The 60,948-nt window shown below is 51.2% G+C and overlaps 4 non-coding genes across 4 annotated transcripts; 2 read left to right on the top strand and 2 right to left on the bottom strand.

Annotated features, from left to right (window-relative positions):
• The first annotated feature begins 10,640 nt into the window (after positions 1 to 10,640).
• TRNAG-UCC (transfer RNA glycine (anticodon UCC)) lies at positions 10,641 to 10,712 on the top strand. The gene has a single exon. It is a non-coding gene; the product is annotated as a tRNA-Gly (tRNA).
• A 507-nt stretch (positions 10,713 to 11,219) lies between these two features.
• TRNAV-CAC (transfer RNA valine (anticodon CAC)) lies at positions 11,220 to 11,292 on the bottom strand. Its single transcript has one exon. It is a non-coding gene; the product is annotated as a tRNA-Val (tRNA).
• A 2,082-nt stretch (positions 11,293 to 13,374) lies between these two features.
• On the top strand, positions 13,375 to 13,446 carry TRNAG-UCC (transfer RNA glycine (anticodon UCC)). Its single transcript has one exon. It is a non-coding gene; the product is annotated as a tRNA-Gly (tRNA).
• A 413-nt stretch (positions 13,447 to 13,859) lies between these two features.
• On the bottom strand, positions 13,860 to 13,932 carry TRNAV-CAC (transfer RNA valine (anticodon CAC)). The gene has a single exon. It is a non-coding gene; the product is annotated as a tRNA-Val (tRNA).
• Positions 13,933 to 60,948: the final 47,016 nt, after the last annotated feature.

The following is a 60,948-nucleotide window of genomic DNA, read 5'->3' as shown; positions in this document are numbered from 1 at the left end:
ATTTTGCCTAGTGAGTCCAGGAGGGAGATTGGCCTGTAGCATATTGGACTATTTCGATCTCCTTTCTTAAAAATAGGTACCAACGTTGATGTTTTCCAAGACTCCAAAATGCCTACTTCGATGGTAGCATTCAGGACGTTGGTTAGTAACGGGGTCCAAAGATCTGGGAGGTGTTTAAAAACGTCAACCGGAACGCCGTCCGGGCCTGGTGCTTTGGCTGATTTTGAGGATTTTAGAGCTTTTTGGACCTCTTCGTGGGAAAAGTGAAGATTTAACGGATAGGCAATGTGTGGCAGAAGTTCAAGCTGGTCTGTGTCTTCAGTCGAATCTTTCGCAAAGACTTTAGTAAAATGGCTCACCCATTCATGTTGACTTATGGCTACATCAATTGATGGAGAGTTGACTTTCTCTGTTAGGAATGGGGAACGAACTATCTGCCAGAACAAGGCACTGTTATTTAGTTCCGAGCTTTGGATCAGTTTTGTCCATAGTTCAGCTTTTACTTCCTTTTTCCTATTGTTTAGGGCAGCTGTATACTCCTTTCTGAGTCTGATGATTTCGACTCTGTCCCTGTGATCACTATTCAGAGCTTCCTTTAGGCGTGTAAATGCTTTGGTGCATGCTGAATCAAACCATCCTTTCTTTGGTTGGGGCCTTTGTTTGTGCTTTTTGGTTAGTTCTTTTTGTATGGTTGTTGTAATTGACAAGAAGCTTACTATAGTTTCGCTAGGGTGGGTGGTGGGGTCCAAGCAGTTTATAATATCCGTTTGGTTATTTGTGACTATTTTTGTTGTTGTTATTTCTTTGTCAATATTACCCCACTTCAATGTAAAGCCATTCAAAGAGCCTAGTTCTAAATCACTTTGATTTAGAGCGGTCAGAAGGTCATATGGTTTATTCTTTGTTATTTCAGCAAGAACCATAGTAATGGGAAAGTGGTCACTTAGAGGATTGTTAGGGACCTTGAAATCTTCTACGGTAAATCCTATGGGTGATGAGATCAGTATGAAGTCAATTAGGCTTGTTAGACCTCTTCCGTTGAATGTGGGCTGGAATTGAACAGGTGGATTCTTTATTTCGTTAGCGAAACTTAGTTCTAGTTCAGCCATGATTTCATTCATTATTTCCCCCCCATTAGAATGTGTAAAATGCGTAAGGTTTGTATCGGGCTCGTCACTAATACCGCATTTATTGTTATCACTATTGCTGCATAGATGTAGATTAAAATCTCCGCCCCAGATTATTGTGCATGTCTTTTTAATGTGATTAGTTCGTTGCTCTTGTATTATTGCGGAGATCTCTGGGAGTAGCGTACTCATATCGGAGTTGGAGAGGTTGTTATAAAAGTTTGTAATAAAGTATAGTCTTTGTTTAGTGACCTTTACCACTATGATCTGAAAATTTGTATCTAAACTTATGGGGATTATCTCATCCACAGGTAGGGTATTTTTGATGTAGGTAACTAAGCCTCCGCTACTTCTGCCAAAAGTTGATTTCGTCGCAGGTGACCAAAAGGTTTTGAAGCCTAGTATGTGTATAGGCCTTATGGCCCACGTCTCCTGAAGACAGATGCAACCGCTCAAATTGATCTGGCTTAGGAAATCGGGGTCAGTCTTCTTTGCGGAAAGACCTGCGATGTTCCAGAAGGTAAAATGAATCTGCAAAGTATCTGGGATAGAGTCAGCAGGATTGCCTATATTAGCCCTCCGTTCAATGGTTTCCTGATTGGTTTGGGTCACTGTTACAGTTGTGATGACTTCGTGATTGATTTTTGGACACTCGGATTTAATAGGAGAGAGAGGCAGATGCGTTGGAGTTGTTACAAGGATAGGGTATGAGTTAGGTGATGAGGTTGGGTCCATTTTAGGTGATTGTGAGAGTTCCCTGGTGGTATAGGAATTGGGAAGTCAATCGTTGAAGTCTAAGCCAGAAAAGGCATTAAATCTGTTATATGTTGGAATGTTAAAAGGAGTAGCTAGCGGGGGAACTGGTTGTCTCCATCGATTATCTCCATTCTCTTGATGGGGGGTTTCAGAAAGGTAAGGATGGGTGGGTGGCGGTATGGGCGTTTGGCTCTGATGCCACTGTACCGAGCCTATTGGGTATAGGAACTTAGAGTTCTGGTAGGGGATGGAAGGGTAAGAGGTAGTAGGGTAAGGTCTTTCTGAGAAAGGATTCATAGGGGCAGGCGGGATGTTGGTGGTTGTGTTTAGTAAATGCCTATAGAAATAACCTAATGGGAGAAGGGTTGTGTTGAATTCCCATGTAGAGGGTGGTGGTGCCTTAGCTAGTGTCTTTTCGGCCCACTGGGGGTTTCTGAAAGTGATCGCTACACAATCCCCCTCAAATTTTTTACGTAAGGGGCCTATCCAGCCTACTCTTTGCGTATGGGAAATTTCCCCTGCAGATTCTATTGGGAAGTTACAGTTCAGGCTTAACCAATGAAGTACCTTGTTTTTCAGGGATGATGTTGTTTCACTCTGTTCTTGTTTGAGTGTTGGAACGTTTACCAATACAAGGACGTAGGCTCCGCATTCGGGTGGAAGGGTGATGCGTGCCGGTATCTGTCTAGACTTATATGGTTGTTCGTATGGTATCTTTGGTTGCTGAGATTTTGCGTTAGACTGATTGAGTTGTGTGGGTTTCTGTGTTGATTTCTGTGATCCTTTCTGAGATGGTATACGGGTGCTCGCCGGTTGTAGGTTAGCTGATTGGGTGTTTATGTTAGTAGTAAGTGGTGTGGTATTGGGCGTGGAAGGTTTGTTTGCAGCGGTTGTACTGTTGCTATGGGGATTTTGTTTCAGAAGAGTTGTTGGCGTCGGTATGGATTTCTTGACTGTGACTGTCTTAGTATGGGTAGCAGTCGTGGGGGCCAAAGGAGCTAAGGTGGTAGTGGGTGGTGTAAGATGACTAGTATTGTTGATTAGTCTTGCCATCTGTTTTTCGATGTTGTTTAGGGTTCGCTCTATTGGTGTTAATTGAGTTTTTATAAGGTCCTTAATTATGTCTAGTACTTGTGAGTTAAGCTCAAGATAGTTTGAGTTGGTAGCGCCATGACCCCTGTGATCGTCATCAGACGGTACAGCTGCAACAGAGGGGTCGTCCGCGTTGACCGATGATGAGTGGCTTGAGTTATTCCGGTAATTATTGCGGGGCGTCTTTTTGGACCTTGTGCGCCTTGGTATATTTTTTTGCTTGATCTTGTTCTTGACTGCTGGTCTTGTACTGTCTTGATTAAGAAAAGGACCCTCCCTTATCTCCTTGTCAATTATTGTTGGAGGAGCTGCTATTAGAAGTGGGGACTGGGTTAAGGATTGTGACCCGGTCAGGGTTAGCAGGGGAATTTGGGTTGTTTGGGTGGGACTAATCACCAAAGTTGGTGTTTTTTCGAGATCATCCAGGGTATCTTCTCCAAGTGATAAATGGGTGACTGATAGGTCAACACTTGTTGGTATGGTATGAAGTTCAGCACGGGTTTCGCGCAATAATGGCACATTTGTTTCCTGTTGAGTGGGTGTTTTAGCTAGGGCCAGAAGGCCCATTGAAGATCTACGTGCTGCTGCGAGGTCCTGGGAGACGCATCTCTCTAGGAGCACTATCCCCTGATTGATCGCGTCATTAGCTTTATTGATGAATTGGTCAATCGGCCCAATTATGGGACCCGCTCCTTGTGCTGTTTTATTCCTCATTGCCCTGGTTGTCATGATGGCACTATAGCACAGATGTAGTTGTAGGTATTGTGATCTAACCGGGACCCAGTTGCAAGATGGATAGCGATGTGTAAATGGGGATGTAAATGGGTTGGCCCAGACCAGACTTGCCCAGGCTTGAACGGGCCCGCCCTTTGCCCGGGCTTCGCCCCGGGCTACGTCCCGCGCGCGTCCCGCTATGCGCGTTGCTGGCTTCGTTTAAATCTGTATGGAGTGAAAGGGGGCGTGGCACTGGGAGGGGGCGCGGCTCACGCGGGAAGAGGAAACAGCTGATGGACTTGACGCTGTTCCTCGCAGTCCCGGGGCCGCGCCTCTCACCTCCTCTGTGGCCTCGCGAAGGTCTCCTCCTCCCTCTGAAAGACGATGGGCAGATGACAGATGAAAGCTACTCCTGTAGCGCAAAGCTGGCTGCGTGTAACCACTGGTAAGGACCTCAGTACGAGCGGCACCCGCGCAGCGGGGGCCGCGAGAGGTTTTCAAGTCTGTGATGGGGGCGGGCACTGGGAGGGGGCGCGGCTCACGCGGGAAGAGGAAACAGCTGATGGACTTGACGCTGTTCCTCGCAGTCCCGGGGCCGCGCCTCTCACCTCCTCTGCGGCCTCGCGAAGGTCTCCTCCTCCCTCTGAAAGACGATGGGCAGATGACAGATGAAAGCTACTCCTGTAGCGCAAAGCTGGCTGCGTGTAACCACTGGTAAGGACCTCAGTACGAGCGGCACCCGCGCAGCGGGGGCCGCGAGAGGTTTTCAAGTCTGTGATGGGGGCGGGCACTGGGAGGGGGCGCGGCTCACGCGGGAAGAGGAAACAGCTGATGGACTTGACGCTGTTCCTCGCAGTCCCGGGGCCGCGCCTCTCACCTCCTCTGCGGCCTCGCGAAGGTCTCCTCCTCCCTCTGAAAGACGATGGGCAGATGACAGATGAAAGCTACTCCTGTAGCGCAAAGCTGGCTGCGTGTAACCACTGGTAAGGACCTCAGTACGAGTGTATACTATGTGATGCCAAGGTCATGGGCAAATTATGAATTAGTACAGTACAGTAAAGTCTGCCCCAATCATGTTCAATAGATGTGTTTAGCTAACAGTAATCAGGCTGTAGCAGGGACTTTAACCCTCTCTTTCTCTTCCAGGCATTGACTCCACTAGTGCCTCTGCTTCAAAAACACAGTTGGTGCTGTCCTCTCACAACCCTTGTACTATGCTCCATCGGAATCTTTGCACCCTTCCCCCTAGTCAAGAACTACCACCATCGCCCAGCCACCAATGAGGTAGCTCCCTCTAATCCTGGTACAGGTTGCTTGGGCTACAGACATTTAGACAGTCAGAATATATAGGCCCATTTAATTAGGCACAATTTCCTGACCCTCACATTTCCACTCTGAAATGACATGGGCCTCGGTCACTGAGCACACCATGCACAACGGTGTTATGATCAAGGGCAGGCTACAAAGGGATAGAGATAAAATATGCCACCCTTTCTTTCCTTTCTCATAACTAGTATTCTAAATCTGACAAGAGTCCCTAAACCCCTGTGGCTCTGCTTGCTCACAGATAAGCCTAAACACAGCTCACCAACTCGGTGACTCTCGAAGTGGAGAGAGGACATTTTGTTTGTTTTACCCTTTACCCTTAAAGTAGCTTCAGATGAGAAATCAGAGGAGCAGAGTGGAAGCCAGGAGATGTGTGATGGGTGTCTCTGAAATTGGGAGAGGTGATGATTTATGTCAGGCGTCTCTGCAGATGTAGTGAGAGAAGTGTGTGTATATGTGTAAGAGGTGTGTCAGCGCTTTCTGTATCCAGTGGGTGAGTCATAGTTCTGTGAGGATGGTTGATGTAAACTGAGGCGTTTAAAGTAAGACACCACATGTCTTTGGCATAATAGCCAGGCAGGTGCTGACACATGTGTTTAAGGCGAGAGCCTCTGTGAAATAGGCAGACTTTCTTTAGCTGATTATTGCATAGAATATGTCACATGATCTTTTCAAAAGTATTCGAGAGTAGTGCCGGGATACCAGAGGGTCTCAGCGCATTAGTCATAGTGCCTACAAATGATTCACATATTGTTTTCTGTTGCACCATAAATGTTTCAAAGGCTACTGTGTTAGAAAAGAGAAGTAGGTCGCTACAGCTTCTTTGAATCCCACTCTTGCCATTATCTTGCACAAACGGGGCCAGTTTCTTGAATTGGCCACATGACATAGATGCAACTTCTTTATTAGACTTATGATAAAGTGTAACTCAAAGTGGTCCACATAAAGAATGGAACTGTCACACAATCAAACTGGAGAACGGGAAATGCCACACAAAAGCACACTAAAAAGTTGACAGCTATAATAGATTCCCTTATAACTGGATGAGAAACAGTAGCCGGGAAGATGGGGGAGGGGGTAGAGGTAGGGGATCCTTCCTCGAAGGAGAAGACTGAGTGCATTTCTCCTGCTCGTGTACACTACATCCAGAAGTGGTCTCTGCCTTCATTCTGCTGCCCCCTCTCCTAGGAACTATGCTCCCTAGGGCTCTTTCCCATGCCTACTTGACAACCGAATCAAATTAGCGCCAATCCACCTTCTGTTATGTTATGTTATGTTACACTGCATTTCTAAAGCGCACAGCTACTCAGAGTATCCCGGTCTTCTGCAATGAGATCATCAAAAGATGCGGCCCAGGAGTTAATGTCAGAAGTTTGATGCTCTCCAGAAGGTGAAGCTAAAAGTATCTGGAATGGCTGCTTGCCTGTCTCTCCAGGTCATGGAGGGGAGCATTTAACAACACAAACAAATCAATCACATGACACAAAATGAATTTATCTTTTCAATGCATATGTGTCCAATGTCCATCACAAAGTTGGTTTTGTGTGTGAGTGTCTTGTCCTGCACCAAGTGTAGTAATACAGGCCTTGAAATGTGAGAGTGGGGGAATACAGGAGCTGAGAGCAATAGCCAGGGGTTCAAGATGCACTCGACAAAAAGTGACAAAGGAGCGACCAGACAGGAAGAAGACATGCTACTAAGGACAAGGCTGGTCCCAGTGCTCGAAAGTCACTCAGTTTCGGTCATGTCAGTCCTCGTGATGTTTTCTGTTCCGGAAGTCACAGGGTCATTTACTTGGAACTGGCCTCTATGTCATGTAATGTCATTTCCCGTGACGACACCCTGGGGCAAAAAGGTCTTGTGATATCATTTGCAGTGATGTCATCGTTAGCCTAGTCAGTGGTATGACAATATGACAAATCCTACCTTTTTAAATCAGGGAATGTTAGTGAGTTTGCTTCATGCCAATAGAGTGTAACTGCTCCAGATTGGTTTATAGGAAAAAGGGGAACTGACATTAAAGTTTGCTGCCACCGCACCGCCACCAGAGGATCTGAACTGCCTATGACTCAAGCATTCCTAGCATCTCATGCCCTAAAGTAATTGTCTCCTGCCAATACAACTTTAATATGTCACATGCTATGCAAATGTTTGGCACTTTCATTAAAGCTGTTTGCCACTATTGGCTTCAGTGGATCAACCGCTACAAACACCTGATTTCACCATTCATGGAGGCTCAAAGACAAGGGCCATGCATGGGAGTGCCATCCAAGGCAGACCACAGAAGTATGCATGGTCTAGTACAGTTGCATATCAGCTGTTTGGCGTCCAGAGTCCTGGTAGTGGGGTAGCTAAGGGTCCGAATAACTGTAAGGGTAGACAAATGTCAACCTTATATCGTTTAGTGGCATGCACATCTGCAATTGCTGCACTTGGATCCCATGTTTCCATCCTGAAGAATGTCACAAACTCACATGAGCCATCAGGCAGAAACATATTGACAGTGTATGTGGCGATGGGGTACTAATTCCCCTAATACCCACAAGTGTTTTTTTATACCAAGTGGTATTCCATGGATAAATGAAGGTCAATTTGGTATATCACATTGGTAGTTAATGTTTATGTTTCAAGGGTCACTTCTTAGGTAGAGTGCTTCCCTGACTCCAGGTGTAGGCCTGCTCTTCATCAAACCGGGTTTTTAAAGAGCATGGGGAGTCCTATCATCAAGCCAGACAACCTGACGACGTGTGAGGACATCCCGTCACATTTTTGTGTATGCCCAGAAGTAGATCGGTATGAGGTGTATCATTGGTTGATATACGTAAATCAAATCTCAGGTGGCTTTGTTGTGTAAAAACTGGTGCCCAGAGTCCACCGGCACTTTGAGGAGCCATGAGGTTTCCTGAGAGGTGTCACACGAAGCAGCAAATGGGCTCTAAGTAAGAATGGAGCGTGGTAGCCAGCATTCTTTGTAGAGGGTGTCTAAAGAACAGAGGCAGTAGAACTCAAGACATGGCACTGGGGTAGAGAATAATTGAGCAAGGCTTTTTGATACATCAGTTTGCACAAAAGAGGACTGAGGGGCCAAGTAAACAGAGATGTGAACTGTAGCCCAATGCACAGACAGTAATCATGTCCAAATTATGGACAAATTATGGACTAACCTTTGAGGCAAGGCACGGCAAATGATATTGCAATTTATGCAATTAGAGGCAAATTATTCTGTTGTATTTATGTAGCTAGTTTTACATTTAAAACACATTGGTTTGATACAAAAGGATCACCAATAACATGGAAATATGGCGGTTTCCTAAGAAAGAGACGATATATTTAAGAGATCCTTTTCATAATGTTATTCGCCAATAATGACGATTATGTTTTCCATAAAGGTATATGAGTAGAATTTTAAGCACTCCCCTTCCTACCTCCCAGAGTGAAATTGTATCTATTAAACACATAGAGCATTGCTTTCAATGGAATAACGTGTACATGCTTCCATTAATAAAGGGTATGCCTGTTTTATTTTGGGCATCCCAACTCTTTAAAACCCTCACTTCCGAAGATGGGTTTTGTGTTTATTCTGTGTTTACAGTGAGGTTTGAAATTCTTCTAAAATCTAACTGCCCGGCTGATACTTGGGGAACATTGTTATATATCAAAATGAATTTGCAATTAAGATTGATAAAACATTTCCATGACACAGAGGGAATAGTGATTCCACATTGTTTAAATTACATTTAAATATGTAATGTTAGATTTCATCTCCAAACAAAGTCTTTCTTCCATTCTATCAACTGAGGATATTAGCACCATTTGGGCAAAATTGCCCCCTATTTAAAATCTGAATGCAGTTAATGCAGTAAAATTTGACCAACCAATTAACTGTTACAAAGTGTTAGAATCTCAGTGGAAATCCACACGCAACATTTTATTTGGTTTCCTTGAGCTAGAAACATTTTATTGATGAAATATTCAAATTACGTAGCAGATGGCAAATTACACGGTAAGTGTGACAAATCCTTTCTTACGCAGATAGTGCGATAGCCATAGAATTACACAGACCCAGGAATTTAAGGCACATTTTTAACAGTGAAAAATGCAACACAGCTGGTCACTGTTTGTCTTTTTGTAATAATACCAGTGCAATCGTTTTGTCTAGCAGTCCTTTAACAACTCCTTGCCAAAACTATTTTGAGTTAGAATTTTTTATTTCTACCATTAATTTTTATAATCCTGATTGTATCTGTAACTTGTTAGTGTGTACATTCCATCATGTGTGCCTTTTGAAACTTACTTGGTTCTATTTTAAAGTGAGCCAGAAAGCTTTGGGTGAAGTTTGCGCTATCTAAAACTACATTAATTAATTAATTAATTAAATAAATACGTATATAAATAAATAAATCGGGTAGCTTGCAACCCTAAAGTCACCTCAAATCACGTAGGGTGACAGAAGAAATATAAACAAACAGTAGAGCACCAATGAGGATTGGATATATGGAAAGAAGATGGAACCTTGTGCATGGAGTTGCCTTCCATCTATCCATAGAATGGGAGTATCACACAGGACACAACAATAATGTTCAGTGGGGAGTTTAGCTGTGTGATCAGCTGGAGGGGTGGGGCAGGAGATGATAGGAGACTTGAGAGGAGGGACGGTAAGGAAATGAAGAGGATGATGTGATTTAAGATCTGATAAGATGATTGCTCTTTGAGAGGTAACCTGGCAGGCCAGAGTAAGCCCTGCTAAGCAAGAAACTTGGTTTGTCCTCTGTCTTCAAAAAGTCAAGGTCATACCTTTGATGAAAAACAACGTTTCTCTAATAGGTACATTGACCTGTTGTGTGCCCACAGCCAAAGAGGGGTTTTAGAGAAGGGACTATTCTTTTCATGTCATATGGACTTGGACTTCTCGGAGGACAGAGGTATCTTGATGGAGGAGTCTTTAAATGGATATTGAAGAATTAGCATTTGCACTCTCCAAAGATATTGTGTATTAAGAGTCCTCAAGCTTGATTTATTAGCTGCCTGCTCCTGTGAGGATCATTTTGTGTTGATGTAGCCAGGGATGGAGTTGCTCAAGGACTGGACACACCAAGACATCTGCCCTGTTCTAGTATTTTGCTCAGGACAGCTATTGTGAAAATGCATGAAGGAAACTTAGACGGTTGAACCACTTGTGCATTGACCTAGGAAATGTGAGAGCTTTGCTCTTTGTCTTCTTTGGATAGCCTACACCTAAAATAAACATTTAAAAGCTGCAAACTGTATTGTAGTTTTATACTGAAATTCACTTTCAATCCCACATGGTCACCAGCTAGTCCTCATCTAAAACAATTTAGCATGGGCTACACCCTACATTGTATTAAAGTGCCCCAATCGAACATGGACACCAAGTCGGGTTCAAAAGGCGACGGTAATTATAGTCCAATCCAAAATGGCCGCTACGTTGGCCTGATTTTAAGAATGTAACAAAAATGTCTAGAGTAGACTGAGTGCTTGCAAAATATCTCCCTGTCAAAATCGTAGAACTGCCCACACACCCCTGTTTATTCAAAAATAGAAACGACCAGTGACGTTCTTTGGTGTATCCAAAAAACCTGTTCATCGAGTGCTAAAGCCAAGCAGGCGTTGGTGGTATAGTGGTGAGCATAGCTGCCTTCCAAGCAGTTGACCCGGGTTCGATTCCCGGCCAACGCAGCAACATTTTTTTTTAAATATTTGCATGTGAATTATTTCATTACACTTATTTGCAATGCGTTTCACAGTATTTAGTTTCGTTCACGGTTATTTTAACATTTTCATTTATCTCCATTTTACTATTTTCACTTTCACTAGAAGTAATTCAGAAGTCAAATATCTGAATACATTAATGTTCACTCGCATATATTTTATTATTTTTCATGTATTTTGGAGGTCCGTAAGCAGTTTGCCTATGAGCTATATGTGGAATACTGTTCGCGTGTATATATTTTTTTACGTCACGTTGTTTATATTTAATTAAGGTCTTTCCTTGCTTTTTGGAAGAATACATTTTCAGTCTTCTCTGACTGTATTTTCACAAGGGAATACATCATTCAGAATAAAGCTACTTTTAGTAAGATTTTTCAAAGCAGCATTGCATTTAAATTAAAAGTACTAAAATCATGACAATTATTTGGTTTAAAAAATGGCAAAATGCTCATAATAGTAATATGCAAAATGTAGTGTTTCCGCCCGGGATCGAACCGGGGACCTTTCGCGTGTGAGGCGAACGTGATAACCACTACACTACGGAAACTGATGTCCTCTATCGCCCTGTCACTCTGAATTAATTGTAGATAAACATGTATGTCATGGTCGTATCTATTATTTTAGCATTTATTCATTCTGATTTATAGTAGATCATAATGATGACAAGTATTACCATTCAAGATGCTCAAGTGAAAACATCAACATAAAGTCTCAGAGCTGTGTCCACGGAAGACTTGCTATCACCATTGTCCTAAGAGTAGAGGTACTCTTCTAAGGGGGCTAATGGAAGATTTACCATCAAAGTGCTAAATCCACACAAGGAGCATTTATAGTGAGTTACGCCCTGGTTATATTGACCTACAGGTGAGCTATGCAGTGGGTGAATCAAACTTATGGGCCTGGCACCACTGCACCTGCTGCACCCTTGATGATTATGTCCCAGATTTGAGGTGGCCTCCCTCTGCTCTCAGACTTCTAACTAACCCCAGTGGGCCACTGAAACCTCCTCCAGCTCTTCACTGGGATTTCCTCAGATGGACGAGCAGAACCTCTAGTCATTCTTCAGACTAGTACCCCAAAACCCAATCTCTCCCCAGACACCCCCTGAAGCCTTCCAACTCAACCTTTCTTCCATTTTTGTTACTAATCCCAAGGCTGTCTCTTACTCCTCACATGCCTGCCCATGCCTCCTACCCTCAAACACAGGTTATGACATAATTATAACAAAATATAATAGCATGTGTACCACAGACAGTCTAAGCCAACTCATCCCTCTTCAAGGCTTAAATTACAGAGTGCCTAAGTCATTTAGCACCAACAGCCATCACAGAACATCCAACTCACATCCCCGAACATGTGCGCCAGGCGTTTCCAACATAGTGAGGTCACGATTCATACCAGATTTTATTATAGGATTACCAATAAGGGAGTACACGAGCTCCATTTGAATAAATCAAATATACATTTATCTTAGAGCATAGTCGAGGCAAAAATCTGGAGTACACCATGTAAAAGATGTTAATTTCTAGTACCTTGATTTAAAAAAAAGCTTTACTTTCACTTTTAATGAATGGGGCTTTACTTCTAACTCTAACATTATCTCCCATCCCAAAAAGGCAATTGCAAGACTAACGAAAAGATTATCTGAAAATTCGAGCTAAAAACTTATATTGAGTACTTTACTTGGGACTTTCATCGGGAAATAGTATTTCAAAAGGCAGAATTAAAAAAAATGCCCAGTATATTTGGCTGTAAAGTGAGGATACCTTTCGAAGATTTGAACCTAATCTAAGAGCTAAACGATTGAAAATGTGATGAAATGGCATCCAAATAGGAGTATCTCGCAATCTGTCCTCAGAGTATTGTGACCGTTCAACAGAACTCTATGAAAAGTAGAGGAGCCAACGCTGTGCTGTGTACAGGGCTGAGGATCACACGGTGGAGGTTCTAACACTGAGCTGTGTCCAGGGCTGAGGATCACACGGTGGAGGTGCTAACACTGAGCTGTGTCCAGGGGTGAGGTACACACGGTGGGGGAGCCAACACTGAGCTGTGTCCAGGGGTGAGGATCACACGGTGGAGGTGCTAACACTGAGCTGTCTCCAGGGTCGAGGTGCACACGGTAGAGGTGCCAACAATGAGCTGTGTCCAGGGCTGAAGATCACTCGGTGGAGGTGCTAACACTGAGCTGTGTCCAGGGGTGAGGATCACACGTTAGAGGTGCCAACGCTGAGCTGTGTCCAGGGCTGAGGATCACACGGTAGAGGTGCCAACAATGAGCTGTGTCCAGGGGTGAGGATCACATGGTGGAGGTGCTAACACTGAGCTGTGTCCAGGGGTGAGGATCACATGGTGGAGGTGCTAACGCTGAGCTGTGTCCAGGGGCGAGGTACACACGGTAGAGATGCCAACGCTGAGCTGTCCCCACTCTTGCTGGAGTAACTGCGCAGCCCCCTGGGTACAGTCACTCGTGTCGTCCTGTTCTAAAGCTTGAGATGTTTGCACGGAGCTGTTCGCTGCAGAATGAAATGATATTCACTACCATTGTAAATAAGAGGCTCGATAGAATGTAGAGTGCACTGAGTGTACAACGATTAGATCTGCGTGTGAAGCTAAGTGCTGCATGCAGGCGTTGGTGGTATAGTGGTGAGCATAGCTGCCTTCCAAGCAGTTGACCCGGGTTCGATTCCCGGCCAACGCAGCGATACTTTTTATCCTACATTTTGTTAAAATATTTATTTTAAATTATTCCTGTTACAAATTAAATATAAACGCTTACTAGGTTACACACTTCCTCGATTTTTTCTTCATATTTCATACTCGCTTGGTTCATATTCTCAATGAGTTTACTTTCCATATAGTTTTTACTGTGACAATTAATCGAACTAAATTGCTCAATATGATGTTTTTGTGCGTTTCGCGTCATTTGCGTTCCTATTTGTAATATAAACGCTTTATATTTTATTAAATGTGCATGTCGACGTATTTGTTTAATTGGAGCCCTAAGTTGTGTTTTTCTCATCAGCAGTATTATTTGTTACGGTTTGAATACATTTAACACATCTCTAAAAAAACACACATTTTAATACATAAAAACATATATTTATAAAATGTTGTTTCCGCCCGGGATCGAACCGGGGACCTTTCGCGTGTGAGGCGAACGTGATAACCACTACACTACGGAAACTCATGAATACGCAACCGCACCAACTTTTTAAGAGCGACAATCAGAGAACAAGCATTGGAAATGCAATAGGTTTTGTAGTAGGAAAGTTAGAGCTATAGGTGTTATTTTATTTTTATTTTTTTATTTATGTTTTTTTTCTAAATAGCTAAATTAATAGCTTTCTTCTTTACAAAGGCACTAGTTATAATTTTTGTAAATGTGACACCTCTAGCATTTGTAAAGCAACATGTTTAGTATGTACGTGACTTATATGTATTGATATAAAAAAAATCAATGGCTTTTAATTTTTTTAAATAATTAATACGTAAATAAAATGCATTTTATTTTATATTGCTATTAGCTTAAACTTTATTAAATATATTTAGTGAAGATTATGTTTATTTTATTGTGGCGAAAATCCAAGAACAGAAGTGCATTTTTAAGATTTAGTTTGACATTTTGAATACATTTTGTAACATTGGCAAAACATATTTGAACTATTGATGCTGTGTTGGCGCTGAGTGATGCTGTAATGCTGTGCTGCTGAGTGATGCTGTTGCGCTGAGTGATGCTGTGGCGTTGAGTGATGCTGTAGCGTTATATGACGCTGTGGCGCAGAGTGATGCTGTTGCGCTGAGTGACATTTTGACATTGAGTGATGCTGTTGCGCTGAGTGATGCTGTGGCGCTGCGTGATGCTGTGGCGCTGAGTGACGCTGTGACACTGAGTGTTGATGTGGTATTGAGTGGTGCTGTGCTATTTAATTGTTTTGTTGCGTTGACTGTTGTTGTGGCGTTGATTGGTGCTGAGTGATGCTGTGGCGTTGTTTTTGTTTGTGGCATTGAGTTTGTGCTATTGAGTGTTGCTGTGGCATAGAGTGATGCTGTTGTATTAAGTGATGCTGTGGCATTGAGTGATGTTGTAGCATTGAGTAATGCTGTGGCATTGTGTGGTGTAGTGTCATTTAGTGTTGCTGTGGCATTTAGAGGTGCTGTGGCATTGAGTGGTGCTGTGGCGTTAGGGTGTTGTGTTTGAGGGTGTATTTGGAGGATGTAGTTGTTGTTGGTGAGTTGAGGAAATGAGTGTTGGTGTTGTTTAGGATGTGTGATGGTGAGTGTGCTATTGCATTTTTAGTGTATGAGGGTGAGTGAGGATGTGTGAGGGTGAGTGTATATGGTGAGTGAGGGTGTGTGAGGATGAGGTGCTGAGGGTGTGAGGGTGTGAATGAGTGAAGGTGTGAGGGTTTGAATGTGAGTGAGGGTGTGTGAGGGAGTTTGTGGGTGTGTGGGTAGGTGAGTGTGAGTGTTTGAGTGAGTTTTTGAGGAAATTAGTGTTTGTGTTGTTTAGGATGTGTGAGTGTGCTAGAGCCTTTTTAGTGTGTGAGGGTGAGTGAGGATGTGTGAGAGTGAGGGTGAGTGAGAATGGGTGAGGGTGTAAGGCTGAGGTGTTATGAGGATGTGAGGGTGAGGATGTGAGGGTGAGGTGTGTGAGTGTTTGACGGTGTGTGAGTGCTTGATGGTGTGTGAAGGTGAGTGGTGTGTGAGGGTGATGGTGTGAGATTGTGATGGGGTGTTAGGCCGATGGTTTGATGGTGAGTGTTTTTTTTGTGTTTACGTGACTTAGATGTATTGATATTGTAATTAGCTTTTTTTTGTTAAAATAATTAATAGTTAAATAAAAGTGATTGTAATTTATAATGGTAATAGTTTAATTTTTTGTAAATAACTGTAGTGAATATTATGTTCAGTGTATTTTAGTGGGACGAAAATCAAAGAACAGAAGTGAAATTTTAACATCTTTGTTGACATTTGTAATAAAGCTTGAAACATTGAGAGAACATATTTGAACCAGCGAAGGTGTGGCGATGCTGAGTTATGCGGTGGTTGCGCTGAGTGATGCTGTTGTTAAGCTGAGTGATGATGTATTTTGCCCTGAGTGATGCTGTGGTTGCACAGAGTGATGCTGTTGTTGCGCTGAGTGATGCTGTGTTTGCGCTGATTGATGCTGTGGTTGAGCTGAGTGATGCTGTTGTTGTGCTGAGTGATGCTGTACTGGTGCTGAGTGATGCTGTGGTGGTGCTGAGTAGTGCTGTGGTGGTGCTGTTTGATGTTGTGGTGGTGTTGAGTGATGCTGTGGCGGTGCTGAGTGATCCTCTGGTGGTGTTAAGTGATGCTGTGGTGGTCCTGAGTGATGCTGTGGTGGTGCTGAGTGATGCTGTGCTTTTGAGTGATGCAGTGGCATTGAGTGATGCTGTGGTGTGGCGTAATGCTGTTGCTTTGATCGATGCTGTTTTTTTGTTGTTTCTGTGACGTTGAGTGAAGCTGTTTTTTTTTGGGCATTGATGGATGCTGTGCATTGAGTGGCGCTGTGGCGTTGAATGGTGCAGTGGTGTTGTGGTTGTGGTGTGTTGTGGCATTTTGTGGTGCTGAGTGATTTTGTGGCGCTGAGTGATGCTGTGGCATTGAGTGGTTCTGTTGCGTTGAGTGTTGCTGTGGTGTTGAGTGGTGCTGTGGTGTTGAGTGACGCTGTGGCATTGAGTGAGGTGTGTGAGGGTGATGGGGTGTGAGGGTGATGGGGTGTGAGGATGATGGGGTGATGGTGAGTGATGGTGTGTGAGGGTAATTGGGTGAGGGTAAGTGGTTGTGTGTAATGGTTATTGTGTGAGTGATTGATGGTGTGTGAGGGTGAGTGGTGTGTGAGGGTGATGGGGTGTGAGGGTGATGGGGTGTGAGGGTGATGGTGTGATGGTGAGAGATGGTGTGTGAGGGTAATTGTGTGAGGGTGAGTGAGGGTGTGAGGGTGAGTGAGTGGGGGTGACTGTAAGTGTGTTGTATGTGTGTGTGTTGTTGTGTTGTTGTGAGCTTGTGTGTGTGTGGCTGTGTGAGTTTGTATGTGTGTGCGTTTTGATTACCGAATTTTGCATAGTCCTAGAATTAGTCCCTTTTCCCTTTTTTTTCAGTGCGTAAAAATGGCGGACGCTACCCTGTGCCATAACGCTACCTATGTTATTTAGGTTAGCGTTCTAGTTTATTTTGCAGATTTACCTTGGATTTTGATTGACGTGTATTCCGTCCAATCAAATTGCAACGTTTTCTTACGTAGCGTTGCAATTGCGTCACGTTAATTGGGAAACTTCCAGATCTTCAGGAACCGGCGTATGTGTAAGGCGCGTCGTGCTTCCCGCGTTGTAGCCGCGTCGTTTGACAGGTAAGTTGTCAATCTAATCTTTTTTTGTGTTGTTTACCTAGTGTTTCTTTACTATATATATATTTATTAGGTTTTGTAATGTTTAGTAATGTTTTTTAAAGAATTTACTTTGCGATCGTACTTGGCTTGTGTATGTACCTATTGTACTTTTATGGAATGTTTCTAATTTCCCTTAGTTAATGTATTTTTGCTTACTTTTATGTAATGTATGTTATAAAGAAAAAGTTTTGGGATGTACTCTTTCTACATGTTGCTATATTTGTTTAGTTGACAATGTGTTATTTAGACGGTACTTTCTTTTATTGTTCCTTGTGTTTTGGTGTTGATTAAATTGTATTTATGTTTTCTTTTTTGTTTTGTTTTCGGTATACTTTCTGAATTTCGCCCACCTTTAAATATTTCTATTTATTGTAATGGTACGTAAAAGCTATATTTGCTGTATATTTTGAAACCTACATGTTTTGCTGCTTTTGAGCAGCAATTCCTTATGTATGTTTTTGTAAGTACTATAACATTTTAAAGCAATACTTATGGAGTGTAAGCTTATACTTTTCAAAACCTGTATTTTGTTATTAAAAAGAAATGTTATGTTTTCAATACCATTTGAATGACTTTAAAGTAGTATGTATGTTAATTAATGGTCAAGTATACATATGAAGCCACCTTTATTAATTGTTTAGATTTTTTTGGTTACTTTGAGTGGAATACTTTATTGTAGTTTTGGAAGAATTGCAATTAGGCTGTGAAGTCTTGTGCTTTTGTGATTACGCACTTTGTTTGTGTTTTGGATTTTTACCAACATTGTTTAATAGTTTATTTTCCCTTACTTTAGTGAGTGCTTTATGTTGTGAATTTGTGTCCTTTAGATGGCTTTGTCCACTTTTAAATTGTTGTATTATTTGCTGTGTATTCAGATGTTTCCCCATTTTGTGTGCATTTATGTTTTTTGTTGAAAAAATGTTTTATTTTACAATCCCTTTCTGCATTTTTGTGTATTAATTGCTGCACTGTCCTCGCGATGCATTACGTTTTAATTTTTGAATAGCTACAAGTGTGTAATCCGATTTTTACTTATTAAAATAAATGTTGCCTAACTCTATTTATGTGTGGAGTTGGAGGGTGGAGTTGTAGTTGGAGGGTAGAGTTGTAGGGTGGTATTGTAGTTATAGGGTGTAGTTGGAGGGTGGACTTGGACTGTGTGAGTGTGAGGGTGAGTGGATGTGAGGGTCCGGGGATGTGAGGGTGTGTGATGGTGTGTGAGGGTGATTGAGGGTGACGGTTTTAGTATGAGTGAGGGTGTGAGTATTGTGAGGGTGTGTGAGGATGAGGGGGTGAGGGTAAGAGGGTGTGAGAGTGTGTGATGATAGGTGTTAGTGAGTGAAGCTGAGAGTTTGAGGGTGAGTGTTGTGAGGGTGTGAAGGTGAGTGAGGGTGTGCGAGTTTGAAGGTTGAGTGTGTGATTGTGGGTGAGGGTTTCTGAGGGTGAGGGTGTGTGAGGGGGTGAGAGGGTGATGTTGAGTGATGGTGTGTGAGGGTGTGAGGGTGAGTGAGGGTGTGTGAGGGTGAGGGAGTTGAGGTTGTGAGTGAGGTTGAGGGTGTGTTGGTGAGTGATGGTGTGCGAGGGTGTGAGTGTGATTGAGGGTGTGAGGGTGTGTGAGGGTGTGAGGGTGTGTGAGGGTGTTAGGTAGGGTGATGATGAGTGAGGGTGTGTGAGGCTGAGGGTGAGGGTGGGTGAGGGTGTGAGTGGGTGTGAGTGTGAGTTGTTGTGATGATGCTTTTAAGTGATTATTTTTTATCCGTGAATATTGTCACAGAGACGTACAGGCATTAGAACAGCAAAGCACAGGGACAAGGAAGCATATGTAGCATGAGATCCGAAAAGGGAAGTGAAAGAGAGATAGGGATAGGAAAGTAAGGCAGAGAATGTGAAACACGGGTGACCCAATACAGGAAGATGAGGATAGATAATAAGTGTATCCAGCAGGTGTTTGGGACAATTATATCTTGTAAAGAGCACATTTGTTTGTGAAAAAATTGACATGGGGTGTTGAAAATTAGAACAGATGGACTAGTAATATACATGTGAGTGTGAGTGTGTTGCATGTTTTTTTTTAGTTTAAACGTGTTTGTGTATCTTTTATATGTACGTATTTGCACAGTGTGTTGATGTATAGTGTTGTAACGTTTTTAATAACGTTTTTTTTTTTTAAATGGCAGACGCGATGTGTGCCCTTTACGTTTGTTACGTTGTTGTTTTAGCGTTCTAGCTTTTGTTGAGATTTTGTTATTAGTTGAGGTATGACGTGTTCAAATTAGCATATCCCAAATGCAACTTCACAACTGATTAGAATCTTGACAACGGTGCTTAAAGCACTCTAGCATCCTGTAGTTTCGTTTTCACAAGACTTAGTCTGTGAATAGAAGAGTAGGCCGAGCGGTACAGACGGATTGGTGGGGGGTGGGGGGGGGGGGGGAGCATTTAGTCAACTGGATGGGGGTGAAGCTCTGTGGTTGTTTTGTTTGTAAAAATCACGCTCCCTTATGACCTAAAAGACATAGTGTAAAATTTTGCATGCAGTTCTTGTTGCAAAGCATCCGAAATGTTATAAAAACGTTAATTTAATGACGCCAACATAGTAATTAATTTTTATTTGCAAGACTCTAGATAAAATCCTAAAAATATCCATCGGACGCTGGAGAGGGAGGAGGGGGGAAAGAGTAGGAAAGCTGAATGGGAGAGAGTCGAAAGAGTATGAAAGCTGAATGGGAGTGAGTCTGTGAGTTTCATTTAGTTTGTACACAAGTCTGTTTTTAAGTAAGGCTGTGGTGAGTGTGTTTATGTGAAATGAATTGGAGAGTGATGAGCGCATGCTGGAGAGTGTTTGTGTTTAGTATGCAGCAGAATTTTATGTTTGTGTGTGTTAATCGTGTTATAAGTGTAAGGTGAGGCTGTGGCCACAGTGATCCCCTAGCATGCTGTAGAGGGAGGGGGTCCCTAGCACGCTGTAGAGGGAGGGGGTGAAAGACTAGGCATGATGAATGGGAGTGAGTCTATGTGTTTAATTTTATTTCTACACAAGTAGTTTGTAATGAGAGCTAGCCATCCCTACAGTGACTCGAAGTTGTTAGCTTCTGATGCAAACCTCGAGCCTAGAGTATGAATGTATCCAATGTATGCTGAGAGGCGGCCAGGAGGGGAGAGACGGCCCGGCGGCGATTTTAGTTTGAAGTGGTTTGCATGTTTTTTTTGGGACTGTATGAGCGTGCTGGAGAGAAAGGAGAGAGGCGGCCAGGAGGGGAGAGACGGCCTGGCGCCCGTCAAAGCGAAAGCCGTGGCAGTGAATAAATTAGGGGAGGAGAAATGCCTGAGGCACAGCGCATGCTGGGGATAGCCGTGGGAGGGAGCCTTGTCGCTTTCATGTGCACGCGCTTGTAATGTCAATGCGCTTGCGCATTGAGCTTGAATTTCACGGGCACTGCAAGGAATCACCATGGAATCGCAAGTTGGTTAAAGTCTGTTTAAGCCCCCATAGTCTCGCAAGCTCAATGCGCATGCGGATTTACAGGCGAGACCTAAAAACTCGGACAATCAGTGGATACAGCTCAGAGTTCCCAACTCTGGACTTCTCAGAATATAGCAGCGACCCCTGAGGTAACACCCAGGAGCTGGCAGGCGGTAGAGGGGCCACATGTCACGGCTGAGCTCTTTATAAGGTACAATTGCTAAAACTGAGCTGTGAGTGCATGGGGTTGTGCTGCTTCTACTGCGCTATGCACGGGGCGGGGCCTTGGTGGTGACATCAGCTTATTAAAAGGGTAGAGAGGCTAACACTTAGCTGAGAAGGAAGTGTCAATTCAGAAAAATGCTCAGGAGGAAAGTGATAACAGGTAAAGGTGCTTATACTGCAAATTGCCCAAGTAGAGGTGCTTACACAGAGCTCTGTCCTGGTCAGAGGTGCTTTCAAGGAGCTGTGACCGGGATAGAGGTGCTGAGCTCTGACCAGGGTAGAGGTGCTGAGCTGCGACCAGGACAGAGGTGCTGAGCTGCGACCAGGCTAGAGGTGCCGAGATGCGACCGGGATAGAGGTGCCGAGCTGCGACCGGGATAGAGGTGCTGAGATGCGACCAGGATAGAGGAGCTGAGCTGCGACCAGGATAGAGGTGTTGAGATGCGACCGGGATAGAGGTGCTGAGATGCGAACGGGATAGAGGTGGTGAGATGCAACCGGGATAGAGGTGCTGAGCTGCGACCAGCATAGAGGTGATGAGATGCGACCGGGATAGAGGTGCCGAGCTGCGACCGGGATAGAGGTGCTGAGATGCGACCAGGATAGAGGTGCTGAGATGCGACCGGGCTAGAGGTGCTGAGATGCGACCGGGATAGAGGTGCCGAGCTGAGACCAGAATAGAGGTGCTGAGATGCGACCAGGATAGAGGTGCTGACCTGCGACCAGGATAGAGGTGTTGAGATGCGACCGGGATAGAGGTGCCGAGCTGCGACCGGGATAGAGGTGCTGAGATGCGACCGGGATAGAGGTGCTGAGATGCGACCAGGCTAGAGGTGCTGAGATGCGACCAGGGTAGAGGTGCTGAGCTGCGACCTGGCTAGAGGTGCTGAGCTGCGACCAGGATAGAGGTGCTGAGCTGCGACCGGGATAGAGGTGCTGAGCTGCGACCAGCATAGAGGTGCTGAGCTGCGACCAGGCTAGAGGTGCTGGAATGCGACCAGGCTAGAGGTGCTGCGCTGCAACCTGGCTAGAGGTGCTGAGCTGCGACCAGGATAGAGGTGCTGAGCTGCGACCTGGCTAGAGGTGCTGAGATGCGACCAGGATAGAGGTGCTGAGCCACCACCGGTATAGAGGTGCTGAGCTGCGACCGGGATAGAGGTGCTGAGATGCGACCAGGATAGAGGTGCTGAGCCGCGACCAGCATAGAGGTGCTGAGATGCGACCAGGATAGAGGTGCTGAGATGCGACCAGCATAGAGGTGCTGAGCCGTGACCAGCATAGAGGTGCTGAGATGCGACCGGGATAGAGGTGCTGAGATGTGACCAGGCTAGAGGTGCCGAGATGCGACCGGGATAGGGGTGCCGAGCTGCGACCGGGATAGAGGTGCTGAGATGCGACCAGGATAGAGGTGCTGAGATGCGACCAGGCTAGAGGTGCTGAGATGCGACCAGGCTAGAGGTGCTGAGCTGCGAGCTGGCTAGAGGTGCTGAGCTCTGACCAGGGTTGAGGTGCTGAGATGCGACCAGGCTAGAGGTGCTGAGCTGCGGCCGGGGTAGAGGTGCTGAGATGCGACCAGGCTGGAGGTGCTGAGCCTCGACCGGGATAGAGGGGCTGAGCTGCGACCTGGCTAGAGGTGCTGAGATGCGACCGGGATAGAGGTGCTGAGCCGCGACCGGGATAGAGGTACTGAGCCGCGACCGGGATAGTGGTGCTGAGATGCGACTGGGATAGAAGTGCTGAGATGCGACCAGGATAGAGGTGCTGAGCTGCGACCGGGACAGAGGTGCTGAGCCACGACCGGGATAGAGGTGCTGAGCTGCGAATGGGATAGAGGTGCTGAGCCGCGACCGGGATGGAGGTGCTGAGCTGCACCTGGGATAGAGGTGCTGAGATGCAACCGGGATAGAGGTGCTGAGCCGCGACCGGGATAGAGGTGCTGAGCCGCGACCGGGATAGAGGTGCTGAGCCGGGACCGGGATAGAGGTGCTGAGCCGGGACTGGGATAGAGGTGCTGAGCTGCGACTGGGATACAGGTGCTGAGCCGCCACCGGGATAGAGGTGCTGAGCTGCCACCGGGATAGAGGTGCTGAGCCACCACCGGGATAGAGGTGCTGAGCTGCGACCAGGCTAGAGGTGCTGAACTGCGACCGGATAGAGGTGCTTAGATGCGACCGGGATAGAGGTGCTGAGCCGCGACCGGGATAGAGGTGCTGAGCCGCGACCGGGATAGAGGTGCTGAGCCGCGACCGGGATAGAGGTGCTGAGCTGCGACCAGGCTAGAGGTGCTGAGATGCGACCAGGGTAGAGGTGCTGAGCTGCGACCTGGCTAGAGGTGCTGAGCTGCGACCAGGATAGAGGTGCTGAGCTGCGACCGGGATAGAGGTGCTGAGCTGCGACCAGCATAGAGGTGCTGAGCTGCGACCAGGCTAGAGGTGCTGGGATGCGACCAGGCTAGAGGTGCTGCGCTGCGACCTGGCTAGAGGTGCTGAGCTGCGACCAGGATAGAGGTGCTGAGCTGCGACCTGGCTAGAGGTGCTGAGATGCGACCAGGATAGAGGTGCTGAGCCGCCACCGGTATAGAGGTGCTGAGCTGCGACCGGGATAGAGGTGCTGAGATGCGACCAGGATAGAGGTGCTGAGATGCGACCAGGATAGAGGTGCTGTGCCGCGACCAGCATAGAGGTGCTGAGATGCGACCAGGATAGAGGTGCTGAGATGCGACCAGCATAGAGGTGCTGAGCCGCGACCAGCATAGAGGTGCTGAGATGCGACCGGGATAGAGGTGCTGAGATGTGACCAGGCTAGAGGTGCCGAGATGAGACCGGGATAGAGGTGCCGAGCTTCGACCGGGATAGAGGTGCTGAGATGCGACCAGGATAGAGGTGCTGAGATGCGACCAGGCTAGAGGTGCTGAGATGCGACCAGGCTAGAGGTGCTGAGCTGCGAGCTGGCTAGAGGTGCTGAGCTCTGACCAGGGTTGAGGTGCTGAGATGCGACCAGGCTAGAGGTGCTGAGCTGCGGCCGGGGTAGAGGTGCTGAGATGCGACCAGGCTAGAGGTGCTGAGCCACGACCGTAATAGAGGGGCTGAGCTGCGACCTGGCTAGAGGTGCTGAGATGCGACCGGGATAGAGGTGCTGAGCCGCGACAGGGATAGAGGTACTGAGCCGCGACCGGGATAGTGGTGCTGAGATGCGACTGGGATAGAAGTGCTGAGATGCGACCAGGATAGAGGTGCTGAGCTGCGACCGGGATAGAGGTGCTGAGCCACGACCGGGATAGAGGTGCTGAGCTGCGACCAGGCTAGAGGTGCTGAACTGCGACCGGATAGAGGTGCTTAGATGCGACCTGGATAGAGGTGCTGAGCCGCAACCGGGTAGAGGTGCTGAGCTGCGACCGGGATAGAGGTGCTGAGCCGCGACCGGGATAGAGGTGCTGAGCTGGGACTGGGATAGAGGTGCTGAGCCGCGACCGGGATGGAGGTGCTGAGCTGCAACTGGGATAGAGGTGCTGAGATGCAACCGGGATAGAGGTGCTGAGCCGCGACCGGGATAGAGGTGGTGAGCAGCGACCGGGATAGAGGTGCTGAGCCGCGACCGGGATAGAGGTGCTGAGCCGGGACTGGGATAGAGGTGCTGAGCTGCGACTGGGATACAGGTGCTGAGCCGCCACCGGGATAGAGATGCTGAGCTGCCACCGGGATAGAGGTGCTGAGCCACCACCGTGATAGAGGTGCTGAGCTGCGACCAGGCTAGAGGTGCTGAACTGCGACCGGATAGAGGTGCTTAGATGTGACCGGGATAGAGGTGCTGAGCCGTGACCGGGATAGAGGTGCTGAGACGCGACCGGGATAGAGGTGCTGAGCCGCGACTGGGATAGAGGTGCTGAGCTGCGACTGGGATACAGGTGCTGAGCCGCCACCAGGATAGAGGTGCTGAGCCGCCACCTGTATACAGGTCCTGAGCCACCACCGGGATAGAGGTGCTGAGATGCGACCGGGATAGAGGTGCTGAGCTGCGACCAGAATAGAGGTGCTGAGATGCGACCGGGATAGAGGTGCCGAGCTGCGACCTGGATAGAGGTGCTAAGATGCGACCAGGATAGAGGTGCTGAGATGCAACGAGGCTAGAGGTGCTGAGATGCGACCGGGATAGAGGTGCCGAGCTGCGACCGGGATATAGGTGCTGAGATGCGACCACGATAGAGGTGCTGAGCTGCGACCAGGATGGAGGTGTTGAGATGCGACCGGGATAGAGGTGCCGAGCTGCGACCAGGATAGAGGTGCTTAGATGCGACCAGGATAGAGGTGCTGAGATGCGACCAGAATTGAGGTGCTGAGATGCGACCAGGCTAGAGGTGCTTAGATGCGACCAGGCTAGAGGTGCTGAGCTGCGACCTGGCTAGAGGTGCAGAGCTGTGACCAGGATAGAGGTGCTGAGCCGCCACCGGGATAGAGGTGCTGAGCTGCGATCGGGATAGAGGTGCTGAGATGCGACCAGGATAGAGGTGCTGAGCTGCGACCAGCATAGAGCTGCTGAGATGCGACCAGGATAGAGGTGCTGAGATGCGACCAGGCTAGAGGTGCTGAGATGCGGCCAGGCTAGAGGTGCTGAGCTGCGAGCTGGCTAGAGGTGCTGAGCTCTGACCAGGGTAGAGGTGCTGAGATGCAACCAGGCTAGAGGTGCTGAGCTGCGACCAGGCTAGAGGTGCTGAGATGCGACAAGGCTAGAGGTGCTGAGCATCGACCGGGATAGAGGGGCTGAGCTGCGACCTGGCTAGAGGTGCTGAGATGCGACCGGGATAGAGGTGCTGAGCCGCGACCGGGATAGTGGTGCTGAGATGCGACTGGGATAGAAGTGCTGAGATGCGACCAGGATAGAGGTGCTGAGCTGCGACCGGGATAGAGGTGCTGAGCCACGACCGGGATGGAGGTGCTGAGCTGCGACTGGGATAGAGGTGCTGAGCCGCAACCGGGATAGAGGTGCTGAGCTGCAACTGGGATAGAGGTGCTGAGATACGACCGGGATAGAGGTGCTGAGCCGCAACCGGGATAGAGGTGCTGAGCCGCGACCGGGATAGAGGTGCTGAGCCGCGACCGGGATAGAGGTGCTGAGCCGTGACCGGGATAGAGGTGCTGAGCTGCGACTGGGATACAGGTGCGGAGCTGCGACTGGGATACAGGTGCTGAGCCGCCACCGGGATAGAGGTGCTGAGCCACCACCGGGATAGAGGTGCTGAGCTGCGACCAGGCTAGAGGTGCTGAACTGCGACTGGATAGAGGTGCTTAGATGCGACCGGGATAGAGGTGCTGAGCCGCGACCGGGATAGAGGTGCTGAGCCGCGACCGGGATAGAGGTGCTGAGCCGCGACCGGATAGAGGTGCTGAGCCGCAACCGGGATAGAGGTGCTGAGCTGCGACTGGGATACAGGTGCTGAGCCGCCACCAGGATAGAGGTGCTGAGCCACCACCTGGATAGAGGTGCTGAGATGCGACCGGGATAGAGGTGCCGAGCTGCGACCTGGCTAGAGGTGCTGAGATGCGACCAGGATAGAGGTGTTGAGATGCGACCGGGATAGAGGTGCTGAGCTGCGGCCGGGATAGAGGTGCTGAGATGCGACCGGGATAGAGGTGCTGAGATGCGACCAGGCTAGAGGTGCTGAGATGCGACCAGGGTAGAGGTGCTGAGCTGCGACCTGGCTAGAGGTGCTGAGCTGCGACCAGGATAGAGGTGCTGAGCTGCGACCGGGATAGAGGTGCTGAGCTGCGACCAGCATAGAGGTGCTGAGCTGCGACCAGGCTAGAGGTGCTGAGATGCGACAAGGCTAGAGGTGCTGCGCTGCGACCTGGCTAGAGGTGCTGAGCTGCGACCAGGATAGAGGTGCTGAGCTGCGACCTGGCTAGAGGTGCTGAGATGCGACCAGGATAGAGGTGCTGAGCCACCACCGGTATTGAGGTGCTGAGCTGCGACCGGGATAGAGGTGCTGAGATGCGACCAGGATAGAGGTGCTGAGCCGCGACCAGCATAGGGGTGCTGAGATGCGACCAGGATAGAGGTGCTGAGATGCGACCAGCATAGAGGTGCTGAGCCGCGACCAGCATAGAGGTGCTGAGATGCGACCGGGATAGAGGTGCTGAGATGCGACCAGGCTAGAGGTGCCGAGATGCGACCGGGATAGAGGTGCCGAGCTGCGACTGGGATAGAGGTGCTGAGATGCGACCAGGATAGAGGTGCTGAGATGCGACCAGGCTAGAGGTGCTGAGATGCGACCAGGCTAGAGGTGCTGAGCTGCGAGCTGGCTAGAGGTGCTGAGCTCTGACCGGGGTAGAGGTGCTGAGATGCAACCAGGCTCGAGGTTCTGAGCTGCGACCAGGCTAGAGGTGCTGAGATGCGACAAGGCTAGAGGTGCTGAGCATCGACCGGGATAGAGGGGCTGAGCTGCGACCTGGCTAGAGGTGCTGAGATGCGACCGGGATAAAGGTGCTGAGCCGCGACCGGGATAGAGATGCTGAGCCGCGACCGGGATAGTGGTGCTGAGATGCGACTGGGATAGAAGTGCTGAGATGCGACCAGGATAGAGGTGCTGAGCTGCGACCGGGATAGAGGTGCTGAGCCACGACCGGAATGGAGGTGCTGAGCTGCGACTGGGATAGAGGTGCTGAGCCGTGACCGGGATAGAGGTGCTGAGCTGCAACTGGGATAGAGGTGCTGAGATACTACCGGGATAGAGGTACTGATCCGCGACCGGGATAGAGGTGCTGAGCCGCGACCGGGATATAGGTGCTGAGCCGCGACTGGGATAGAGGTGCTGAGCCGTGACCGGGATAGAGGTGCTGAGCTGCGACTGGGATACAGGTGCTGAGCCGCCACCGGGATAGAAGTGCTGAGCTGCCACCGGGATAGAGGTGCTGAGCCACCACCGGGATAGAGGTGCTGAGCTGCGACCAGGCTAGAGGTGCTGAACTGCGACCGGATAGAGGTGCTTAGATGCGACCGGGATAGAGGTGCTGAGCCGCGACCGGGATAGAGGTGCTGAGACGCGACCGGATAGAGGTGCTGAACGCGACCGGGATAGAGGTGCTGAGCTGCGACTGGGATACAGGTGCTGAGCCGCCACCGGGATAGAGGTGCTGAGCCACCACCTGGATAGAGGTGCTGAGATGCGACCGGGATAGAGGTGCCGAGCTGCGACCTGGATAGAGGTGCTAAGATGCGACCAGGATAGAGGTGCTGAGCTGCAACCACGATAGAGGTGTTGAGATGCGACCGGGATAGAGGTGCCGAGCTGCCACCGGGATAGAGGTGCTAAGATGCGACCAGGATAGAGGTGCTGAGATGCGACCGGGATAGAGGTGCCGAGCTGCGACCGGGATGTAGGTGCTGAGATGCGACCAGGATAGAGGTGCTGAGCTGCGACCAGGAAAGAGGTGTTGAGATGCGACCGGGATAGAGGTGCCGAGCTGCCACCGGGATAGAGGTGCTGAGATGCGACCAGGCTAGAGGTGCTGAGATGCGACCAGGATAGAGGTGCTGAGCTGTGACCTGGCTAGAGGGGCTGCGCTGCGACCTGGCTAGAGGTGCTGAGCTGCGACCAGGATAGAGGTGCTGAGCTGTGACCTGGCTAGAGGTGCTGAGATGCGACCAGGATAGAGGTGCTGAGCCGCCACCGGGATAGAGGTGCTGAGCTGCGACCGGGATAGAGGTGCTGAGATGCCTCCAGGATAGAGGTGCTGAGCCGCGACCAGCATAGAGGTGCTGAGATGCGACCAGGATAGAGGTGCTGAGATGCAACCAGTATAGAGGTGCTGAGCTGCAACCAGTATAGAGGTGCTGAGCTGCGACGAGCATAGAGGTGCTGAGATGCGACCGGGATAGAGGTGCTGAGATGCGACCAGGATAGAGATGCTAAGATGCGACCGGGAAAGAGGTGCCGAGATGCGACCGGGATAGAGGTGCTGAGATGCAACCAGGATAGAGGTGCTGAGCCACGACCAGCATAAAGGTGTTGAGATGCGACCGGGATAGAGGTGACGAGCTGCGACCGGGATAGAGGTGCTGAGATGCGACCAGGATAGAGTTGCTGAGATGCGACCAGGCTAGAGGTGCTGAGATGCAACCAGGCTAGAGGTGCTGAGCTGCGACCTTGCTAGAGGTGCTGAGCTGCGACCGGTATTGAGGTGCTGAGCAGCGACCAGCATAGAGGTGCTGAGCTGCGACCAGGCTAGAGGTGCTGAGATGCGACCAGGCTAAAAGTGCTGAGCTGCGACCTGGCTAGAGGTGCTGAGCTGTGACCAGGATAGAGTTGCTGAGCTGCGACCTGGCTAGAGGTGCTGAGATGCGACCAGGATAGAGGTGCTGAGCCGCCAACGGGATAGAGGTGCTGAGCTGCGACCGGGATGGAGGTGCTGAGATGCGACCTGGATAGAGGTGCTGAGCCGCGACCAGCATAGAGGTGCTTAGATGCGACCAGGATAGAAGTGCTGAGATACGACCAGCATAGAGGTGCTGAGATGCGACCAGGATAGAGGTGCAGAGCCGCGACCGGGATAGTGGTGCCGAGCTGCGACCGGGATAGAGGTGCTGAGATGCGACCAGGCTAGAGGTGCTGAGATGCTACCAGGCTAGAGGTGCTGAGCTGTGAGCTGGGTAGAGTTGCTGAGCTCTGACCAGGGTAGAGGTGCTGAGATGCGACCAGGCTAGAGGTGCTGAGCTGCGGCCGGGGTAGAGGTGCTGAGATGCGACCAGGCTAGAGGTGCTGAGCATCGACCGGGATAGAGGGGCTGAGCTGCGACCTGGCTAGAGGTGCTGAGATTCGACCGGGATAGAGGTGCTGAGCCGCAACCGGGATAGAGGTGCTGAGCCGCGACCGGGATAGTGGTGCTGAGATGCGACTGGGATAGAAGTGCTGAGATGCGACCAGGATAGAGGTGCTGAGCTGCGACCGGGATAGAGGTGCTGAGCCACGACCGGGATAGAGGTGCTGAGTTGCGACTGGGATAGAGGTGCTGAGCCGCGACCGGAATAGAGGTGCTGAGCTGCAACTGGGATAGAGGTGCTGAGATGCGACCGGGATAGAGGTGCTGAGCCGCGACCGGGATGTAGGTGCTGAGATGCGACCAGGATAGAGGTGCTGAGCTGCGACCAGGAAAGAGGTGTTGAGATGCGACCGGGATAGAGGTGCCGAGCTGCCACCGGGATAGAGGTGCTGAGATGCGACCAGGCTAGAGGTGCTGAGATGCGACCAGGCTAGAGGTGCTGAGCTGTGACCTGGCTAGAGGTGCTGCGCTGCGACCTGGCTAGAGGTGCTGAGCTGCGACCAGGATAGAGGTGCTGAGCTGTGACCTGGCTAGAGGTGCTGAGATGCGACCAGGATAGAGGTGCTGAGCCGCCACCGGGATAGAGGTGCTGAGCTGCGACCGGGATAGAGGTGCTGAGATGTGTCCAGGATAGAGGTGCTTAGCCGCGACCAGCATAGAGGTGCTGAGATGGGACCAGGATAGTGGTGCTGAGATGCAACCAGTATAGAGGTGCTGAGCTGCAACCAGTATAGAGGTCCTGAGCTGCGACGAGCATAGAGGTGCTGAGATGCGACCGGGATAGAGGTGCTGAGATGCGACCAGGATAGAGATGCTAAGATGCGACCGGGAAAGAGGTGCCGAGATGCGACCGGGATAGAGGTGCTGAGATGCAACCAGGATAGAGGTGCTGAGCCACGACCAGCATAGAGGTGTTGAGATGCGACCGGGATAGAGGTGACGAGCTGCGACCGGGATAGAGGTGCTGAGATGCGACCAGGATAGAGTTGCTGAGATGCGACCAGGCTAGAGGTGCTGAGATGCAACCAGGCTAGAGGTGCTGAGCTGCGACCTTGCTAGAGGTGCTGAGCTGCGACCGGTATTGAGGTGCTGAGCAGCGACCAGCATAGAGGTGCTGAGCTGCGACCAGGCTAGAGGTGCTGAGATGCGACCAGGCTAAAAGTGCTGAGCTGCGACCTGGCTAGAGGTGCTGAGCTGTGACCAGGATAGAGGTGCTGAGCTGCGACCTGGCTAGAGGTGCTGAGATGCGACCAGGATAGAGGTGCTGAGCCGCCAACGGGATAGAGGTGCTGAGCTGCGACCGGGATAGAGGTGCTGAGATGCGACCTGGGTAGAGGTGCTGAGCCGCGACCAGCATAGAGGTGCTTAGATGCGACCAGGATAGAAGTGCTGAGATACGACCAGCATAGAGGGTCTGAGATGCGACCAGGATAGAGGTGCAGAGCCGCGACCGGGATAGTGGTGCCGAGCTGCGACCGGGATGGAGGTGCTGAGATGTGACCAGGATAGAGGTGCTGAGATGCGACCAGGCTAGAGGTGCTGAGATGCTACCAGGCTAGAGGTGCTGAGCTGTGAGCTGGGTAGCGGTGCTGAGCTCTGACCAGGGTAGAGGTGCTGAGATGCGACCAGGCTAGAGGTGCTGAGCTGCGGCCGGGGTAGAGGTGCCTTAGATGCGACCAGGCTAGAGGTGCTGAGCATCGACCGGGATAGAGGGGCTGAGCTGCGACCTGGCTAGAGGTGCTGAGATTCGACCGGGATAGAGGTGCTGAGCCGCAACCGGGATAGAGGTGCTGAGCCGCGACCGGGATAGTGGTGCTGAGATGCGACTGGGATAGAAGTGCTGAGATGCGACCAGGATAGAGGTGCTGAGCTGCGACCGGGATAGAGGTGCTGAGCCACAACCGGGATAGAGGTGCTGAGTTGCGACTGGGATAGAGGTGCTGAGCCGCGACCGGAATAGAGGTGCTGAGCTGCAACTGGGATAGGGGTGCTGAGATGCGACCGGGATAGAGGTGCTGAGCCGCGACCGGGATCGAGGTGCTGAGCCCCGACCGGGATAGAGGTGCTGAGCTGCGACCGGGATAGAGGTGCTGAGCCGTAACCTGGATAGAGGTGCTGAGCTGCGACTGGGATACAGGTGCTGAGCTGCCACCGGGATAGAGGTGCTGAGCTGCCACCGGGATAGAGGTGCTGAGCCACCACCGGGATACCGGGATAGAGGTGCTGAGCTGCGACCATGCTAGAGGTGCTCAACTGCGACCGGATAGAGGTGCTTAGATGCGACCGAGATAGAGGTGCTGAGCCGGGACCGGGATAGAGGTGCTGAGCCGCGACCGGGATAGAGGTGCTGAGCCGCGACCGGTATAGAGGTGCTGAGCTGCGACTGGGATACAGGTGCTGCGCCGCAACCGGGATAAAGGTGCTGAGCCGCCACCGGGATAGAGGTGCTGAGCCACCACAGGGAAAGTGGTGCTGAGATGCGACCGGGATAGAGGTGCTGAGCTGCGACCGGCATAGAGGTGCTGAGATGCGACCGGGATAGAAGTGCCGAGCTGCGACCTGGATAGAGGTGCTAAGATGCGACCAGGATAGAGGTGCTGTGATGCGACCAGGCTAGAGGTGCTGAGATGCGACCGGGATTGAGGTGCCGAGCTGCGACCGGGATATAGGTGCTGAGATGCGACCAGGATAGAGGTGCTGAGCTGCGACCAGGATAGAGGTGTTGAGATGCGACCGGGATAGAGGTGCCGAGCTGCGACAGGGATAGAGGTGCTGAGATGCGACCAGGATAGAGGTGCTGAGATGCGACCAGGCTAGAGATGCTGAGATGCGACCAGGCTAGAGGTGCTGAGCTGCGACCTGGCTAGAGGTGCAGAGCTGCGACCAGGATAGAGGTGCTGAGCTGCGACCGGGATAGAGGTGCTGAGCTGCGACCAGCATAGAGGTGCTGAGCTGCGACCCGGCTAGAGGTGCTGAGATGCGACCAGGATAGAGTTGCTGAGCCGCCACCGGGATAGAGGTGCTGAGCTGCGATCGGGATAGAGGTGCTGAGATGCGACCAGGATAGAGGTGCTGAGCCGCGACCAGCATAGAGGTGCTGAGATGCGACCAGGATAGAGGTGCTGAGATGCGACCAGCATAGAGGTGCTGAGAGGCGACCGGGATAGAGGTGCTGAGATGCGACCAGGCTAGAGGTGCCGAGATTCGACCAGCATAGAGGTGCTGAGCCACGACTGGCATAGAGGTGCTGAGAGGCGACCGGGATAGAAGTGCCGAGCTGCGACCGGGATAGAGGTGCTGAGATGCGACCAGGATAGAGGTGCTGAGATGCGACCAGGCTAGAGGTGCTGAGATGCGACCAGGCTAGAGGTGCTGAGATGCGACCAGGCTAGAGGTGCTGAGCTCTGACCAGGGTAGAGGTGCTGAGATGCGACCAGGCTAGAGGTGCTGAGCTGCGACCAGGCTAGAGGTGCTGAGATGCGACCAGGCTAGAGGTGCTGAGCATCGACCGGGATAGAGGGGCTGAGCTGCGACCTGGCTAGAGGTGCTGAGATGCGACCGGGATAGAGGTGCTGAGCCGCGACCGGGATAGAGGTGCTGAGCCACGACCGGGATAGTGGTGCTGAGATGCGACTGGGAGAGAAGTGCTGAGCTGTGACCTGGATAGAGGTGCTGAGCTGCGACCGGGATAGAGGTGCTGAGCCACGACCGAGATGGAGGTGCTGAGCTGCGACTGGGATAGAAGTGCTGAGCCACGACCGGGATAGAGGTGCTGAGCTGCAACTGGGATAGAGGTGCTGAGATGCGACCGGGATAGAGATGCTGAGCCGCGACCGGGATAGAGGTGCTGAGCCGCGACCGGGATAGAGGTGCTGAGCTGCGACTGGGAAACAGGCGCTGAGCCGCAACCGGGATAGAGGTGCTGAGCTGCCACCGGGATAGAGGTGCTGAGCCACCACCGGGATAGAGGTGCTGAGCTGCGACCAGGCTAGAGGTGCTGAACTGCGACTGGATAGAGGTGCTTAGATGCGACCGGGATAGAGGTGCTGAGCCGCAACCGGGATAGAGGTGCTGAGCCGCGACCGGGATAGAGGTGCTGAGCCACGACCGGGATAGAGGTGCTGAGCCGCGACCGGGAAAGAGGTGCTGAGCTGCAACTGGGATACAGGTGCTGAGCCGCCACCGGGATAGAGGTGCTGAGCCACCACCGGGATAGAGGTGCTGAGATGCGACCGGGACAGAGGTGCTGAGCTGCGACCAGCATAGAGGTGCTGAGATGCGACCGGGATAGAGGTGCCGAGCTGCGACCTGGATAGAGGTGCTAAGATGCGACCAGGATAGAGGTGCTGAGATGCGACCAGGCTAGAGGTGCTGAGATGTGACCGGGATAGAGGTGCCGAGCTGCGACCGGGATATAGGTGCTGAGATGCGACCAGGATAGAGGTGCTGAGCTGCGACCAGGATGGAGGTGTTGAGATGCGACCGGGATAGAGGTGCCGAGCTGCGACCGGGATAGAGGTGCTGAGATGCGACCAGGATAGAGGTTCTGAGATGCGACCAGGCTAGAGGTGCAGAGCTGCGACCAGGATAGAGGTGCTGAGCTGTGACCTGGCTAGAGGGGCTGCGCTGCGACCTGGCTAGAGGTGCTGAGCTGCGACCAGGATAGAGGTGCTGAGCTGTGACCTGGCTAGAGGTGCTGAGATGCGACCAGGATAGAGGTGCTGAGCCGCCACCGGGATAGAGGTGCTGAGCTGCGACCGGGATAGAGGTGCTGAGATGCCTCCAGGATAGAGGTGCTGAGCCGCGACCAGCATAGAGGTGCTGAGATGCGACCAGGATAGAGGTGCTGAGATGCAACCAGTATAGAGGTGCTGAGCTGCAACCAGTATAGAGGTGCTGAGCTGCGACGAGCATAGAGGTGCTGAGATGCGACCGGGATAGAGGTGCTGAGATGCGACCAGGATAGAGATGCTAAGATGCGACCGGGAAAGAGGTGCCGAGATGCGACCGGGATAGAGGTGCTGAGATGCAACCAGGATAGAGGTGCTGAGCCACGACCAGCATAAAGGTGTTGAGATGCGACCGGGATAGAGGTGACGAGCTGCGACCGGGATAGAGGTGCTGAGATGCGACCAGGATAGAGTTGCTGAGATGCGACCAGGCTAGAGGTGCTGAGATGCAACCAGGCTAGAGGTGCTGAGCTGCGACCTTGCTAGAGGTGCTGAGCTGCGACCGGTATTGAGGTGCTGAGCAGCGACCAGCATAGAGGTGCTGAGCTGCGACCAGGCTAGAGGTGCTGAGATGCGACCAGGCTAAAAGTGCTGAGCTGCGACCTGGCTAGAGGTGCTGAGCTGTGACCAGGATAGAGTTGCTGAGCTGCGACCTGGCTAGAGGTGCTGAGATGCGACCAGGATAGAGGTGCTGAGCCGCCAACGGGATAGAGGTGCTGAGCTGCGACCGGGATGGAGGTGCTGAGATGCGACCTGGATAGAGGTGCTGAGCCGCGACCAGCATAGAGGTGCTTAGATGCGACCAGGATAGAAGTGCTGAGATACGACCAGCATAGAGGTGCTGAGATGCGACCAGGATAGAGGTGCAGAGCCGCGACCGGGATAGTGGTGCCGAGCTGCGACCGGGATAGAGGTGCTGAGATGCGACCAGGCTAGAGGTGCTGAGATGCTACCAGGCTAGAGGTGCTGAGCTGTGAGCTGGGTAGAGTTGCTGAGCTCTGACCAGGGTAGAGGTGCTGAGATGCGACCAGGCTAGAGGTGCTGAGCTGCGGCCGGGGTAGAGGTGCTGAGATGCGACCAGGCTAGAGGTGCTGAGCATCGACCGGGATAGAGGGGCTGAGCTGCGACCTGGCTAGAGGTGCTGAGATTCGACCAGGATAGAGGTGCTGAGCCGCAACCGGGATAGAGGTGCTGAGCCGCGACCGGGATAGTGGTGCTGAGATGCGACTGGGATAGAAGTGCTGAGATGCGACCAGGATAGAGGTGCTGAGCTGCGACCGGGATAGAGGTGCTGAGCCACGACCGGGATAGAGGTGCTGAGTTGCGACTGGGATAGAGGTGCTGAGCCGCGACCGGAATAGAGGTGCTGAGCTGCAACTGGGATAGAGGTGCTGAGATGCGACCGGGATAGAGGTGCTGAGCCGCGACCGGGATGTAGGTGCTGAGATGCGACCAGGATAGAGGTGCTGAGCTGCGACCAGGAAAGAGGTGTTGAGATGCGACCGGGATAGAGGTGCCGAGCTGCCACCGGGATAGAGGTGCTGAGATGCGACCAGGCTAGAGGTGCTGAGATGCGACCAGGCTAGAGGTGCTGAGCTGTGACCTGGCTAGAGGTGCTGCGCTGCGACCTGGCTAGAGGTGCTGAGCTGCGACCAGGATAGAGGTGCTGAGCTGTGACCTGGCTAGAGGTGCTGAGATGCGACCAGGATAGAGGTGCTGAGCCGCCACCGGGATAGAGGTGCTGAGCTGCGACCGGGATAGAGGTGCTGAGATGTGTCCAGGATAGAGGTGCTTAGCCGCGACCAGCATAGAGGTGCTGAGATGGGACCAGGATAGTGGTGCTGAGATGCAACCAGTATAGAGGTGCTGAGCTGCAACCAGTATAGAGGTCCTGAGCTGCGACGAGCATAGAGGTGCTGAGATGCGACCGGGATAGAGGTGCTGAGATGCGACCAGGATAGAGATGCTAAGATGCGACCGGGAAAGAGGTGCCGAGATGCGACCGGGATAGAGGTGCTGAGATGCAACCAGGATAGAGGTGCTGAGCCACGACCAGCATAGAGGTGTTGAGATGCGACCGGGATAGAGGTGACGAGCTGCGACCGGGATAGAGGTGCTGAGATGCGACCAGGATAGAGTTGCTGAGATGCGACCAGGCTAGAGGTGCTGAGATGCAACCAGGCTAGAGGTGCTGAGCTGCGACCTTGCTAGAGGTGCTGAGCTGCGACCGGTATTGAGGTGCTGAGCAGCGACCAGCATAGAGGTGCTGAGCTGCGACCAGGCTAGAGGTGCTGAGATGCGACCAGGCTAAAAGTGCTGAGCTGCGACCTGGCTAGAGGTGCTGAGCTGTGACCAGGATAGAGGTGCTGAGCTGCGACCTGGCTAGAGGTGCTGAGATGCGACCAGGATAGAGGTGCTGAGCCGCCAACGGGATAGAGGTGCTGAGCTGCGACCGGGATAGAGGTGCTGAGATGCGACCTGGGTAGAGGTGCTGAGCCGCGACCAGCATAGAGGTGCTTAGATGCGACCAGGATAGAAGTGCTGAGATACGACCAGCATAGAGGGTCTGAGATGCGACCAGGATAGAGGTGCAGAGCCGCGACCGGGATAGTGGTGCCGAGCTGCGACCGGGATGGAGGTGCTGAGATGCGACCAGGATAGAGGTGCTGAGATGCGACCAGGCTAGAGGTGCTGAGATGCTACCAGGCTAGAGGTGCTGAGCTGTGAGCTGGGTAGCGGTGCTGAGCTCTGACCAGGGTAGAGGTGCTGAGATGCGACCAGGCTAGAGGTGCTGAGCTGCGGCCGGGGTAGAGGTGCCTTAGATGCGACCAGGCTAGAGGTGCTGAGCATCGACCGGGATAGAGGGGCTGAGCTGCGACCTGGCTAGAGGTGCTGAGATTCGACCGGGATAGAGGTGCTGAGCCGCAACCGGGATAGAGGTGCTGAGCCGCGACCGGGATAGTGGTGCTGAGATGCGACTGGGATAGAAGTGCTGAGATGCGACCAGGATAGAGGTGCTGAGCTGCGACCGGGATAGAGGTGCTGAGCCACAACCGGGATAGAGGTGCTGAGTTGCGACTGGGATAGAGGTGCTGAGCCGCGACCGGAATAGAGGTGCTGAGCTGCAACTGGGATAGGGGTGCTGAGATGCGACCGGGATAGAGGTGCTGAGCCGCGACCGGGATCGAGGTGCTGAGCCCCGACCGGGATAGAGGTGCTGAGCTGCGACCGGGATAGAGGTGCTGAGCCGTAACCTGGATAGAGGTGCTGAGCTGCGACTGGGATACAGGTGCTGAGCTGCCACCGGGATAGAGGTGCTGAGCTGCCACCGGGATAGAGGTGCTGAGCCACCACCGGGATACCGGGATAGAGGTGCTGAGCTGCGACCATGCTAGAGGTGCTCAACTGCGACCGGATAGAGGTGCTTAGATGCGACCGAGATAGAGGTGCTGAGCCGGGACCGGGATAGAGGTGCTGAGCCGCGACCGGGATAGAGGTGCTGAGCCGCGACCGGTATAGAGGTGCTGAGCTGCGACTGGGATACAGGTGCTGCGCCGCAACCGGGATAAAGGTGCTGAGCCGCCACCGGGATAGAGGTGCTGAGCCACCACAGGGAAAGTGGTGCTGAGATGCGACCGGGATAGAGGTGCTGAGCTGCGACCGGCATAGAGGTGCTGAGATGCGACCGGGATAGAAGTGCCGAGCTGCGACCTGGATAGAGGTGCTAAGATGCGACCAGGATAGAGGTGCTGTGATGCGACCAGGCTAGAGGTGCTGAGATGCGACCGGGATTGAGGTGCCGAGCTGCGACCGGGATATAGGTGCTGAGATGCGACCAGGATAGAGGTGCTGAGCTGCGACCAGGATAGAGGTGTTGAGATGCGACCGGGATAGAGGTGCCGAGCTGCGACAGGGATAGAGGTGCTGAGATGCGACCAGGATAGAGGTGCTGAGATGCGACCAGGCTAGAGATGCTGAGATGCGACCAGGCTAGAGGTGCTGAGCTGCGACCTGGCTAGAGGTGCAGAGCTGCGACCAGGATAGAGGTGCTGAGCTGCGACCGGGATAGAGGTGCTGAGCTGCGACCAGCATAGAGGTGCTGAGCTGCGACCCGGCTAGAGGTGCTGAGATGCGACCAGGATAGAGTTGCTGAGCCGCCACCGGGATAGAGGTGCTGAGCTGCGATCGGGATAGAGGTGCTGAGATGCGACCAGGATAGAGGTGCTGAGCCGCGACCAGCATAGAGGTGCTGAGATGCGACCAGGATAGAGGTGCTGAGATGCGACCAGCATAGAGGTGCTGAGAGGCGACCGGGATAGAGGTGCTGAGATGCGACCAGGCTAGAGGTGCCGAGATTCGACCAGCATAGAGGTGCTGAGCCACGACTGGCATAGAGGTGCTGAGAGGCGACCGGGATAGAAGTGCCGAGCTGCGACCGGGATAGAGGTGCTGAGATGCGACCAGGATAGAGGTGCTGAGATGCGACCAGGCTAGAGGTGCTGAGATGCGACCAGGATAGAGGTGCTGAGATGCGACCAGGCTAGAGGTGCCGAGCTGCGACCGGGATAGAGGTGCTGAGATGCGACCAGGATAGAGGTGCTGAGATGCGACCAGGATAGAGGAGCTGAGCTGCGACCAGGATAGAGGTGCTGAGATGCGACCAGGATAGAGGTGCTGAGCTGCGACCAGGATAGAGGTGCTGAGATGCGACCAGGATAGAGGAGCTGAGCTGCGACCAGGATAGAGGTGCTGAGATGCGACCAGGATAGAGGTGCCGAGCTGCGACCGGGATAGAGGTGCTGAGATGCGACCAGGATAGAGGTGCTGAGCTGCAACCAGGATAGATGCTTAGCTGCGCCTGAGGTAGCGATGCTAAGGTGTACCCCAGATAGAGGTGCTTATATTGAGGTCTGTCCAGATCCGAGGGGCTTTCAAGGAGCTGTGACCAGGATCGAGGTGCTGAGCTGTGATCCTGTTAGAGGTTACAGCTCATCCTGAGCCCCTGAGGCCGAGAAGCTGAGCTGTACCCCGGGTAGAGATGCTTACAGTGAATTGTGCAACAACTGAGGTGCTTACGTGGAGCTGCGTCCATGGCAACAGTTGTTGTTAAGGGTGATAGGAAGGAGGTTCTGGTCCACTCGCTTCCCTTCAAAGAAGGCTGCCATTGGACTATAGCTTTCTCCATCTCACTATAAATCTCCGAACCAATCAGGGAAAGACAGATATTGGTCAGGAGTTGGAATGGAACGAGATTATTGGCTGGTGAGCACACTAGGAAAAGGTCCATGTGGAAATACCGTCTGCAAAAACATTGGACTCCAAATATCCACAGTTTTCCCATGACCAGTCTCCTTGTGAAAATGGTTTAGCTCCTGCTGACAATCTCTGATCATTTCAAGCTGAGAAAAGGTCAGGAAAAATTTGCGAACACCCACAAACTAGTACATTTGCGGGTGTGTACAAATATTTAGGACATACTGGCTCTGTTACACACGCTCCCCACACCTTGGAGCATTGTAATTGCATTGATGTGGCGCTTATTACACCTGACGAGGTGTTGAAGCACTTTACACCAGGCAGCATGCTGCTAAAGAACTGAAAGACAGTGGTCAATCCAGTGGGAAATTCATGGAAAGACCTAGGAAATTTTACATACACACATTTTTTTTCTGTGAGTACATTTATTTTTTTGTATGAAAACATGACTTGTGATTATCATAAGTAGTTTTACACTAGTAAAAGAGGCTATATTCATATGTAGAATAAATGTACAGGAGCATTCAGATTTGTGAAGCAGGCACCTAAACTGGTTGAGCACTTAAAAAAAAAAAGTCTGGGATAGTCAGAGTGGCATCAAATGAAACCCTCTTTCGGACCAGGTAGGGTAAGAAATACTGGAAAAGGGTTTTTGTCCTCGCCACGGAAGCTTACTTACACAACTGTTAGCAGAATCAGGCGATGCTCAGTTTGGGGTCTCAGTATGGACAGGTCCTTGTATAGCAGTGCAGACATGATCAGATGGGTAACAAAACTCAGCCCTGGCAATAGTGGAATTGCACTTTTCTAGATTCCTAATAAATTTCAGGACCGACTCTTGCGTACTATGGTCTCTTTCAGTCCACCACTACTAATTTTTCATTTAATGATGTGTTTTATAGGGCGCAAACTTGACCCGTTAGGGTATCAGAGCGCTTTACAGGAGAGCAAAGCAATATACAGACAGACTTAGAATCAACCAGCAACAGATCGAATAGTAGGGGTGCCGGATACATCAGGGAAAGAAGAGCACGTATTTACAGTTTACATAACCAATTACTCAAGACGAGATAAAATATTTACAGATGACGTTTACAATTATTCAAGACAGGCCCCAAGTTTCTTATGGGGTGACTAGGTAGTCTGAAGGGAGGCAGGTTCGGTTTGATGTGTCAAAGGCACCGGGTTCTACGGGTTCGATCACTTTACGCTTCATCTTTTGAATCATGATGGTACCTTAAGTAACCATACATTTCTATAGCATGATCTGTAGTTATGCGAGCAATACAAACTCCTCTATAGGAGACCATGCCACAACTTCCCTTGCCATTGGATCGACTTGTGTCACCCCACTCCTCAAGGGTGTTGAGTAGATTTCTTCCACTGTGAGACCTATCTACAATCTGTACAGCTAAACTGTCTACAGCATAAACATAGGCCCAAACCACTCTGCTGAACTTCACCATTGCTCTTTGTTTAATCAGCATCCTCTCCATGAGAGGTAAACAAAACTTAAACAAACTAAAACCCTTCAGGGCCTGTTATTCATAATACCTTGCAGACAGCAGCTTCAAAAATCCCTCACTTCTTCAGACTGCTTTTGAAACAAAGCAGAAACTGTACCTACTAAAACTCTCCCTTCCACACTTCATAATTTGCTTCAGTTTTTTTTTCAGTAAGGACTAACAAACTGTACAACTTCGAATTAATTTCCTGTGTTCAATCTTCTCCCTGTTCGAAAACGTATATATTTTCAATCTAAATGCATTAAAATCAACTCGTGACACTGAAACGCAAAACAGGGAACGGGTATTATAACTAAGGTCACTGAAATTATACAGCAAAGGATTATGTGGCAAGGTTGGGTAAATTATGCGGCAAGAAAGGTTCCCCGTGCAGCATAGTTTTCCACATTTTTATAGTATTATTTCACTCCTTCTTCTTTTTAATACCCATTCATACTGGCCTTCAACTTATTTTAAACATTTTGATTCATTCGAGCTAGGAACACAATTTTTAGTTTAAATCTGTAGGCGATGTAGAATGTAGGCAATGTGGAAATCCAGAATTATGCAGAAAGAGCCACAGATTTTCAGCATCTGTGATTATGAACTAACCGAGTCCAGCTTGAAGGTTCTGACAGCGATATACAAATCCGTAGTGTTCAGCATTTGAGTTATTATGTGGCCAGAAACCCTAAATAAAATTACAGAACCATAATCGGTCCACTAGAATTCTGCAATCCTGTGGCCGCAAAGATTTTTGCATAAATATGCATTTGATGCACTTGGCACATAATCCATCATCTGCTGCATAATTTGTAGATTTTAACACAAAAAAAATTTCTAGCTCAAACGAATCAAAGGTCACTAAAAAAAAAAATGTGTTGCCGTGCGGTGCAAGGCATTTCGCCAAAAGTTGACTGGTCACTTTTCAGTTGGTTAATCCTGTATTTGTTTGTGCCATGAAATGTGCATTTTCCTGCTGAATAATTTAGTAAACACTGCCACATAATTTGGTCATCCCTAGCTGCATATTTCCAGTGGCCCTGACCAATATAGACAGTTATTTGTCATCTATCATCATATATGATATAAAGCTTTTCATACTGCAAACCAGTCCCATGTAAACAGGGATTTCATTAGCCATTCCTGTCTTTTTTAGCTAACCGCAGATTGCCAGGGACCTAGCAATACTTAGCGCAGCTGGTGCAGTGGCACCGGGGTCAGTAGTGTAAGAGCCCTCGGCTATGGTGGTCTTTCAGTAACCAAATGTATTTTTCTTTTAATTTATTGCGATTTTATATAGCTCGAACATTACCCGAAGGTGTCAGAGCGCTTAACAAAAGAACCAGTTGCGTTACATTAGAACTTTGGATTACATGAGTTTCATAGGAGATATCAACAGGAAAAATTGCAAATGTACAAGTTGTAAAGTCACTCAAGGAAAATATACAAACAGATACACTCTACAATCACATAGGAATGGTAGTAAGTACAAAAGTCTACTGCATGTACTAGTGGTTGTTGTGTTGGCCGGGGCAGATGATGGCTAGGGGCACAGTCTACTGGGCCTACTCTCAGGGGGCCCCTGGGGCTATAACTGTGGCCTTCTCTGTGCCAGTATGTCAATAAGGCACGGACACTGGATTATCTTTGTAGTTCTGCGCCGTCGCCAAGTGCCGGCGTACGTGCGGGGCCCCCTTTATTAACTCGAGTCACGTGGTACACACGCTGCACGCCTGTTGCGTCACAGGCGTGCATCCACTAGAACACAACATTCCTCCTAAAATATAAAAGAACAAACAGAGGCGCGTTGAAAGGTCAGGGCCGTTTCTGAATTGACTGTACTGTTCTTTTAGGGTTTGCAGTACAGTCCGGGACCATGATTAGCCTGTAACATGAGACCATATCAAATACATTTATAACACATTGGAACAGTCTTACATGATGTAGTCTCGGAGGTGACATGAGGGTGCTGGGTTACTTCGCAACTTGTAGGTGGAAGTCCCTCTGGTTCTGGAGACCTCCCCTCCGGCCGGAGAAGCTGGGCTGCAGCTGACAGGATTGTCTTTCGGAGTCTCTGGGGCTGCGCTGGAGCTCTCAGCCTCCTCAAGGCCCTGACCTTCCATGGGAATAGCGGTGGTTTTCAGGGGGTCGTTGCTGGGTTCCTGGAAAATTTCAGCCATTGGACTCGCATGTCTTTGCAGTGCTGGACCCTCCGCCGTTGAGGCCACTTCCGCCCTCTGATGAAACAATTTGAAATGAGACACGTTCCGGGTCACCACTTCGCGACCTCGGATGGCGATGATGCGAGTGCCTTTCACGCTGACCACTTTCCACGGTCTCCTTTCGTATGTTAGTCTAAATTTCCCACTGGTTACTCTGTTCTTCAGCAGTACTAGATCGCCTCGTTCAATTCGAGTATGAGCTGCTCTCCTCCACCGGCTGACCTGGGCTTATGACTTCTGTCGCTTCGCCTCAATCCTGCTTTCATTGACCACTGCTGGTGTCCACTGGGGATGATGGGGAATGGAATCCGCCACCACTCGTCCCATGAGGACATGTGCTGGGGCTACCCCTGTGGTGGTGTGAGGTGTTTGCCGATAGCTCCGCAGAAATGTGAATATCGCCATCTCCAGTGATTGTCCCTTGTCATGTGCAATTCGAATCACCTTATTGAGAGTCCGCATTAAACGCTCCACTTCTCCATTGGCTTGGGGCCAGCGAGGGGCGATGCGGCGGTGTCGGGTTCCTAGTGCATCCAAGTAGTTGGCTAGTTCCTGGCCTTGGAAGGGAGGCCCATTGTCTGTCCGGAGCTCTCGCATTACTCCATGGGCCTCTATGATTTTCTCCAGTTTGGGTATTACTTCGGTGGCACTGGTGGTGTTGATTAGCTCCACTTCTGGGTATTTGGAGTGATCATCTATTACAACCATGGTATGTCGTCCATCGGGAAGACTTCCGAAGTCCATGCTAACGCATTCCCACGGCTTTTGAGGTCGAGGCTCGGCCATTACAGGTGCTTCCCGCGGGGCATCTCCCGTGACTTGGCAGGCCGCACAGGACCGTACGGTCTCCTCCACCAGTTCATCCATGAGCGGAAAACACACCTTGGACCTCAATCTTGCTTTGGTTTTCACCATTCCTTGGTGACCGATGTGGGCTAATTGCACTACTTGATCAGTCAGGGCAGAGGGTATCACCAGCCGGTGACCCCATAACAGGCATCCTGAGTTGTCTTCGTTTAGTTCTCCTCTCACATTGCGTTGAGCACTTGGTGTCAGTACTTTCCATTCCTCCTTGGTTCAATGCCAATTCCCACTTTGAAGGGCTCTCCTCGCTCTCTGTAGGCAGTCATCCTTCAGAGTGGCCTCCGCAATGTTGCTGATGGATAAGGGCCGTGGGCATGACAGCGCCATGACACACTTCACGTAGGCCTCCGTATCCTCAGCCTCCTCCATTTCTGCCGGAGTGGTTGCTCTTGGGTGTCGTGACAGGTAGTCGGCCGGATTTCGGGACCCTGGTTGATATTCTATCTGGCAGTTGTAGTCCTGTAACTGGAGCATCCATTTTTCTATGCGAGGTGGGGGCTTCGTTGAGGTTCCCGAGATGAGGGGAACCAGTGGTTTGCGATCCGTGACTACGGTGAATGGGTTTCCGTAGAGGTATAGGTGGAAATGTCTGCACCCCCAGTGTATGGCAATGGCCTCTTTTTCGATCTGTGAGTACCGTTGTTCGGTATCGGTGAGGGAGCAACTGGCAAATGCAACCGGGGTCCAGTCCATTTCGTCTCGTGGTTTTTGCATGAGTACTTCCCATAGTCCTGCTGGACCAGCATCCACCGCTACCAGTGTCTGGTTCCGGGGATCAAAGAATGCCAGGGTGGTGTTGTCCGAGAGGGCTGCCTTGATGTCCTTGAAGGCCTTCTCTTGCTCCGGGCCCCATGTCCAGGGTACGGATTCTTTCGTGAGTTCCCTCAGTGGTAGTGTCAGATTGGCGAGATCCCGAATGAATCGCCTGCAGTAGTTAACCATCCCCAGGAAGCTGCGGACTTCGGTGACTGAGGTGGGGGGGGCAGCTTCTTTGACGTCCTTCACCTTCTCCGGGTCAGGATTGACTCCTTCCGCTGAGAACGTGTACCCGAAGAATCCTAGCTTTTGCCGCAGGAATTCACATTTTTCCCTGTGCAGGGTGAGACCAGCTTCTCTTAATCTCCGGAACACCTGGGCCAGCCTCTGGTTGTGTTCAGGTATCGTGCGGGCATGTACCATGATGTCGTCACTGACGTTGATGACCCCTGGTATGTCAGCAATCAGTTCTTGGATCACATTTTGGAATACTTCTGCTGCGCTGGACACCCCAAAGCTAAATCGGGTGTATCTCCGGAGTCCCACATGCGTCGAGAATGTTGTGATGTTCCGCGATTCTTCATCAAGGACTAATTGGTGGTATCCAGATCGGAGATCCAGCTTCGAGAACCAGCACGCCCCCGCCATCTCTCCTATGAGGTCGTCGATCGTGGGCGTGATGTGGCGCTCTCTCTTGATGGCAACGTTGGGAAGACGCATCTCTACGCATATCCAGACAGCACCTGGCTGTTTCGGCTTCCAGGTGACCACGATGGGCGATACCCATGGGGTGGGCCCTGTCACTTTTTCGATGATGCCCACTGCTTTAAGCTTCTTGAGTTCTTCTTCTACCAGTGGTCGGAGGTGGAATGCTATGCGGCGATGTCTCAGCGCCACTGGTTGCACAGTCTGGTCGATATGTAAGTGTATTTGGCGACCCGTGAATTTCCCAATTCCTTTGAAGATGTCTGAGAAGTCAGCTATGAGCTGCTGTACCGACTCTTGGTGAACTCCGAATGCAAACGTGACTACCCCCAGATCTTCCGCGGCTCGGCATCCGAGTAGCATGCCTTGCCCATCCTCCGACACGAATACGTTGGCGGTGACGGTCCTGTCACCATGAGTGATGGTCGTCCTGAATTTTCCTCTGATTCTCAGTGGAGTGTCCTGACCGTATGCGAACACGGTGATGGGCGATGGGCTCAGCGTTGGTGGACACTGGAGTGTCCAGTATAGGGTTGCGCTCATGAGGTTGATGGTTGCTCCTGTGTCGACTACTGCCATGACCTCTTGGTCTGCCACTTGGATGCAGCACTGGGGAAGCTTCCTAGCTCGTCGAGCTGCCGTACCGATCATGTGCACTTTGTGCACTGTTCTTTCTTCTTCCTCATCATCGTCCATGTCACTCTGGCTGGGGTCACCTTCTGGTAAGGCGTTCACCACTTGCCGTGGCTTGCGGAATTTTTTCGATCGACACACTTTCTCGAAATGATTACATCGACCACATCCTGAGCACCTCTTCCCTCTAGCCGGGCATTCCGATGCCTGATGGGGTGGGCCTCCACAATATCCACATGACTTCCCGGCTGCTCCCGCCGAGTTTCCAGGGGGTTTCTTGTTCCACTTTGCTGGTGATTTTACCTGGATTTTGTTGACCGGTTCAGCTTTCACCAGCGCTTGGAGGGCTGCCTCCATGTGAGCGGCTCGTGCTTTAGACAGTTCTTTTGTGTGGCCCAGAGTTAGGATGTCGGCTAAGGGCTTCTCAGATTCCTCCAGGATTCTTTCTCTGAGCTTGGTCGATGCACAGCCCTGAATTATTTGACCCCGTATTTCTTCAGTCACGTCCATGAACCCACATGACATTGCTAATCGTTTCAGCCTCGCATGATATGAGTCTAGTGATTCCTCCGGCAGTTGTCTGGCCTGCCTGAAGATAAACCTCTCATAGTCCTGGTTGGCCATTGGCTCAAAGTATGCATTGAGGGCATTGATGAGTGAACTATGAGTCTTTGGCGTGGCCTCAACTAAGGTCTTGGCGATGTTGTGGACGTCCTTGCCCCCTAAGTGGAGTACCATGGCCCTCTTTTGTTCTTTGTGAACTTTTGTGGCCTCAAAGAATATGAGTAGGCGGTCCACCCAGTCCTTCCATTTGGGGGCTAGTGAGGATGGCGAGCCTTCCACCACAAACGGTTCGATGGGGGGTATTGTGGCCATAATTGCTTTGTGCAGTGTCACTGTGCGTGAGGAGTCCCTGATGGTTTGTGGACCCTTTGGGATGTCCCTTTGACGAAGTGTGGAAGAGGTCAACAGGTCGCGCTTAGTGGCTGCTGGTAATTGGTTGTGCCAGCTGCGTGTGCCTTTCCTGTATGCCAGCCTGTGTTGTGTCCATCCACCGGTGCCTCCTGGCATGCACCGCTCTCTTCTAGCCCCCCTAGGGGCTCGACAGCCGCCTTGCACCGCCCGGCGTGAAGACGGCCGGGAGGTCCGCTGCACGAAGGCGCGTCCGCGCGATGCGTGAGACCGCGTAGGCCGCGCCCGGTCTGCGCGGAAGCGAAGGGCTGGGCCGGTCCTGCTTGCACCGCAGCGCCGCTTCACCCGGGCAGCGCGATTCACGTACCCGCGATCCGCTCGGGTGCAGCGCTGCACAGGACTTGAAGGGGGGGCGCAGGGGCACTGAGGCGTCGGGCAGACTGCTATGTCCGCAGTCAGCATGAGCGGTGAGCGGGGCACGAGCACTGCACGTGGGGAACAGTGACTTGCAGCCGCCCTGCTCCAGGATACACACGTGGCGCGCACAGCGAGGGCATGACCACCCTCGTCGCCAGTTGTTGTGTTGGCCGGGGCAGATGATGGGTAGGGGCACAGTCTACTGGGCCTACTCTCAGGGGGCACCTGGGGCTATAACTGTGGCCTTCTCTGTGCCAGTATGTCAATAAGGCACGGACACTGGATTATCTTTGTGGCTCTGCGCCGTCGCCAAGTGCCGGCGTACGTGCGGGCCCCCTTTATTAAACTCGAGTCACGTGGTACACACGCTGCACGCCTGTTGCGTCACAGGCGTGCATCCACTAGAACACATGAGTTGGTGACAGACATTTCCCTTGTCTGCATTAGCTCCCATGATATCATTGTTATGTCTCCTACGCTGCAGTTTGTGACTTGGAAGTTAACATGTAAAGTTTGCATTAAAACTCCCAGAAAGCAAAGCGCTGTTAGCTAAAAAGACTGGACTAGCTGAAGGTGTCACAAGGGGCCATTTGGCAGCTCTGACATGTCAGATCAGTCTGACTCTTCCTCGTGCCTCTCCCCCCTGCTTCTCGGCGCTGTACGTGCTTCCTGCCAGGCTTGGCCAGTTTCGCTCCCTGGCTGATGAATGTTGCTCTCGCTTGCTCACAGCGCAGCCTCCGCGAAGGGTCCGCGGCTCCAGGGGCTCTGCTCAGGCCGCCAGCCACGCCAATAACGCTCTAATAAGGCCCCCGGCAGGAAGGCCTGAGCTGGCCCTGGTAGGCACTTAGCTTCATTAGACAGGACCCGGGAGAAAACAGGCCTAGCTGCAGAGAGGAGGTGGAGGGCAGAGAAGGGTCACGGGAAGTGGGGGCGGGGGAACGGGGGCTTCGAGGAGGGAAATAGTCTCAAGGGGCTAAGACTGGCTGAGGATGGGAGAGGGAAGGAGAAAAGTGTACATGTTCTGTCCCTAACTCGGCATATACAAAGTGCGTAGACTTGGGGTTAGGGATAGTAAATAGATCCTTCCCTATATGCACTCATCTTTTGATATTTTGTGCCTCAATATCCTGTCCTACATATTCTTGTATCTCAATATTCTTTAAAAAGGAGAAACAAAGTGGGAAGCGAGGAGAGAGGAAATATACTGGAGGAGAAAGGAAGAGAGCATGAGATGGAAGAGAGAAAGCAGACTGAAGGGACAAAGAGAAGGTTAGGGCAGAGAATGGAAGAAAAGGGAGAAATCAAGAGGGGATAAGGAGAGGTAGGAAACTTGTTCAAATGACTGAGTGTTACTGGGGTGGGGAGCTATTTTGCAACACTTCTGCAAATCCAGCCCCCAGTAGGAAAAACAACCCCCACACTGCAAAACCGACTCCCACCCTTATAGCATCCCGGGAAAAATGCCCGATACGGCCAGCCCGGCCCTGGTGGTGCAAGCTACAGTGGCCTCCTGACAAGGACCCTGGCACTTATTCTTTTACCAATTAAGCTCTGGAGATCTTGCAAGTCACATGAAAAACTGAAATTTGCAGATGTTGTCTTCAGGAAAATGTCTATTGATGCTTGTTAGAACCGGCTGTCTCTAGTTGGCAGAGGTATACACTTCTGACAAATAGGGACACACCTTTTCTAGTCAGGGCAAGGGGATCACACCCTTCGATAACCCCTGCTCACCCCCTTGGTAGCTTGGCAGAGCAGAACAGGCTTATCTCAGAGGCTGTGTGTTAAGCAATTATGACCACATACAGTAATAAAGTGAATACACTACAAATGGACACGACACAGTAGTATTATAAAAATAAGTATTTTTATGTAAGGCTTAGCACAAGACCAAATAACGACAAAAATGTACACAATCGTAATAAGTACTCGGGGAAGGGAAAAAGGATAGTTCAAGGAATTTCTTCTTTAGCACAAAAGTCTTTAGTATCAAAGTAAATCTTCTTCTTGGCAATACAGTTCTTAGCAACAGGGTAGCCCACACGGGGGCTACACGACGTCGAGGCAAAGTTAATCCAAAGGTTCGGCGTCGACCGCGAGGAGCGCTACGTCGAGCCCGGAGTCACACGGACCCCCAACCACACAGTACCTTTAGGAAAATGAAGCACACGATGATCAGCGGCGTCGAGCAATCCGGCGTCGCGTCTTCGGTGTTGATCAGGCCTCAGCAGGCGTTGTCGTCGATGATGCGGTTGCACAGAGTGAGCAGCGCACACGGCGTCGAGAGGGCACACAGTTGATGCGATCAGCAGCGGTGCAGACACGAGGTCCTCTGGAGCTAGAGCCGTACTCCCACTCACTGGCGTTGCTGCTGGCGTCGGTCGGGCCCGGCGGCCGGTCGTCGAGGAAGCGGGACACTGGGGCCGTTACCCACTGCGTCGAGCTGGATTCGGCGACGTCCGTCGGCGTCGAGATTGCTGGTCCTTTCAGAGGTGCTGGATTCACGATTCCAGCCAATAGCACTTTAGCAGATGAAGTCTTTTAGCCCTGTGACTTCAGCAGGAGACTGGCACTCTTCCAGCCCTTGGAGATTTTCTTAGCAAGCGTGAGAGTACACACACAGTTCCTCTCTCCTGGTTCCTTGGCAAAAATATAGAAGCGCTGCAGGATTCCCCCAACAACAGCACACTGGCAGAAGGGGTAGGCAAGTCCTTAGATCAGCAGGCCTCTTGTCCTTGGTTACAGGGTTCCTTGTCAGAAGTGATCTAAATTCTTGGTTCAGGGGTCCTTCTCTTATACCCCTTTTCGGCTTTGATCCCTTTGTCCATGCAGGGGAATTTCCCAACATCCTGGGTCTGTTGTGGGTGGAGCCAGGCAGAAGCACCTGGCCTATTCACTGAGCAGGGCTGGGTCCTCAGATGCCCAGCAGGAGGTGGAGCCAGCATTGACCCTGGCAGGAGCAGAGCTATCGGCCTCCTGGCAGGAGGTGGGGCTAGGATCGTCCATGGCAGGCACAGAGCCATCAGCCGCTTGGCAGGAGGTGGAGCCAGCATTGTACCAGGCAGGGCAGGCTATCAACAACTACTCTCCCCCTACTCTCAACGCAAATGTCCCACTCATCCCACACTGACTCATCCAGACCTGTGGAGCCACCCAGCTCCTGTCACACACACGCAAGACCAGCAGAAACCAGATATGGTTAGACAAGAAAATAGACACTTTCTAAAAGTGCTATTTTCAAACCCAGAGTCCAAAAACCATCCACACCAACGGATGCGTAATTAAACCCCGAGTTCAGGGATACCAAACTCGACATTGCACCATGCTCCCCGAGCCAGCTAGGATCATAGCATTAATAATCCCGGCGGCCCATTCTAACTAATGGAGAGCAGGCTACCTCGCGACAGTGAAGAACGAAGATGGCGGTACATGCCAACTTGGTCAGGCGTGTCCTACCTTACACTTACAATGCACCCTGCCCGTGGGCCTACTGTAGGGGTGACTAACATGCAGTCAAGGGAAGGTTTGAGGGGCTGGCAAGTAGGTATACTTGCGCAGCCTGCGTGACAGCACTAGGCTGCACGTGGGTCTCGCAATGACCGACCCGTAGACATTCTTTTACGAGGCCGCTCCTGTGGGTGGCACAACACGTGCTGCAAGCCCACGAGCGGCATTTGTATTACAAGCCCCGACACTCCTGGTGCACTAGACTAGGGACTGACAGTAAACCAAATAAGCCAAACATGGATACAATCAATACATCAATTTAACATAGGGAGCACTTGCGCTGTGGCACTGATCAGCAGTGGCACGGCGCCCAAAGCATATACCAGCAAAACATCGTAAAACAGTGGAGGCAAAACAGAAAAAATGGAGGAGAGACTCAAGCCAATGATGTCAGGTCTAACAACGCTTATTAATGTCGACCATATACAGCTTAACCCCATTTAAAAACTTAAATCATTTGTTTTAAATTTAATTACTAGGTGATGGTTTTGTCATGCTATTATTTGATGGCGCTAGGACACTTACCTAGAACCGTGGCTAACAGTTTTTTAGGGCTCGGGGCGGAGCTCCGAGGGCCTATTGTTAAAGAAAAAAAAGAAGAAAAAAAAGTGTCTTTAGGGCTCGGGCCAGAAACATTCCTTAGTTTTTATGCCATCTGCATAGTGATTCGTCTTTGCTGTGCTGTGTTCGTAGTAGCCTTGACGCGATAGGCTATCTGTAATTTCCGTCTGCGATTTGTGGCATTTTCTCAGTGGTTACGCGCAAGGCCGTCCTTTAATCTTAATTAGGAGCTGTCAGGGAGGTGCTGTAATGTATTCCAGATGCTGTGGGCGCGTTCACCATTGTGCAGAGCGTGTGCACTGCTGTGTTTTTTTTCCCTTCAGCTCTGTGTGCGCGCATGAACAGCTTGTGATTCAGACCACAGACGATGAACGGTTATTCATAGCGCTTTGAAACTGCAGAAGCGCGCAGTAGCACACTCCATAAAACGGGTATTTATTATGATTATGTAGACATGTCGCCTCGTTGAAATAAAACGCTTTAATTTGGAAAAAGTCAATTGAAAGGGCAAAGGCACATTTTAGACGCCCCTCACAAACACGGGTTGTTTGTTATATGGTTTTGCAAGCAGAGTGTGGATGAGAAAGTATGGCGAAGGAGGTTATGGGCAAAGATTCCAAAACAAACAACCATTTGTGTATTTTTGCAACAATAATGTTCATTATAACGAATTTCCACTCTCATTTCATTCGGATTACCACAAGGACTACCTAGAAAGTGTCAATGTTATGTGAATATGACTTGTTCATCCCTTCCGCTCAAACTGTTTATGCATTTGTATATTTATTTGGACGTTTTTAAAGAGCTTTGTCCTATTTTTGGTTACTTCAGAGAGCTAAAAATGCAAAACCTATGACCCGCCGACTTCCTTACTCCTGTAGTGCTAAATGTTCCATAGAGATGTGTTTGCATGTGACGAGCGGTGTGATCCTCTGCACCAAATGTGTTGCACTTCAAATCCAACAGCACCAAAATGACCTTCAATAGGCTGTGATCTCGAGCAAAGGGAGCAGAAGAGGAGCTAGTCCGAGGTGAAGTGTGATAAAGAGCTTCAGAAGGAGTGCCGGGGCCTCGCAACGCTAGGACTTCACTGGCAGTGTAAGGACTGCGCTGGCACGCGAAGAGTATTACTCCCTCTTCCCTCAAATGAAGATCAGGTTTATTGGGCATAGGGGGGGTGGGGGTGGGTTGGTAACCGAAACCGAGGGGTAATGCGGGACAAGGCTTTCACCATGAGATGAAGATGAAGGCGAGAGGAGCAGAGAACAGAACATGTACTAAACTTTGTAGCCAAAAATAAAACCTGTGTGCCAGACGATTTTTCACCAAAATAGCCGCCGATTGTTGTGCCTGTCGCTTGCCCTCGCTGTCCGTCCCTGTCTGGGCGCTGTTCTCGCGGCATGCGTTTCTTGCTGATAAATATTATTCGGGTACCTAATCCTGTTTATTTATAAGGATTATTCCGGGCGTCTTTCCTAGTTTTTAACGTACATTAGATTCAAATAAACACACATACCAAATGTCCCTGCAGAGGATTAGAGATAAATCTATCTGCAAATACCAACGTCTGGGGCACTATCTGTGCGTTTTCAAGTATGTTTGCACACGCACGCATATGTTACCAGGAATGCACGTACAAAGTTTTCACGTGTACGTGTGAGATACCTGCTACATGCATGCATACGTATTTTTGAGTTAAAGCGTAGGCGTGGCTTAATTTCCCTCCGTGCGTCTGTGTTTCTTGCAGAGTGCAGAGTGGTAGTGCAGAGTGGTAGTGCAGAGTGGTAGTGCAGAGTGGTAGTGCAGAGTGGTAGTGCAGAGTGCAGAGTGGTAGTGCAGAGTGCAGAGTGGTAGTGCAGAGTGGTAGTGCAGAGTGGTAGTGCAGAGTGGTAGTGCAGAGTGGTAGTGCAGAGTGGTAGTGCAGAGTGCAGAGTGGTAGTGCAGAGTGGTAGTGCAGAGTGGCAGTGCAGAGTGGCAGTGCAGAGTGGCAGTGCAGAGTGCAGAGTGGTAGTGCAGAGTGCAGAGTGCAGAGTGGTAGTGCAGAGTGCAGAGTGGTAGTGCAGAGTGCAGAGTGGTAGTGCAGAGTGGTAGTGCAGAGTGGTAGTGCAGAGTGGTAGTGCAGAGTGCAGAGTGGTAGTGCAGAGTGGTAGTGCAGAGTGCAGAGTGGTAGTGCAGAGTGGTAGTGCAGAGTGGTAGTGCAGAGTGGTAGTGCAGAGTGCAGAGTGGTAGTGCAGAGTGCAGAGTGGTAGTGCAGAGTGGTAGTGCAGAGTGGTAGTGCAGAGTGCAGAGTGGTAGTGCAGAGTGCAGAGTGGTAGTGCAGAGTGGTAGTGCAGAGTGGGAGTGCAGAGTGGTAGTGCAGAGTGGGAGTGCAGAGTGGAAGTGCAGAGTGGCAGTGCAGAGTGGCAGTGCAGAGTGGCAGTGCAGAGTGGCAGTGCAGAGTGGCAGTGTAGAGTGGTAGTGCAGAGTGCAGAGTGGTAGTGCAGAGTGGTAGTGCAGAGTGGGAGTGCAGAGTGCAGAGTGGTAGTGCAGAGTGCAGAGTGGTAGTGCAGAGTGCAGAGCGGTAGTGCAGAGTGGTAGTGCAGAGTGCAGAGTGGTAGTGCAGAGTGGTAGTGCAGAGTGCAGAGTGGTAGTGCAGAGTGCAGAGTGGTAGTGCAGAGTGCAGAGTGGTAGTGCAGAGTGGTAGTGCAGAGTGGTAGTGCAGAGTGCAGAGTGGTAGTGCAGAGTGGTAGTGCAGAGTGCAGAGTGGTAGTGCAGAGTGGTAGTGCAGAGTGGTAGTGCAGAGTGGGAGTGCAGAGTGGTAGTGCAGAGTGGAAGTGCAGAGTGGCAGTGCAGAGTGGCAGTGCAGAGTGGCAGTGCAGAGTGGCAGTGCAGAGTGGTAGTGCAGAGTGCAGAGTGGTAGTGCAGAGTGGTAGTGCAGAGTGGGAGTGCAGAGTGCAGAGTGGTAGTGCAGAGTGCAGAGTGGTAGTGCAGAGTGCAGAGCGGTAGTGCAGAGTGGTAGTGCAGAGTGCAGAGCGGTAGTGCAGAGTGGTAGTGCAGAGTGCAGAGTGGTAGTGCAGATTGCTAGTGCAGAGTGCCTAAAACACATTGCAATTTACAATGCCATTATCTCTCACTTAAAACAAACCCGAGCCCTAATGCATTCCTAATGCTTGTTTGTTTCTGTAGCCAGGGCTGAGTCCAGAGCATGTGTTTGTTTATTTTGAATATGTTTTATATTGCAATGGTTTTCATTATTAAACCAAAAAATAAATAAACAAATTAAATATTCTCAGAACCACAGAAATGAAGGGCAGTGGGAGGGTTAAATTATGTGGCAGGGTTGACTAAACTGTGCAGTGCTCTGCTCAGTTCTCCATCTTGACTGGTTGAAGTAAGGGCGATTTTCGCCTAATGGCCATGGTGCAACCGAGCACAGATTACTACACATGAAAGGTGACACATGTCTCCCTTAGATGGTCCCAGTTAAGACATGAAAAACACAAAAGGTTAAATAAAAAATGAAAAACCTTGGCAACAGGAAAAAATTCTACTTTATCTTGGATTGGAAAGCAAAGTCACCATGGCGGTTCCGTTGTCTCAAGCCCCTATTGCATGGGTGAGCACAACATCCCAGAACAGGCATCAAACACTATACCATCAGGGCTCCCTCCTCTTTGGCAGGTCAGGGCCTCCAGGAAACCTTTGACACAGATATACAATCTCTATATATTCACTATATATTTTATTATTTACTCATATACATTAAAATGTACCTGCCTGCCTTAAAAGTTGCCTTTATTTGTAGTTTCCAGCAACTTTCCATAACTGGAAATTGGATGTATGACGTTACAACGCATGCTTTTACCACTTATGCCGTTACAACGCAGTTTTTACAACGCATACCATTACAACGCATAGTGCTTTGGGGTGCTGGATAGTGAATAGTTTAATTTACTATTCCAACTCCAGTCCCCGTGGATAGTAGGGAAGGTGTTGGATAGTAAATTAAATCTATTCCCTATCCTAGAGCGCCCCCAGCGCAATGCGTTGTAATGATTTGCGTTGTAATAGTTGCGTCGTAATGGTAGTGCGTTGTAAAAGTTTCGTTGTAAAGGCTGTTCACCCTGGAAATCTAGCCTCTTGCCTTCTCTGGACATTCTTAGATGTCTGACATCACCTGTGTTCTGTTTCATGTCCCATCTGGGCCCGCCTCATTCTTCTCTCGGTGTCTGCTCTTTCTGGTGTCTGTCTCATGTCCTTCTGCTGTCTGACTCATGCCTCCTCTGGTGTCTGCCTTATGCCCACCATGGTTTGGGCCATGCATCCCAGGAGGCTTCAGTTGAGGTGGGCAAGCGAGGCCAGACTTCTATTCTATTCTGTTGGATTAGTAGAGCACATGGCTGCTACCCAGAGGCTTCACAGCGCTAGAAAAACAACACGAACTCACTTAGTTCACAAAGGCTTGAGCCTGCCTCGGACTGAATGACTGCATCTGGCTCGGCTTTAGTCCCATGGGGACTGGCGAGCCAAAATAGAGCCAAGCCTCCTAGGCACTGCCTTTTCACTTTCTACAGAGTTTGAAAGGATAAGAAGCAGCAGATTCTGTCTGTGTCTAAACCACACTATGCAGGGGCCTCGGTGCAAATATGAGGAACCCACAGTCTCCCTGTTTTTTTCCAAACTCCCTTTGTTTTGTAATTACTGTCCCTGATGCGCCGAGGGGGTTCCTTTTTGTACGGTTTCTGAAGTTGGGGAAAGGAAGTGAAAATGACAAAAATAGCCCCTCGCCTTCCCTTATACTCAATGTTGCAGAAGAAAGCCATTTGAACTTTTTTTACCTACATGGAGTCAGACTGAATTAAAACGACAAACTTGCAATTGCTAAAAATAGAAGACTCATTTAGGTCCAGGAATAGACTGGCTTACCCACTGACCATGTTGTTGATGCTAGTTCATGCCTATCCTGGTGTCTGTCCCGTAACTATCCTGGCGTCTGTCCCGTACCTATCCTGGCGTCTGTTCCATGCCAACCCTGGTGTCTGTCCCATGCCTTCCTTGGTGTCTGTTCCATGCCTACCCTGGTGTCTGTCCCGTGCCTGCCCTGGTGTCTGTCCCGTGCCTCCCCTGGTGTCTGTCCCGTGCCTGCCCTGGTGTCTGTCCTGTGCATGCCCTGGTGTCTGTCCCGTGCCTACCCTGGTGTCTGTCCCGTGCCTGCCCTGGTGTCTGTCCCGTGCCTTCCCTGGCGTCTGTCCCATGCCTACCCTGGTGTCTGTCCCGTGCCTGCCCTGGTGTCTGTCCCGTGCCTCCCCTGGTGTCTGTCCCGTGCCTGCCCTGGTGTCTGTCCCGTGCCTTCCCTGGCGTCTGTCCCACGCCTACCCTGGTGTCTGTCCCGTGCCTGCCCTGGTGTCTGTCCCGTGCCTCTCCTGGTGTCTGTCCCGTGCCTGCCCTGGTGTCTGTCCCGTGCATGCCCTGGTGTCTGTCCCGTGCCTACCCTGGTGTCTGTCCCGTGCCTGCCCTGGTGTCTGTCCCGTGCCTTCCCTGGCGTCTGTCCCATGCCTACCCTGGTGTCTGTCCCGTGCCTGCCCTGGTGTCTGTCCCGTGCCTCCCCTGGTGTCTGTCCCGTGCCTGCCCTGGTGTCTGTCCCGTGCATGCCCTGGTGTCTGTCCCGTGCCTACCCTGGTGTCTGTTCCATGCCTTCCCTGGTGTCTGTCCCATGCCTTCCCTGGTGTCTGTCCCATGCCTTCCCTGGTGTCTGCCCCAGGCCTACCCTGGTGTCTGTCCCGTGCCTGCCCTGGTGTCTGTCCCGTGCCTACCCTGGCGTCTGTCCCTTGCCTACCCTGGTGTCTGTCCCGTGCCTGCCCTGGTGTCTGTCCCATGCCTACCCTGGCGTCTGTCCCTTGCCTACCCTGGTGTCTGTCCCGTGCCTGCCCTGGTGTCTGTCCCGTGCCTCCCCTGGTGTCTGTCCCGTGCCTGCCCTGGTGTCTGTCCCGTGCATGCCCTGGTGTCTGTCCCGTGCCTACCCTGGTGTCTGTTCCATGCCTTCCCTGGTGTCTGTCCCATGCCTTCCCTGGTGTCTGTCCCATGCCTTCCCTGGTGTCTGCCCCAGGCCTACCCTGGTGTCTGTCCCGTGCCTGCCCTGGTGTCTGTCCCGTGCCTGCCCTGGTGTCTGTCCCGTGCCTCCCCTGGTGTCTGTCCCGTGCATGCCCTGGTGTCTGTCCCGTGCCTACCCTGGTGTCTGTTCCATGCCTTCCCTGGTGTCTGTCCCATGCCTTCCCTGGTGTTTGTCTCATGCCTTCCCTGGTGTCTGTCCCATGAATGCCCTGGTGTCTGTCCCGTGCCTACCCTGGTGTCTGTTCCATGCCTTCCCTGGTGTCTGTCCCATGCCTTCCCTGGTGTTTGTCTCATGCCTTCCCTGGTGTCTGCCCCAGGCCTACCCTGGTGTCTGTCCCGTACCTGCCCTGGTGTCTGTCCCGTGCCTCCCCTGGTGTCTGTCCCGTGCCTGCCCTGGTGTCTGTCCCGTGCATGCCCTGGTGTCTGTCCCGTGCCTACCCTGGTGTCTGTTCCATGCCTTCCCTGGTGTTTGTCTCATGCCTTCCCTGGTGTCTGTCCCATGCATGCCCTGGTGTCTGTCCTGTGCCTACCCTGGTGTCTGTTCCATGCCTTCCCTGGTGTCTGTCCCATGCCTTCCCTGGTGTTTGTCTCATGCCTTCCCTGGTGTCTGCCCCAGGCCTACCCTGGTGTCTGTCCCGTGCCTGCCCTGGTGTCTGTCCCATGCCTACCCTGGCGTCTGTCCCTTGCCTACCCTGGTGTCTGTCCCGTGCCTGCCCTGGTGTCTGTCCCGTGCCTTCCCTGGTGTTTGTCTCATGCCTTCCCTGGTGTCTGTCCCATGCATGCCCTGGTGTCTGTCCCGTGCCTACCCTGGTGTCTGTTCCATGCCTTCCCTGGTGTCTGTCCCATGCCTTCCCTGGTGTTTGTCTCATGCCTTCCCTGGTGTCTGTCCCATGCATGCCCTGGTGTCTGTCCCGTGCCTACCCTGGTGTCTGTTCCATGCCTTCCCTGGTGTCTGTCCCATGCCTTCCCTGGTGTTTGTCTCATGCCTTCCCTGGTGTCTGCCCCAGGCCTACCCTGGTGTCTGTCCCGTGCCTGCCCTGGTGTCTGTCCCATGCCTACCCTGGCGTCTGTCCCTTGCCTACCCTGGTGTCTGTCCCGTGCCTGCCCTGGTGTCTGTCCCATGCCTACCCTGGCGTCTGTCCCTTGCCTACCCTGGTGTCTGTCCCGTGCCTGCCCTGGTGTCTGTCCCGTGCCTCCCCTGGTGTCTGTCCCGTGCCTGCCCTGGTGTCTGTCCCGTGCCTGCCCTGGTGTCTGTCCCGTGCCTCCCCTGGTGTCTGTCCCGTGCCTACCCTGGTGTCTGTTCCATGCCTTCCCTGGTGTCTGTCCCATGCCTTCCCTGGTGTTTGTCTCATGCCTTCCCTGGTGTCTGCCCCAGGCCTACCCTGGTGTCTGTCCCGTGCCTGCCCTGGTGTCTGTCCCATGCCTACCCTGGCGTCTGTCCCTTGCCTACCCTGGTGTCTGTCCCGTGCCTGCCCTGGTGTCTGTCCCGTGCCTACCCTGATGTCTGTCCCATGCCTACCCTGATGTCTGTCCCATGCCTACCCTGATGTCTGTCCCATGCCTGCCCTAGTGTCAACATTTATCTCCATTATATTATTCTACCATTGATTTTAGGTGTCGGTCTATTCTTTCTTTGCAGGGTTTCACTTTTATGTTGGTCTTTTTTTTCCTTATTGCCGCTCTCCCCTTCTGTCTCTTCTCCAATCGTTGCCTCTTGTACATGTCTTTCAAGGGCTGCTGATGCCCCCCTCCCCCCACCACACCGCACACAACAATCCGGGACCACACACCTTACGGCACAAGAATAGCACGTTTCCACCCTACCATCTGCCCCCACCCCACCCAAGCCCTGTAATTTTAAGGAGATTGGGGGACATCGATAAGATATATTTTGAGGGCCCCAATAAGGAACACATTTAAATTTAATTTCCAATTTCCTGCTTCTTCAAGCCAGCATGGTTTCAAACAATACTAAATTATACCTTAAACTTGAACTGGGTCACACAGAAACAGTTCAAATATGCCCTGTCCGGCACCCGGAAATCCCTAAAATAACAGAGGGTAGAAAGACAGAGGGCCTCATTTAGATCTCGGCAGATGGGTCACTCCATCACAAGGGTGACAGAATACATCCTGTCCGCTGAAATACAAATCCCATTGTATCCTAACCTGTCCACGGATATCTAAAATCAGGCCCCAAGCCAGAGGCACAAGAAGGGAGAGAGGGAGAAAGGTTTAGATAGAAAAGTAGAACAAACAGACAGAGGTGAAACATTGAGAAAGTTCACACTCCCAGGGTGCCCCAAGGAAGGTTGGGTCCCTGGGCAATTGCACCCTTTGCCCCCGCCTTAAAACCTCTCTGCACCCGCCCCTGCTCAAACAGGGTCACGGCGGTGAAGTGGAAAGACGAGCAGACCGCGGGCCCTGGGCACCTGCCGCAGGTAATCTCCTGAGCCGGGGTAGGGTTGTATTTCATCCCCCAGGCAGGTGGAGCGCAGGGTGGTCCGAGCCTCTAATCCACCCGGCGCACGTGTCCAGGAGGGAGGGTGGCGGGGCAGGGCCGGGCAGGTGACCAGCGTGCCACCTGGGATGAGCATCACTGTCACCAGAGGTGGAAGTAGCCAGGGGAACGACGTTGCCAAGCTTTATTAATGTGACCAAACCAGACCGCTTAATTTTTATTCAACCCCTTGCATGCTGATGACGGCCCCCATCCGTCATGCACTACGGCGCTCGTATGCCGATGACGGCTGGGGGCCGTCATAAACCCGCCCACTCGCGATTTTGCCGCACAGGCGCAGAATCGCGGCAGCATGCAAGGGGTTAAAACAAACGTTCCTAAACGGTTGAGTTGCCACAGGTTGAAAGAGAAGAAAGGGACTCCTCTACATGAAGGGAGAGAAGGGAGAGACAGCTAGGGAAGAGCAAATCCTGCTCTAAAAGGGCCCTGCTACCTGAAAGAAATGTAAACCTATGCAGTTGTTTCATCTCAACCCTTGAGACTGCTGGAGAGCCAGTATAGGCTTTAATTGATAGAATGTATACTTTGGTCTTTTGATCAATGGAAACCAATAACAAGGGCTTGCAGCAGGTACAATCCGCATATTACTGAAACCATAACTTTTGAAA

Source organism: Lissotriton vulgaris, chromosome 12 (genome assembly GCF_964263255.1).
Source record: "Lissotriton vulgaris chromosome 12, aLisVul1.2, whole genome shotgun sequence".
NCBI lineage: Eukaryota > Metazoa > Chordata > Amphibia > Caudata > Salamandridae > Lissotriton > Lissotriton vulgaris.
Note: the sequence above shows the minus strand (reverse complement) of the source record. Positions and strands in the feature narration are given on the sequence as shown.